General features: G+C 38.8%; 3 protein-coding genes across 4 annotated transcripts; all 3 read left to right on the top strand.

Moving 5' to 3' along the window:
* Nucleotides 1–2,555: 2,555 nt before the first annotated feature.
* iapp (islet amyloid polypeptide) lies at nucleotides 2,556–5,205 on the top strand. The gene is made up of 4 exons (XM_030148431.1): nucleotides 2,556–2,802; nucleotides 3,634–3,729; nucleotides 4,195–4,335; nucleotides 4,662–5,205. The coding sequence occupies exons 2-4, from the start codon at nucleotides 3,650–3,652 to the stop codon at nucleotides 4,834–4,836; spliced, it is 396 nt and encodes a 131-aa protein (XP_030004291.1). The 5' UTR covers nucleotides 2,556–2,802; nucleotides 3,634–3,649; the 3' UTR covers nucleotides 4,837–5,205.
* Nucleotides 5,206–8,527: 3,322 nt separating this feature from the next.
* On the top strand, nucleotides 8,528–19,713 carry pyroxd1 (pyridine nucleotide-disulphide oxidoreductase domain 1). 2 transcript variants are annotated; one of them, XM_030150359.1, is made up of 13 exons: nucleotides 8,528–8,861; nucleotides 8,990–9,070; nucleotides 9,176–9,295; nucleotides 9,642–9,770; nucleotides 10,316–10,389; nucleotides 10,561–10,757; nucleotides 10,843–10,940; nucleotides 12,360–12,462; nucleotides 12,561–12,673; nucleotides 15,294–15,416; nucleotides 17,109–17,246; nucleotides 17,441–17,530; nucleotides 19,332–19,713. In XM_030150359.1, exons 1-13 carry the CDS (start codon nucleotides 8,784–8,786, stop codon nucleotides 19,488–19,490), a joined length of 1,503 nt encoding a protein of 500 aa, XP_030006219.1. In that variant the 5' UTR covers nucleotides 8,528–8,783; the 3' UTR covers nucleotides 19,491–19,713. The 2 variants fall into 2 exon arrangements, with proteins under 2 accessions (XP_030006219.1, XP_030006217.1); XM_030150357.1 differs by having other exon boundaries at nucleotides 12,558–12,673.
* A 2,519-nt stretch (nucleotides 19,714–22,232) lies between these two features.
* On the top strand, nucleotides 22,233–34,194 carry etnk1 (ethanolamine kinase 1). Its single transcript, XM_030150360.1, has 8 exons — nucleotides 22,233–22,529; nucleotides 23,832–24,091; nucleotides 24,220–24,360; nucleotides 25,818–25,960; nucleotides 29,805–29,888; nucleotides 30,022–30,182; nucleotides 30,958–31,031; nucleotides 31,246–34,194. Exons 1-8 carry the CDS (start codon nucleotides 22,383–22,385, stop codon nucleotides 31,316–31,318), a joined length of 1,083 nt encoding a protein of 360 aa, XP_030006220.1. The 5' UTR covers nucleotides 22,233–22,382; the 3' UTR covers nucleotides 31,319–34,194.
* Nucleotides 34,195–60,948: the final 26,754 nt, after the last annotated feature.

The raw sequence follows: 60,948 nt of genomic DNA, 5'->3' as shown, positions 1-60,948 counted from the left end.
TACCTCATCACACTTAAAATAAGACATAATCACCTAAAGAGTAACTTTCCAGTGAGATATAAGAACTTATTTTTAGACAATAGAGCTTGAAAATCTTATTTCAAGAAATCTTACCAAGATAATTTTCCTTTGTTCCATTGCAGATTTTTTTTTTTTTTTTTTTTGCTTAATTCAAGCAAAAAAGTCTGCCAATGGAACAAGTGAAAATGATCTTGGTAAAATTTCTTGAAATAAGATTTTCAAGATCTATTGTCTAAAAATAAGTTCTTATATCTCACTGAAAAGTTACTCTTTTGGTGATTACGTCTTATTTTAAGTGTGATGAGATATTTGGACTAGAAATGAGAAAAATACACTTGGAAAGATTTAGATTTTTACTGTGTAGGCTTTCCATGTTTTCTTTTCTGTCTGTTTTAGTCACATGATACACACAGGAGCTAGTACTTTATAACTGCTGGTTATTAAATATGTCCACGCTTCGTACTGATGTCCACAGCAAGTTTATTCTTCACAGAAGACAGGTGGTACACCGTGAAACACCGTGAAAACTAAATACAAACATGTTTTTGATGACTTTTGATGGTCTAATAATTTTTTCCGCAACTGTAGGACTCTTACATGCCATCCACATTAATACATCCTTCTTTTTTTTTTTTTTATCTCCCCTACTGTTTTCCATTTCATCCAGCAAGTTCTTTCAAATTAACACATGGAAATCTTACAAAATAGAGCTGTTAAATTTGTGTGTTCATCCACTCAATTAAATTATGTTTTTCATCATCCATACTAGCTTGTTAAGGAGGTTACATTGATAATTACTTGAACACACATTGTTTGTGTCGCAACAATAATATTTCATTGTGAAATAGGAGTCCAAAAATAACCCAGTACTATGTCATTCAAGTAGAGAAAACTTAAAAAACATCACTTTGTCTGCACTTACTGCAGGTTGTCTTGAGAGTACAGGAAACACAAGGAAGTGTTTATTGGACCTTGGAGACTGTTACATGTCCATTAAGATGACACTGCCTCCCTCTTTGCTCACTACTGCGGTGAAAATAAGCAGCACTTACCATCAGACTGCAGCCTGTGGCAGCATTTCCCCGGTGAGACTGTGGTGGGATCATGTCCATGGACCCACACATACACAACTCATCACAAACATGGATCTTTGCTTTATTTACAGCCATTTTTTATACGAGTAAAGGTCACGGTGGTCATTTAAAATTTTGTGACTGGTTGTTGGTTTGCATTGGATGACCCATCACTGGTCAAACTTCAGCTCCAGTTAGATTTTTGATGCTCTGATGACATATAATGCATTTTATATGTATTTTCTGTCAATGAGTTTGTACTGAAAACAATGGGAAAAAACATAATGTCAGAGAATACCAGAAACCATCTTCAGTGTATCAAACAAGGTTATAATTGTTTTGGATTTTTCGTTATAGTTTAGTTTTATTTAGTTTTGACTTTTTTTTTTCTCTAATTCAGTTAGATTTAATTCGTTTTTAGAGCAGGTTTGCTAGTTTTTATTAGCTTTCATTTTTTTGTAAATGCTTAGTTTTAGTATTAATTTTAGTTTTGTTGTGTCTTTCATCTTCTTCGCAGTCATATTCAAAAAAATCCTGTACAGGACTCTGCTGCTTTCTCCCAACTTTAGTCTCCATGTTTCCAGGTAGAGTGGGGATGAAAAGACGACTGTGACAAGAAGTGACGGACCATGAAGTGCCGTATGGTGCCACCAACTAAAATTGGTCGAGCAAAATGAATCAATTTCATATCAATCTGACATTGACAAAGACGAAAACGAAGGGAATTTTATCCATAATTTTTAAACGTTTTAGTTAGTTTTGTAAGCACACATTACAGTTTCGGTTAGTTTTTGTTTGTTCTTTTAATTATAGTTTTTATTTATTTCAGTTAACAAGAATGTTTTTTCAATTCTAGTTTTCGTTATTTCGTTAGTTTTCATTAACGATAATAACCTTGGTGCCAAACCTGCAAAGTGTAAACTAAGAGATGTGAGTCATGATCCACTTTTAAACTAGTCACATTCCCAGGTCACGTGTCTGTTAAGAGTTCCCCTCCCGCTTCATTAATTAGTACTTGTTTGCGACTTGTCCCATCAATATAATGAGGCATTATTCATTATTAATGATAACTCATCCTCACATTCATTATTCATCATGGATGAACTCCTGTGGGAGGCAGCAAGGCCAGAGTTTGGGGACCTAAAACTTCACTGGGTGTCTCAGGGTTAATACAAAGACAGCTTTCCACTTTGACAGTGTTCCTGTCCCCTGTGTGGGTTTATGTCTGGTCAGTCCCATCACGGACGCCGATGGCAATGATGACGAAGGTGGTGACGTACACAGACCTGTGTTCGTGACTGTGTGCATCTGTGTGTATGTGTACAAAAATTTTAGCTTCACTGTCGATCCGTTTCATTCTTCATGTCACATGTTGAATGACAATATAGAATCTTAAATCTTGAATGTTTCCTGGAAAGTTTGCATTTCTCTGCATGTGCATGGTTTTAAGAGTTGAGGCTAAAGTGCAGCTGAGTGTGTGTGTGACATACATAAGATCCTCCTGGTCTTCCCTACACCCCCATACACTCCTCCTCCCCCCACCCCATTCTGTGTAAATGAAAATGCAAGGCTATATTTGGAGGGAGCTGATGTCACAAGTGGTTTGAGCAGAGAGCCTATAACTGTTGGAGTCGGTTTGTGTGACAGTCTGACAAACTGTGGACTGCTCCAGTGACGGACTGGGATCTACTGTTGAAAACAGCACAAAGTAAGTAACTCAGTCTCTCTCAGGGACATGGTTTCACTTTTGTCTTTTTATATTGTGTCTTTAATACTACATGAGATGAACCGTATTTTATTTTATAACCCAACCATAATAGTTGGTTTTTTTTCAGTGTTTTGGATGTCACAGTCTCCTACATTACTGAGCAGAATGACACTTTACTGTCTTCCAAATCAGAAGGGAACCTTTTTTTTACCAGAATGATGCTTATTTTATTTATTTTTGCCAGACCAACAACAATATGCATTTAATGCCACAGCCTAAAGTTATGTGGATACCAAATATGCAATGGAGCATCACATATAAAAAATGATGCAAAACTGCATTTGGCGTGTTATGCTTGTTTAGTTTAGTTTTTTAACTCAATGCAATGACATGGTTTTGATAATATCATAATGTTTAATCTTTACATTAAATTATACATTTATTATGTATCATATTTGGTGTCAAAATGCTATTATCATTTTTAATCTGTTGGGAGAAATGTTCAATCAGAAAATGGGTAATATTGTTATAAAAATTTTTTTTTTTTTATATTCTGTTTTTTTTTTTTTTTTCTTAAACTATTTCCACACACTGAAACCCTTAACTGTTCACAAAAAATTGTAGACTTAAAAAATATGGATTCATTTTTTAAGTAGATTTTACAATAATAAACAGGTGTACATATAAGTTCTATTCTTCTGTCTTGGTCATGTCTTTCTAGATATTTACAGGTTATTTTAAAATAAATTCTATTATTTTATTTACACTGCAGACACATAGTCCTGGTGCCCTCCATAAATCAGCTTTGATGACCCTGTTTTGTTAACTCAGGTAATCCCCCTGCAATATGCATCACCTGAAGGTGTCTGCGCTGCTCATCATGCTGCTTGTTTTGCTGCACTGCATTTCTGCTGCACCAAGCCACAGGTAAGTGTATTCACCAGGAGATAGCGCACTGAGCTTGTGCAATAATCTGTGATATACAAGGGTTGTTAAAAATATGTTCCCAGACTTGATGCCAGTTGAAACAGAGACAAGTGGTTTAAGTTAGGAGGGTTTTCCAACATCTGAGGTACTGCCTAAATCAGTTCAACCAGAAGAGCAGTTTGAATGGCTATTACATTAGCGGGGATGTCGCCTCAGGTCAGGACACAAACTGCCGAATATCATGGAAATGGTGCAATAAGAGGGCTGTTGTGTATAAGGGGCAGCAGAGCTCAGACACATACATGTGGAGATGGAAACCTATTGTGCAATGCCGTGGAAAAGTGTGCAGCTTGTCAGAATCTAAGTGGCTTTTTCACCTTCCTCTTGGGACTAGTGGATGTTTTGAAGAGGTTATCATCAGCTATCAGTGTAAAGCGGTTTGGCCCTTTTCCCTGTGTGGTTCAGGTACTTCAATCCCAGCTCATCCAGCGAGCAGGAAAGTGCTGTACTAGAGAGTGAAGGCTGGTTAGTCCCAGGGCTCATCTCCAACCCCTTCCTCAGCCTTATGGGAACACGGCCGCAAAGGGAGCTCACAGCATTAAACAGGTGACAGTATTTACATTCAACATCAGCTGTAGTTTGATGTGTTCATGAAAATTACATTTTTTAAGATCAGATCAGATAAGATAAGGTAAGATAAGGTAAGATAAGGTAAGATCAGATCAGACTTTATTTATCCCACCATGGGGAACATTTCGCAGTCAACAGCAGCAACAAACAACAAGCAATTGCAGTGAGAAAGACAGATAGAAAAACCAGAGTGAAAAAGAAAAATATAAAGAGAGAATTTTTAAAAATTTGGTATTTATAGAAACATTTATATAAATAAAGAATCTGAATTAAAAATGTTACATTGTTGAATTTCCCCCCAGCCACAACATACAGAAGAGGAAATGCAACACAGCCACCTGTGTGACCCAAAGGCTGGCAGATTTCCTGGTCCGCTCCAGTAACACTATTGGTACAGTCTACGCACCAACTAATGTGGGATCTGCCGCCTACGGCAAGAGGGACCAACTGCAGCCTCCCAACTACCTGCCTCTCTAGTATCCACTGTGAAAACTCCACCAGCACTCCCGGTGCTCTGAAGATATAACCAGACATCTTGTGTAACATCAACTGTACAAACAGTGTTTATAATTATGAAACTGACAGTTATGGCGATGATTATGAACCAAGTATTCTTCTTTATTTGATGAACTTTATAAACAGTGCCTTTTGTTTAAACCATTGAAGTCATTGTATGTTTTTTCTTGTGTCATGACTTTGTTAAAGCTGTTCCATAATGGCATGATGTGAATATAAAAAAAATCATTAAAGTAATTAGTAACACAATGAATAAAAGAAAACAAATGTAAAGACAGATGAAAAATATGCCATCATCTATTTTGTTTACAATAAAATTCCTAAAATATATTTTCAAAAATTGTGATGTGTTTCAAGGTACATTATTGCATTCAAAAACAGATTACACTGGTCTACAAGTAAAATGCTTCCAGAATAAAAGTAGTGAAAATTTACCATGTGTGAGTCACTGATAAAGACAAATCCGGTCATAAATGCTGTTTGCCTGAAGTTTACAAGATTCAGTCTTGGGTTAAAATGTGAAATTCGACAATTAACCAGAGAATGGGTTTGACTCCAAAGGAATATGAGTCTCAGAGCTACAAGATCTACTTCAAAACACTGTCTGCACATGACAATACGTTCACTTTACAGGTTCTATCTAGTGGAACATTTATAAATCTATTATATAAATGTACATAAACATATATATATATATATATATATATATATATATATATATATATATGTGTGTGTGTGTGTATATATATATATATATATATATATATATATATATATATATATACATTTTGACAGGTATTTCTTGTGCTGACATATATATACTTCATATCAAGTTTCTCACTGATTAAAAAAATCATGTAAAAATCATGAGGTTAACCCATAAAAACCCTGTAGTACTTTTGTGGCAGTTCCCAAATTACATTTTCTCTATATTTAGCCTTTCGTAATTGAGTTATCACGATTTATTTTAATATTATCCTCTTTAGTTTGAGTTTTTTTCAGTGTAAATCGTGTATTTTCCTATATTTAATTCACTGACGATGTAGATGTTCATAAAAGCTCAGAACAAATTCAAAGATTATATCAGAAACAGGGAAAACTGAAGAAAAAGTGGTGTTTTCAGTAAAACATATCAATAACTGAACGTAAACCCGGTGTCTCCATCCATTCTCATTGATCCAGCTCCATGGGTTTTACTGGTGAATCAATGTTGTAGAAGATGACGGTGTTTCCACGGTAACTAAGGAGCCTCCGAGCATCCAAATGGGTCATATCTGATGACCATGAAAAGATGACAAACTGGATTTTACACCAATTATTTACATGTATTGATAGGATTAATGGATCAGCAGGTATTAAACATTTTCCATCAGTAGTTGGTTTTGGTCACCGGTGGCTGTTTTGGGTCTTTATGGGTCAAGAAACTGTGATCCTGTACATGAGGTGTAAATGTAAAGCTGTCTGCCCAAAGGTTGCAAGGATACTCCTCTTTACTAAACTTAACCATCTTTTATCTGGATCATGAGTCAATGATAATGTTTGCTAAACTAATATTATAGTGTTAGTATTGTATTAAAAATATTAATGTGTGTTTTGTGACATTTAGTTGGCTTCAGAGGTAACTAAAATTTTGGTATAACTGAATAATATCAGAAAAAGCTGAGTTTTTCACAACAAATTATGGTTCTAACTGTTTTATAAAGTCATGTGTTGTATTCCTGCAAAGGTTGTTCAGGGTAACATAATGACAATCAAGAGTGGAAGTATGACGCACAGCATTAACCTGGGTTTGATTATCACTGACCTGATCATCTCAGACTTGACATCAATACTCTCATGTATGGTGAATAACGGCATAAAAGGTTTTTCAAAAATAGAACAAGTGCCCGCTTTTGCTGATGAATCCAAAAAATAATGCAGCCATTATCTGCAAAACAGGCTGACGGAGGACGGGGATCATGTCAAGATCTGTCGATTACTTCATGTAAAATCATAAATAGCATCGTACTTCAGCTGTTGTCTGGTGGTGAGTTGTTTATCTCTGCAATAATGATGGGTGATGATTGTTTTCATGGAATCTCAGATCTGATTTATGGACTAGTGACCACATTAACCTTTGACATTAAAGATACAGTGGTAATGCAAATTGAAACAAGAGGGTCAACCCATCACCAAAAAATATACAGTACCGCAAAAATAGGCCGTGCTGATGTAAATGCCTTTAACAAGTAAAAAGTAGATGCATTGCAGTTGCTGAAGGGATTGCACGCAATTGCTGATGGCTGAAGCTTTGTTGGAATGCAACTGATCTGTTGATGAAGCACGGATGAATTTAGCTGAAATTGCTTAAGTTACAAAATAGCTGAAGAACCTGAAAAAGCATAAAGTTGTTGTGATTTTTTTGAAGCTTTCAAGTGGAAAAATTTCTGAAGACATTGTGTGTGAGTTGAGTATTTGTTGAAATGGTTTATAGGAGTAGGGCCTTCCAGCTGCCGTAATTGGACCCTCAACCCTCTGACTGTGATGTGACAGCACTAACCATACCTCATCTATGTGTAGTGTGTGAGTGTGATCAGCCAATGGAACTGTGTCATTTGTGTGAAATCAAGGTGTGTGGGCACAGGGAAAAGGGATATTTCTGAGAATTGCTTGTTGCATTGGGCTTAAAAAATATCAAAAAGTATGACTCACACAGCTTTAAACTTGGCACTCCCTGAAAGTTCAGAAATGTCCCTACATTTCTGGGTTGTATAAATGAAATTGGTGAAAGGTATAAGAGCTTCAGTGATCCCATAACCCATAAAGACCCAGTGTTACTTTTATGGCAGTTCCCAAATGAATTTTTCTCTAGATTTAACCTTTCTTAAGTGATTTATCACCATTTATTATAAAAATAGCGACATATATAAAATGATCTCTGTCACTATTATTTCAACTCATGAAAAACAAACAAAATAGTTGACTGAACTTTTAGGAAGTAAAACAAAAACACATGTGTACATTTCTACCACATTCTGGCCTTTAATAGAGGTGCATATGCAGGCTTTGTGGACACATAAGTGCTTTAACCCATAAAGACTCAAATCATCTACTGATCTAAAATGTTTAATACCTGTTGATCCACTAATCGTATCAATCCATGTAAATAATTAGTGTAAAATGCAGTTTGTCATCTTTTCATGGTCATCAGATATGACCCATTTGGACGTTCAGAGGCTCTGTAGTTACCGTGGAAACACTGTCATCTTCTACAACATTGATTCACCAGTAAAACCCATGGAGTTGGATCAATGACAGTGGATGGACATACTTGGTTTATATTGTTTATGATATTATTTGACTGAAAAAAACAGTTTTTATTCATTTTTTTTCTGTTTCTGATGTAATAACCCTGAACAATAATCTAAACTTTAACATACATTTACAAGATTAATTAATTAAATATGGGGAAATAGGCGATTTTCACTTAAAAATGCAAAATACAGGCTATAATATTACAATAAATTGTAACAAATCAAAAGGTAAAAGGTAAAAACATTGAGGAAAAAATAATGGGGACTGCCATAAAAGTAGCACTGGGTCTTTATGGGTTAAAACACGTCTAAGTTTTAAGCGCGTTTTAAAACTACCCCTACCGCTTGCCGTAGTTTAATGTAAACACGGAAGTTGCGTTAATGTAGCACTGGTGAAGTACTCACATGCTGCAGAGACATTCAACAACAACACTAGAATCCCACACAAGTGTTTTTACACTCCTAGAAAGTTACTTGGATAGTAAATATTCATCAACCAGTTCACGTTGATAGATAAAGGAATATTTTTGCCGACAAAGCTTGTTCCAGTGTCGGAAAATGCACGGCAGCTAACTCATTTAAGTTAGCCATTATTAGCTAGCTAACTGTAAAGAAATGTCTGATAAAAAGGAGAAAACGTTCAAGTTTGTGATCGTGGGAGGTGGTATTGCGGGTGTGACATGTGTCGAGCAGGTAAAAATGTATTTTAATCTCCGCAGTTCTCCATAGGTGAAATCAGCTTAACCTAGATGCAGAGACAGTGTTGTAATGCATGTCATGTTGTGTGATTGATTCTCATCCACCTCAATCCGTGCTGACAGCTGTCATCCCAGATTCCCTCATCTGAAGTGGCTCTGATTACTGCAGGTCCGCACATCAAGGCAGTGACAAACTACAAACAGGTCAGAAATAAGGATGGTTTACTATGTATCCTATCATTTTTACCTTGTAATAAAAAAATGATTGTACAAATGAACAGACCCTCTTGTTTTATTGCCCTTGGGAAGGTGTCTAGGACGCTGGAAGAGTTTGACGTGGAGGAGAAACCGTCCAGTGTGTTGGAGGAGAAATATCCCAACCTTACATTCATTCAGTCTGGAGTCAAAGCACTGAATACACAATCACATGTAGGTAGCTGTCATACAGAAATGGACCAGTTGTCATGTAAAGTTAATTTACATGCTTAGGTCGCATAATGCTTCACTAGCTGCAACTAATAATATTGTTGTAACTGCAATAAAAACGTGCAAACAGAGGGTGTACAAAAGCTTCTGAGTGATCTGTCTCCTACTGCCACCTTGTGGAACAGGAGTATAATCTGACCAAAAATAGTAGCAAGAGCTGTTCATACTAAACTATAAAGTTGTACTGGATATCAGTCACATTCAAAAATGTTTGAAAATCTGATATTTGTTCTAAAGTTATTAGCATATATGAAAATCAATATTTTAGTAATTCTGTTTTCTATTCTAGTTTGTGGAGACAACAGATGGCCGAGTTTTTGGATATGAAAAGCTGTGTATTTGCAGCGGGGGCAGACCTAAGCTCCTAACCCAGGACAACCCTTATGTGCTGGGAATTCGGGACACTGACAGTGCCCAGGTAGGGCCTCACTGATCTGGGTAATTGCAGTCTTGTCAGAATCATGAATGTAGGAAACGTGAAAGAAAATAAACCATTAGGCTTCCAGTGCTATTTTATGTTGTGTCATATTAGGTTTACTGGTAATGCCAGTAACATATTAGTCAAAATAATGAATGACATACAGTCTGGTCATTATTATTTGGTAGGTTAGTGATAATAATGATCTGTAATATCCACTATGACATGGTGTTAATCTGCTGTCACTACCATTTTCTGGGTCTACACTGTACAAATGTCATGGCACAGCAATTCAATATATTCTTTCTAATACAAAGGGGTGGAAATTGTAGGTTCACATCCCCATTTACTGCATCCAGATAAATGATGGGAAATGAGGTGTGCAGATGGGTGTAGCTCTTAATGAGAATTATCTGTAGTTGCACTGAGACCTAAACTGTGTCATGCTCTGGCAGATTTTCCTTAAATGCGGAAACAACTAATACTCGGGTCAGTGATTATTAAAAGAAAACAAACTGACAATTTCCCTGTGTGTATATGTTTAGGAGTTTCAGAAGCGGCTATGCAAAGCAAAGAGAATCGTTGTTGTTGGAAATGGAGGGATTGCCCTGGAATTAGTGTGAGTCTCCTGTGATGAAACTGTTGTAAGATTTTAGCTAAAGAAAATGTTCAGGCAAAAGTAGTATTTAGTAACTGTGTATTACTATTACTGTATTACCTCCAGCATGTTCATGGACGTGGTTTACTCTGACACCTGTTAATTCACTGTTAATGATTCTGCAATGTGTAGGTATGAAGTGGAGGGTTGTGAGGTGATCTGGGCTGTAAAAGATAAGGCTATAGGAAACACTTTCTTTGATGCTGGAGCAGCACAGTTCCTCATCCCATCGCTGGAGGCTGACAAACCGGAGAAAACCGCTCCCTGTAAGAGACCTCGCTACACTACAGAAGAACCAGCACCTGGAGCATCTCAGACCTTCACTGCAGGTCTTTAATATACCTGACAGTATTCTGGGCATGCATTAACATACTGTACAGTTGCTGAACTCTGTCTTTATGTGAGCGTTCTCAGACAGAAACCAGCGAGGACACGGATCTGCCCCCACAGAGCCTGGAAGTGCACTCGGTCCAGACTGGCATGAAGGAATAGTTCTACGAGGAGCCGAGCAGGTCAGACAGTGTGTGCACTTACTTACATATGCCCCTTGTACACTGCACTTCTGTTCCGGGAATATTTCACCTTTATTCCAAAATGACATCTGTGTAAATGAAATTGTGGGATCATTTGGTCCCACCTCTGTCACGGCTCTGTAACGCCTCTGGAGGTCGTAACAGAGCTGTGACAAAGGTGGAATCATGATTCCGGAACGCTATGTAAAAGGAACAACTGTTGTTCTGCAACCAAGGTGTGACGTTTTGATGATGTATTGTGTGTGACCCCTGCACCAGGGGGATTTAAAAATGAGCGCGGGCCATGTACAGTAAGTAAAAATGTAAAGTACAATTTCTTTACATAGTGCTTATCACAGAGAAATCTCACAAAGTGCTTTACAGATTAAAAGGATACAAGACACCAGCAAAGAAGCGCAAAAATATAAACTATGAAATTCTAAAATACCCAAGAAAATCAGGGAATACCCATAAAAGCAGTAGAAGAAAGGTGTGTCTTAAGATGCCTCTTAAAAATGTCCACTGTGGCTGCTGCTTGTAGCTCAGGTGGAAAGGCATTCTACTGTTAAAAAGGCTCTGTCCCCTTTGGTTTTGAGCCTGGTACAGGGGATGAGCAGCAGACCCTGATCAGCTGACTTCAGTGGCGATGTGGGAGGATGCTGATGCAACAGTTCAGTAAGGTACAGCAGTGCCTGATCATGAAGCATCCTGTAGTTGATGACCAGCACCTTGAACTGCACCCTTAAACTGGTAGCCAGTGCAAAGATGCTAAGACCAGGGTGATGTGACAAAATTTACTGGAGTTTGTCATCAGCCTGGCTGCAGCGTTCTGCACTGCAACAGGAGTAGGTTCAGTAAACAAACGTATCAACGCGACCAGAAAGATGTGGAACTGGGGAGACTGTAGAGGACGCTCAGAAGCTTGGTTTGAGTTTGAATTAAACTTAAAATCTGCACTGCTAAAATAAACATCACTGCGCTCTGTTCGTCCTCCATTGTTGTCTTGAGAGCCAACACCACTATGCTTGGGGTATTTCCAAATTGCAAATTATACGTCACACTATACGCAGCGCTGCGTCACCGTCCCTTTGATTCTGGAATGCAGGTCCACAGTGTAAAATCCAGCCTGTCTCACCTCTGTTACTCCTTTGGCTTGGTTGTGGAAATGGGTCAATGGTGGAAAAAAAGGGGGGATCACCATCTCACCTTTTTCCAGGATCTCTGTTTTGAAGTGGCTATCATGTAATTTGTCAGCATTTCCCATGTGTTGTTGACCTTATTGCTAGTGTGGCATAAAATCTCAAACCAGCATGGGATGTCTATTTGTGCGGAGAAGAAATTTGTATCAGCATGACCCTGTGTTATATTATACACCCTTCATCTTCCCTCCGTCTCCTCTCTCTGCTGGTGTGTACTCAGGTGTCCCGCAGAGTTTCAGTGGAATATCAGTGTGAGGTGGAAAAGATCTTCACCTCCGAGGAGCTGCTCAGTTCCCCACAACAGACACTTAGGCCTAAAACTGGTGAGAACTAGATTTTACCTTCTAATATCCTATTCCTACATTTTGCCTCCATTTTTTCATTTTTTGAGTCCTGGTGTTTTTTTTTCCCTCCTCAGAAGGATCCTGGCCTGTTTATGTCCAGCTGACTAATGGAAAGACATTTGGCTGTGACTTTGTTGTCAGTGCCACTGGTGTTGTGCCAAACACTGAGCCATTTCTCCATGGGAATAACGTAAGTAAACAGACCGGTCTCAAGTATTGAACATGTTTGTAAGTCTGCTCATGCTTTGGGGAGTACTCGTGCAGTGGTAACATAAGCTACACTAAGCAACTTTAAAAACACACATTTAAAAATTTGCTAGAATTGTCATGAGATCTACTCAGACGCTTCAAACAGCTTCTTAGACACACAATATACTGTTGTTCTGCCTGACTGACGAGGCTTTTTCTCAACCACAGACCAATTGATGAAAGTTGTGCTCAAGTGTACAAACTGGGTAGGGGAGTGAAATACTAGGATGGGGTAAATTGTTAACCAAAAATGTGTAGGCTTCGTACACATGTGACCATCCCTATAAAAACCCTGAAGTAAAAATGGGGAAAATGTCTGTAACAAAAATTCCACGCTTGAGTGCAGCCTTGTAAGAATGGATGGTTCTGTCAAATTTGTACAGCCTGATTGAATAAACCATTTCTTTGATTCAAAATCTTGGGTGAGCTTTGAACTTTAAATAAATTTGTTCAAGAATTCTTTTTTGTGAATATATAGCTGTGAAAAAAACAGCTTAGAGTTATAGTTTAATAAAGACATTAACCCTATTGAACACTGGTTATTAAATGTACAACACATGGCTATTTTAGAGTACTCAACAGCCAGACTTAACCGAACAAAGCCCCAAACTGTAGCTAAATGTTCAAATTTTGTGGTAGATATTACTGAAATGTTGAAAAAACATGTGCTTTTTTTCATTTGTATATGTATGTGTATGCTTTGTAACCCTCACTTTTTCCTCTCATCTGTCAAATGGGGTATGCACCTATTTCCTTGGTTTTGACTTTAGTTCTTAATGAGATGATGGCCTGTGTTCTTTGTGTTTTTGTTGTGTTCGTGTTGTTAAAACTTTTCAATAAAAAGTAAATCACAAAAAAAAAAAAAAAAAAAAAAAAATCTTGGGTGTATATTTCCCAGAATGTGTGCAATAAGAACAATAACTATAAAACATTCATGAATTTCATTGTGCATTTTTAAAGTTACTTAGTGTAGTTGCTTTTCATCAGATTCAGATCTGTTCTGTTGTCATGGTACAGTTACCCTGTCTAGTTGCTGAATTGTTGTGTGTTTTATGATGCTTTTCACCATCAGAAGTAGGACTGCAATTAAGGATTATGTCCATTATGAACTAATCTGCACATTATTTTGTGACAGTAATGCTTTTGTGTGTACAAGTTTAGAAAATAGCAAAAATATGTATTTCGTATTCTGTGTTGAGCCAGCAATTAAAAAAAAGAGCCAAAGATACTGAAATCATCCTCAAATATCAAAGAAAAGCATCAAATCCTCACACGGAACCTGTGACCAGGGAATCTTTTACTTTTAAAAAACAAGACAATGATATTAAGGGATAAGTTAATATAAGTGATATTTTTTTTGTAACTTAAATCTTTATTAAGTTTTATGTAGATTTGTAACAGTAACCAAAAAAAAGAAAAAGACAAACTAAAGAAACCCCCCCAAAAAAACAAAAAAAACAAAAACAGATAAACGAGAGCACAAGTACAAAAGAAAACAATGAGCCCGGGTAGCAACAGTCAGTCTATGGATTTTTTTGTAAATATAGTCCATTTATTCCACTTTTTATCCAGTTGTGGTTCTTCCAGTCTCTGTCTGTGTGTTATTTTTTCCATTAGAAATATCTCTTTGATTGTGGATATCCACTGGCCCTTTGATGGAATGGTTGCCTTCCCCCAGTTCCTTGTTATAGTTTTTTTTTTGCAGCTATTAAGAGTATTTTGACCAAATAGTCATCCTTTTTAAGAATGGCAGTGCCCTGCAAGTTACAAAGATATAGAACATCAGGAATCAGTGGAATTGTATAACCCAACACATGGTATAGTACATCTCTGATCATCTTTCAAAACTCAGTAATATATGGACATTTCCAAAATATATGAGAATGGTCTACATCAACTTCACCACTTTCATGCTAACACCTTTGGTGCATCTGCAGCTGTTTGCTTTTTAATTTTGGAGCAATAAATATAATAGATATAAGTGATATTTAGTGATAATTTTAATACTTCTTTCATAATTCATCAATAGTTGTTGCAGCAGAAGGTGGAAGATGAATGTAGCTCTGAAAAGGTTTACGTTGTCACTTTACCAATGCTGCATGCTCATCTAGTCCAGGGTTATGTGTAAATTTGATAATGACTGTTCTAAGATAACCGACTGCTGCTCACATTACAATCATTAACATCGAGTACAACATAAAACTGCTTTGAGCCTGTTTGTGACTTAAAATAATAGAGTAAACTACAGTAATAGAGGTGAAGTAAATCAGTCAGAGTTGTCATGAGTTTGGTTTAAGGCCTCGAGATGTCACTAAAGGACACACTGGTTTTCACAGGTTTTCTATTTGTCTTTAATTTGTGAAAAAAGTCATATGAATTAGAATTGTCTCATAATCATCTGCCACAAATGAGGTAATGTTTATTTTACCATTTTGTCTGTTTTTTTTAGTCTAAAATAAAAATAAAATAATGTCACATGACCTTTGTCTGAACTACAAGAATGGAGGTCTGTGCTCAAATGTCCTTCTAGTTACCTGTTACTTTTCTGTCTGTGACTTTAGTTTGCACTGGCTGATGATGGTGGTCTGCAAGTAAATGACCAAATGATGACATCAGTTCCAGACGTCTACGCTGCGGGGGATGTGTGCACTGCATGCTGGGATCATAGTCCACTGTGGCAGCAGGTGGGTTAACAGGCCAAGTTGTCTTTTAACTTTGGATTTTTTTTATTTTTTTTATATATAATATTCACAGCAGGATACAGCCAGGTAACACTGGCCTACAAGTTAAATGCTTCCAGAATAAAAGTAGTGAAATTTTATCACATGTAAGTCACTTATAGAGAAAAATCCAGTCATAAATGCTGGTTGGCTGAAGTTTACAAGATCCAGTCTTGGGTCAAAATGTGAAATTCAAGAATTAATGATTGACTGGGTTTTACTCCAAAGGAATATTAGTCTCAGAGCTACCAGATCTACTTCAAAACACTGTCTGCACATTACAATACATTCATTTTACAGGTTCTATCTAGTGGAACATTTACAAATCTGTTATATAAATGTACATAAACTAACATATATGTGTAATAACACTTTATCATATACCTGGAAAACATCAGCACACCAGCATTTTTGTCATTTGTTTTCCAGTTAATTTGATTAAAATATGTAACATTTAGCACATTTAATCTCTGAGCCAGATAATTTATTTTTAAAAAATGTAGACCAGTGTAACTTGTCTTAAGGGAAAACTGAATTCACAATGAAAAGTTTAAACTACTTAGATTAGGTTTAGCTAAACAGCTTAAAATTCAGTAAAGAGATCTCCCGGTGGCTTGATATTTTCTTATTACCAGGGGGAGGGGAGGCAAGGGGTATTGTTTTTAGTTAGGTGTGTTTGTTTGTTTGTCTGTTTGTTTGTAAACACTCTAACAGGAAAACTATTGGTTAAATTCATTCCAAATTGTGTTTATAGATTGTCAGTGACCCAGAATAGATCTGATTATTTGAAAGTAGGTCAAAGTTAAATTTTTTTATGAATTTTTTAAATGTTTTTTTTTTCTCCCATTTACTTATAATGGGTGACATTTCAAATGTCTGTAAAAACATAAATTTTGTTTCAATTTAATTCAGACTTGGCACATATATAGAGGCAGTTGATATGGTGACATCAGCACACTAATAGACATGATGACATCAGCTGGATCAATGCCAAAATAAGATACAATACCACCACTTGTTATAGGAGGAAATTAGGAAAGGGAAAAAAGATAAAAGCATACGGATCTTAAAAGATAATCCTGACTTATAGACTCTATTATGAGTCAAGTTCCAAATACTTTAAAAATACTGAAAATGCTTAATGCATCATCACCCAGCGTAACTTAACTTGTCGATTTAATCTGCAGTTGATTTATTCAGTGTCACACACTGATCAAATAAACAGAGTCATGTTTGTTTAACTTGAGCTACTTCTCAAACGATTTAATCAAAAGCAACTGGACTTCGATCTTGGCTTGAAGACGTTTCCCCTCTCATCCGAGGGGCTTCATCAGTTCTAAAGACTGTTGGAGCCGGGTATTTATCCTCTCCCTGTGTAAATGCCTTTAGAGGTCACATGAGTCTTGTTGTGTGTCTTGAGTGTCAACGCCACCTTCGGGCCTTTGTACGGTTAATGAGTCATTATGTGGAATGCCTGTGGCGGAGTTTGCGTGGCAGAGTTGTTAGGATTGTATTGTACGTAGGGAGTTAGTTCTGTCTGTGTGCCACAGATCATTGGTCACAAACATCTGCACTAAAACTAAAACACAGCAGTGCGACTTTGTGTGTCCTTCATCAAATGGATCTTTTTGTTGTACACGTGTGTCTTGAGTGCAGATGCGTTTGTGGACCCAGGCCCGTCAGATGGGCTGGTACGCCGGTCGCTGCATGGCGGCACATGTCCTGTCAGAACAAATAGAACTGGACTTCTGCTTCGAGCTCTTCTCACACATCACCCGATTCTTCAACTACAAGGTATGGGACATTTTACTGCAGTCAGTGGAAAGATTTCATCGATAATCAACCTGTTAATCATCTACTCTGGAAAATGATTGTCCCTATTACTTCAAGGTTATGCCAAAGTGTTCTCAAATGTGGTCCCATGCTCTTCGTAGGGCTCTGTCCTCGTGTGCATTTAAACCACGCCCTCTCTCCTGTTCATTGCACAGGTGGTCCTCTTGGGAAAGTTTAATGGCCAGGGGTTGGGGCCTGACCATGAGCTGCTGGTACGCTGCACCAAAGGCCAAGAATATGTCAAGGTGACTGAACAGAATGTGTTAATACTGTTTAGTTGACCAGCATTCATTCATTCATTCATGCAGATAAACATTTATTGTTCTACACATTAATTTAGAAATACAGACCTTTATTTAAATGTAAACTATCTAATATTTTCTTAGAATTCAGTTTATAGTCACTTGTGATCTTCTAGAGATATATTTACCAGCAAATATAGTGTTCTTTGCCTGTTTTCTTTCCTCTTGTTTTTCTGTGTTTGGGGTGACAGTGTGTTTGTAGTTCTTGTCAGTAACAGCTCAGAACAGGGTGTGAGCATGTGAAACAATGTAAAAATTAGGCTTCTTTAGTTACATGACCATCCCCTGGGTCTGGTCTTTTGACTAAATAAAAGTGTTTGAGTGTCTCATTCGGTAATCACAGGTATGTACAGATTACACAAACCCTCTAGGATGCAGACAGGAGGAAGTGTGTACTCTGATTTGGGTCTTTCCTTGAAACTGGGTTTATTTTGGTATCTGGCACTTTTCCAGCTATTTAGACCCAATAATAAAAGAGAAATTTAGACATATTTCCCTCCAGGATGTACCTAATGATGACCTCAGATAAATGCAAAAAATATATACTCTTACTCTGAGCCATCCCAAAATTAATGAATTTTTAATCAAATATTGGGGCCAAAAATGGGACCTAAATTGGGACAGGAAAAGCTACCTAGGTTTCAGTGCATTTGATCTGAAAACATGGCTGTAAATGGTCTTATATACCGCTATAAATAAAGACACTGTGTTAAATGTGACAATCCTAGTGGTTTTTCTAATCCAGACATGCAGGTTTTTCATGAATCTCAGTCTCGTTTCAGGTTTCGTGCGTAATCCATTGTGTCCACTCGCATTACATGCAGAACCTGCCCAGTTAAATGCAAATAAATCGCGAGTGATTTTGCAACAGCTGTCATTTTTGTGAAACACTCTGCCTTGTATATTTACTTCGATTCCCAAAATGTACCTGTGAGAGAATAAAAAGATATTCAAAAAAATAGTAGCGCATAATTTTCATGTCCTTTTTCCCTTGGTTACGTCGGGATAATCATTGCATGCAGAATCATCCGTGCACTGCTGGAATACTGACTAGTCCTAATTTCAGGGGAAAACTCTGATATCACTGAGTTGTCTGTGGATTTGCCTTGTGTAATAGTATGGGTATTGGGACAAAAACCTGACAGAAAAAGACGGGGGAGCTCATCATAGAAACTCGGTATCCATGTTACATGCGGATTTTTGTATGTGTGCGTCAAATAAAAATGTGTTTTATCTGAAAAATAGTTTCTCTTTTATCTTAGTTAATATTTATTTTTAAAATAGGCCCAAAGTGCTTCCAAACTTGCTTCATAACATTAGTCTACATCTGGTTTCAATTTTTAGCCCCTCTGTCCAGTTTCATAGGAGCACCCATTTAAACATTTCCTCATGGTTTTTATTTATTTACATTTTTTTAAAGCAATGAGGCCATTTTATTTTTTGCTATTCTCACTATTGCCACTCTCTCCTCTTTCATCAGCTCCAAGCCTCCACTCTTTACTTGTTTATTGAGTAAAAGGGAGGTTTAACTTTGCTAAACAAATAATAAAATCTCATTTTAAGGAAACATGTAAATCAGTCTGGACACAGTTAAGAAGTCATGAATCTTGTGACACATGAGTGAATTGCATGAAAAATTGTAATGTTTTATTTTTATATGTATGATCTAATATTTTTTGCATTTAACCAGAGGAAAAGAAGGACACAACACTAAAATAATCCTCTGTTTGGACTTTGGTTCCAGGTTGTTTTAAGCGACGGTAGGATGGTGGGAGCTGTGCTGATTGGAGAAACGGACCTGGAGGAGACCTTTGAGAACCTCATCCTCAATCGGATGGATCTGACACCATACGGCGAGGATTTGCTCAACCCCGACATTGACATAGAAGACTACTTTGACTGAGAGTCTGTGACTGAGACAATTAAGAACTAAAGACTCTAAGCCCATACACAATACTGATGAAGACATGTAAAATTAAGGAAGAACCTCTGAAAGCATACCTCATTTGGTGTGTGTAATATTTTCTTTATGGGAAACTGTTGTGTAAAACAGGGAGTGTGTCTTGGTTCCAGATGCACTTAAAGAAAATATATTTTTGCTTTTAAATAAATTATTTCCGAATGTATTCAACTCATTTCCATAATGAAATACATCATATAAATGAGAAACGTGCAGGTAAGAGACACTGCATACACTGATCAGATGTAATAAACTTCCTCGCTTATCACAACACCAAACAATACATTGAAAGCTAATTTTTCCTCAGTTTTTTTAAAGAATGAGATTCAACAATAAAAAAAGAAAACACCTTTGTTGCTATAGCAGAGACATTGGATCATATTTCAGGTTAAACACAAACTATGGCTCCTCCTGTGCCTCAGCAGGCGCTACAACAATAGACATTATCAGGCTCACATAAAGCTGTCTATTGTTCGGAGGATATGTTGCTCTTGGGGAAGTTGCTATTTGAAAACCCACTTTCAAAAGAAGAGGAAATATTAGAAGTCAAAAGGAAATTTATCTTCACCCAGAGGAATCTAAATCTGTAAAAGAAGACAACCACCCATGCCCTATTGTTGATTTGCCTGAAAGTTTACATTTTTAAAGTGTGAATATGCATTTCTTGTGTCAGGGTGAATGGATAACCAAGAGGAACCTGGCCACACTAATGCTGCTGCTCCCATTGGCTGATAAAGGTTGATATGGCAGCCTTTTGTTTTTACCCATGGACCATTATGCAAAGTTAGTATAAAGCAACATCACACATTGCAAGTCATGCGTGCTAATCTTTATAGTGGTAGGGTGGAAATGTTCCAGATCCCCTCTAATTTACTGACTTGGAAACCAGTCAGCAAATCTCAGAAGACAGGAAGAAAAAATCAATAAATATGAATTTATTTGGTTGAAAAGCTGTTAGGTGTGCCCCAGGAGAGTATCATTTTGACTGAAACTGGCATCTTTCCCAAGTGTAAATGTGTACCACTGTGGATGTAGAGCAGGGCATTATTTACAATGTAAGTTGACACTTTGCACAGTGGCACAGATAAAATCCAAATCTCAAATGAACATGGGCAAAATGAGAATGGAGGGCAGGATATTTGGTGACTGAGATCTGGGGAAGGGTTGACAGACATTGCCAAAAATGCTATCATGATATAATTTTTTTAAATATCAGCTGATGTTTTATTATTGTATAAATGTCCAGCCTTCAGCCTGATTTTTGGCCTGAGTTAAAGAAAAAAAATGAAGGTTTTAAACTTTTCCGCATTTTTTCTTTTCTGCCTTCTTAAAATATTTCATAAATCTAGAGGTAGAACATTCAAAATAGTTACTGAATCTTTTTTCAACATCAGAGTATGGGAAATTATCCAGATATTGATACAGTGTTGAAATACATTATAGTAATTATCATTGCTGTTATCGCAATATACACCTAACCCCAATCTTGTATTGAATCTAAATATTTAATTTTAATTATGGAAAACTGTGTACATTACTGTTTAAAATTCCAGACTGAAAATTTTACAAATACATACAGTATATTGTTTTATGAGATAAAAAAAAATGTGTCGTAATTCAGCTTATGGGTGTCATAGGCTCATCATACTCTGTTGAATGAAAATGAAGAATCTTGAATCGACCTCCTTCACCTATTTTACATGGACAATAAAAAAGATCATCTGGTCCCCGATAAACTCACAAAAACATGATTTCTCCAAAATGTTACAATGCTTTTTTTTTTTTTGAGTATTCGTATCACCTCAAATCTAAAGTAAACAAAACTAAACCTTTTATCTTAATGCTACGGTAAACGGAGACTTATCTGATATGTTACAATAAAACAAGGCCAGTGAGTCATGCAATAATGTAATGAGAGAGAGAGAGAGAGAGAGAGAGAGAGAGAGAGAGAATGTGGGACAGAAACACACTGTGTTCCCAGAAAGCGTTTTTACGTTCCTATTTTACATCCCATCTGTGTGTCTTCGAGGTTAAAAGGAGGATTAACTTAACTTTAAGTGGATTTGCGCTCTCGATGTCAGTACAAGCCATCACGGCGCTGACATTTAAAGCGCTCAGATTTGACACAAATCTCATTTCATTCAACTACATCACGGATGTGACGTCAGCCTCATGATGGCTACGTCCTAATTACGTCTGCAACAAGTGTACGTTTGTTTGTTATTACGGAGCGCACCGATTGAACATTAATGGCCGTCACTGATTCTGGGTGGTTCTGCAGCGAGCACCTTCTTGAAAATACAGGCTTTATCTTAGATTCTTTTTGAGACCCATCACACAAATTACAGTTCTTGTGACTAACCAACATTATCGAAATTACAGATACATTCTGACCTCACAAATTCAAAATTTTGTTCATAATCAATTTTTTTTATGTTATTAGGTAAATTTCACACCCATACGCATATATTAAAAACATATGTGAACTATTTTAACTATCCCTGACAAACTAAAAAAGCAACAAAATCCACTGAGCTGTTGAAATTGACGTTTATATATGTTTTTAGTGCGCGCGTTGCATAAGCTCCGTACGGCGGCGCATGCTCACTCTGTACCGAGCGCTCCCAGTGAGTCGTTCGACTACCCATGATGCACCGGGGCAGCATTTTCTCTCAGGTGGGTGGGACTCTTTGAGAGGCGTTGCCGCACACCAACCACTCAAGGATTATATACCCGCAGCTGGTCACGCATTTCCACACATTGCGCATTTTTGCTCTACCCACAGCATCGTTATTCTCAACGAGTTCCCGCATAACAGCGAAATAAACTGAAACTATGGCCAATTACATCCACGTCCCCGACGAGGCTCCCGCTGTGCCCAAAATAGATGTGACAGTTGACGAGTGCGACTACAGACCCGGCGCACTGAAGCTGATCAAGGAGCTGAGACCAAGCTGGAAGCCATCTGAGGTCAAAATGAAGGTGCGGTTTATTTATTACACTTTTATCGAATATATGACATGAGTAGGTTTTTACAAATCTCCCCTGGGCGTTAAAGGCGAATAACGGTGCTAGCTAGCACTGCGGTAGAGCAACAGCTAATGAGAATAAGACTCGAGCCCTACTAGCTTGAGTTTAAGAGCTAATGTTTCACAAACCAACCGTTAAAACAGCAATTTTAAGTACAATAGCGACTCTATAAGAGCTTTCTAGGCGTAGTGTAGTGTTGTGGACGCTCCGGCATTTCTTAGGGTTAATATTCTGCGATTAGCATCTGCGTCAGCTCAGCTCCTGACAGACTGGGAGTCTTCACTGCCCTGGGCGAAGCCTAAAGCCAGACAAGCAGGTTCTTCTAACCTGACTTTAACTGTGTTATGTTTAAATAAAATGTCCTGTGGACTTTGGGAGTTATGTAACGATACGCTGAGAGGAAGCAGGGGCTGGTAGTGCGGATATAGGAGAGGTCTATCTGTCAGCTTATTCCAAATTTATCGTCATGCTAAATGTCCGATGACCGCATTTCTGGAATTTATGAGATTAGCAGGCAGGGTGAGAAGCTGCTCTGTATTTAGTGTAGACCTGAGTTTGACAGGGATTTCTAGTCTATTTTTATACACTTTAGGAAGGGGAAAAAAACACGATGAACTATTTGCATTAACACTTTTGCATACTTGCTTTGATTCACCTGTTTGGATGTCCTGCCAAAAGCCCATTCAGTTGTGTTACCCCTGTGCACAAACACTAAAAGTGATCTTCCTTGAACTAAATGGGGGTGTGGTCTGCTTGGTAAACACACTGGGGATGGGTGTTGGTCACATGTTCCACCGCTTGCTTATATTCATCAATGAGTGCAAAAGGGGAAGTCAGCAAATGCCAACCATTGCTTCCTCATACAAAATAAAATTCCTGGCAGTCCAGTCGTTCTCAGTCAATCCCTGATAGAGTAAACAATTAGGGCTGGTATGTTGGCACCCACCCCTCACTGAAAATGTCCCCAGTTTCACAACAGAGACAGTTTAGCTTAAATAAACTCAGACAGGCTCAGAATTTTATGGCTACCTTCACCCCCATTCCTTTGTCATTTGCCAAATCCTGACACCCCCCTCAATTTATGTAATCCTCAAAACAACGTAGGATTTCAGGCGAGGAATTTGAAGAGTTTGCAGTGGAAAATAGTCAGTGTCGATCTATTGTAGGCTTAAAGCCAGAATGTTGAAGCACTGGACAGGTTTTGCTTTTTTCTTAATCACCTGCTAACCACTCTTGTCTCTTTTGTCTTTACAGTTCTTCACAGATGGTATAACCAACAAGCTACTTGGATGCTATGTAGGTGCAGTCATGCAGGATGTAGTTCTGGTCCGTATTTATGGCAACAAAACAGAACTGTTGGTTGACAGGGAAAATGAAGTGAAAAGTTTCAGAGTACTACATGCACACCGATGCGCCCCTCGCCTCTACTGCACCTTCAACAATGGCCTGTGTTATGAATTTCTGCAAGGAACTGCCCTGGAGCCCGAACACATCCGCAGTCAGCCTGTTTTCAGGTGAACTATAGTTTGTTATGCGAACATTATGTCACCTTTATTTTTTTAATATGTGGTGATCAGTTAAACAGTTAAATTCCTTATTCCTCACTTTTAAAACCTGACATTGTCTCTCTGTTGATTTGCAGGCTAATTGCCCGGCAGCTGGCCAAGTACCACGCCATCCATGCCCACAATGGCTGGGTGCCCCAGTCTGACCTGTGGCTAAAGATGGGGAAGTACTTCGCTCTCATCCCCAAGTACTTTAAAGACCCTGAAAGAAACATAAGGTGAGATGATCAGATTAAAAAAAAAAACCCAAAACACCCTCAAAGCTTAGAAAAGCAAAGCTTCTGCTGAGGACCAGCTGTAAGCACTAGGAAAAATTATGTTGTGATGCTGTCCACATTGAGTTTACATCAATATGGCTGAGGTGCTGCACCTAAGCCTTATAATAGGAGGGAAAACCCTGTCCCCTACAGCAGTGGTTCCTAACCTTTTTACCTTGGACACAATGACTTCCTTGGATACACTGACAACAGGAAAAAAAAAAACAACTCAGATGAATTAGCAATCTGACCTGCCCACCTTGTTGCTCTGGCTGTGGAGGTCACAAAGTTTCAGAGATCAAGAGGGCGTGGCTACTAAATAGCTTGATATTTTTAAATGCGGTCAAAATATGTTGTGAGTGGGTTCATGCAAGCTTTGTATTATCTTTATTGGGTGTATAAGTAGTTTTTCTTTAGCATGTACAAATATATTTTTCACAACTTGTAACCTTAATGCAGACAAAGCCTCATGCCCCTCTGAGATCTAAAAATTATTAGGCCACCCTTGTTTTCATCAATTTCCTGCCAAATGCCTGATGCAACTAAAGGTACATTTGTTTGGTCAAATATAATGATAACAACAAAAAAGCTCATAACAGTTTAACTTCAGAGCAGATATCTATCCATTTTCCATGTTTTCTTGATAATAACCAAAGCCACTTCAGTTCTTACATCAATAGCTATGGCATTGTACTGCCAAAAACAGTGCTTTTAGGCATTCCATGTTTTCTTTTCTGTCTGTTTTAGTCACATGATACACACAGGAGTTAGTACTTGATTGCATAACCATTGTTTTTGATGACTTTTGATGGTCTAATAATTTTCTCTGTGACTGTATATACGGTGGTGGCACAGTTGTCTGACCGCTGCTTCATTGTCACTGATTTCAAATCCAAAAACAAACTGAAACTTAAATATACCAGTCATATCAGTTTGGATCTTCATAGTAATAATATTAGACAAATAGTATGTGTGCTATATCAGAAGGAACTCTGGTTATGATTATTATCATTTACAAACATGCTTTGTGTTATTGGCATCATTAGCTTTGAGTGTTTGAACATTGTGTTGACAGTAACAATCACCTTCATATTACGCACACTTAAAATTAATCCAAAACAAACATTGACTTTATGGGCTGGTTTTCCATGAACACCTTGTACCCTGTTTGCTGTAAACCCTTTTTTCATATAAATTAGTCTTTAACCAGATCCTATCATTCTATTTATTCTGTATTTATGAGTGCAATTATAGGTGATTAACATTTATGCTTCTTATTTTCTGTTTGCGTTTCCTTCGTCACTCTTATTTTCAAATTGTGCTTTCAGGTTCTCTGCCTTCTGTATTTCTGTCAAGAGTGCTCATACTCCTACCTCTTCTCAACACACTCATCCTCTCTGACTCTGTGCTTCCTCCAGGTTGACCACAGAGGTTCCAAGCCCACAGTGCCTCCGAGAAGAGCTGGTGTGGCTCCAGCAGAGCTTGTCAATGCTGGGCTCCCCCGTTGTTCTCTGCCACAATGATCTGCTCTGCAAGAACATCATTTATAACCAGGACGGAGGTGAGTATTAATGGCAAAAGTGAAGTTCTAGACATTACTGTGTGACTGCTGTGTTGTAGATTGAAATGCACTGGTGCCTTCTGTCAGGTAGGACTCGATCTGCCCCTAGTCACATGCTTCACTCATTGTCAGTTGTTTGCATTGGACCACAGCTTTAGAATTAGAACAGTTGGAACAGATAACACTATTGCAAAGCAAGATGCATTTAACAACAGTTTTAGTTGTAAGCTGCCTCTCATTGATTGACCAAATCAAATGAATTTCTTTCTACCCCAGGTTTCTGTTTTCCATGTCTAAATTATAAATCCTGGGTGGGGACATTCAGTAAAGATAACGCTTGTCTTGTAAATTTACTGAATATGAAACATTTATCAAATTTGCTTCTATTCTTTATTCTTACATTTTGTCTGATCTGTTGTTCTAATTCTGAGCTCGATGCATAAAGAAATCTGTGTAATCAGCCTGAACCAGCAATTTCATTACATCATCCAGCATATCAAGTTTCAGTTTTACTGAGAACACATGTTTTTTGGGGCGTTAACAATTTTGCTGTTTTTTAGGGTGTGACTTTGAGAAAACCCTCCTCAGGCAAATGTATTAGACCATCATTTGGACTAAGCGACTTTATTGTTTTAGGTAACAGTCATTGTCACTGTACAGAAGAATGGTGGGGAGAGTTTTTTGTATGTGGGAGGTGGGGTTGGGTTTTGAAAGAGCTGTCAGCCTCCTCGTCCGTTCGTGACGAGGGGTGGGGCCCTTCTCACAGCTCCTTGTGTCTAGCCTTTCTCCCCTAGGAATGACAGCCGAGGCTGTGGCTGCCCTGCGCCACCCTGCCCTGGGGAGGCAATGGAGAGAGACAAACCTCACATGCAGTCGGCTCTGAGGGCCCTCGGGTAGTCTGCCCACTACTCAGGCTAAACGGGATGAGTTCATGGCATCAGTAGGGGCCACTTACCTATACCTATCACTCTCCTGTGCTGCTCAGGCACCAGTTGTCCCCTTCCTATTTTATTACTAGACTGATTGTGATGCTGGTCATAACAAAAATGGTTTTAGCTTGAACCTGCTGTAAGACGCATATTAGTTGAATGTAAACCCACTTCTTTGAACTCTTCCTTACTCAGAAGTTTTCCAGTTCCAAGCCTATGTTTAGGCCACTGGTCAGAAAATATACCATGTCTTTAAGCTGAAAGATACATTTACATTTAAGCGTACACAAAAGGATTTTCTACATAGTAACAAGTATTTTTGGGTAGTTTTGGCAGGAGTTGATATGAAACGCAAAATTGGAATGGTAGTCCTGCATTTCAAATAAGTGCTTATATGTTTATCAATAAAATGTATTTGTCATTAGAGCTTATGTAAGTTAATGTGTCGTCTAGATGTTGTGTGCAGAATAGTCATGTCTGTACTTGACATTCATGCAAATTAAGAGTCATGTTTCACATTTCAGGAGGTAAAAATACTACTGTATTGAATACGTATTGATTAAGTACAAAAAAATAATCATCTAGTGGTGTGACCACATATTTCTTAGCAATGTATTTAGTACTTGACTACACCTACCAAGGAGTTCAGCGTATTCAGCTTCAACCCATAATTACAACATTTTGAGCACGCCCCCCTTAAGCTGTCTAAACCACAGCTGGAGTAGAAAGTCCCCTTCTTACTCTGACATTCAGATTTTGTTGAGGTTAAGAAACTGCGGCATCCGAAAGTCCTGTTCAGCCATAGTAGGTGCTGGCATAACCACTTGTCTGTCAAATGTGAAAGCAGAGAAGCCACCTCCTTCTGTGGTGACAAAACAATGAAACAGAAATGGTGGAAACACATTTAATTTTTACTGCATTTTTTTTTTTCTGAGACACGTTAAAGTGTGAAATACAGTTTTGTTGGTGCTATGTCTGTCTTTACTGTGTCTCTGAGTTCCCATCAGAGGCTGTTTTTTTTCCTGCCCCTTTCATTTAACTCTGAGGTCTTGAAAAAAATATTTGCACACACTTTGTTCAGGCCCCAAGGGCCACAAAATCTGCAGCTCAGCAGCCAACAGGAAGTCTCTTAAAGATTCTGTCATTTGTAGAAGCAGCAGAGGTGTCACGCTATTGGGTTCACAATGGACCAATGAGAATTGAAGACTAGAGGGGTGTGTTGTGAAAAGGGGAAGTGCGGTCGCATATGTGAGGTTAAAAAGAAAGGAATGACAATCTGGCTGCAGTGCCTGATGTTTCGACACTGTGCGTGAGAACAAAAATGGATAAAACGCATTATGTCAGTGAGAGAGTGAGCATGTGTGAAAGATGTGTTTGCCCCAACCTTTTCATCTGCTGCACAGGGGGGCTATAGCCACTGCCTGGAGGTGTTCAGTTGTGTCCCGCTAGGACCTACACGCCGGCTGGTAACCCACCTCAAAGTGTCTTTCTTTGTAGTCCAGCACCACCTCAAAAACTAATGTTCCATACATTAGGTCAAATAATGTAACTAAAGCCAAACAGACAAAACAACAACTGAGGAGACAATTGAATCTTAAGCCTCAATATCTATTAAATAATCAGGGCTTGAAAAAGTAAGGGTTTGTATTTTGTGATCATTATCTTCATGAACATGTACACTGGTCACATTCTTTGTGGACTACAACTGCCCACATGACAGCAACACAATGTTTGTCCTCTCTCCATTTTCTTTAATAGTAGATTCCAAGTTCCAATCCGCCTTAATCTTTCAGCAGTACAGAGCATGTGGGAAGCAACAGAACCAGTTTTGTTCAAGCAGTAAATGTAAATGGTTTGGAAACTCAAAAGTAAATACTGTATTTCAATATACAGCCTATATCTCTGTTGATACGCACATTTCTGCAACTGTTAAACATTGCAAGACTATAAAAATCAAATTGTGTGCAAGTTCCGGTGCGTATCTAAGAGCTGTCACCCCACTTAGCCTGTAGTATCTCTGCCACCATCTAGTTCATTGTTTGCAGTAAGTCAATAAGCCATGGAGACATCACAAACAGCAGGAGAGTAGCAAACAGTGTGTTTCTGTGTAACTGCTTTGACTACCCACCTCTGTAAACCACCGTGTTTTACTCTTTCACCCTTTATGCCCTTTTCCCTTCCTTTTTCCCCCATCTCTTCAAAACATGACTTGGTTGTTTTTTCCTTTTCTTCTCTGCATGTGTCTGAAACACACATTTCCTGGAAATTGAGCTGCACTGTGTTTCATCTGAATTTTTATGTGCTCCATCTGTTGCATCATGCTTTGCACATTCTTTTTTATTGGAGCTAATTATCCCGGCTGCCTATTTTGCAGTATCCTGGAAAAAGGCTGATCATTACCTTCAATCTACTTACAAAGTTTATCTGTGGATGTTGACTACTAACCCCCTATAAAGATGTGCAAAAACAGAAAATGCTGTCCCTTTCATTATCTGCAGTAGCAAAGACACCACAGTTGCTTTGACTTTCCCTCATTTACCTAACAGAGCTATATATATTGACTCTGATCTCTAAAGCTTAATACATTTCCCTATTTTTCACTTTACAGCTTTTTTGCATGCAAAGCAAGTGCCAGTCAGCATTTACTGTCAGAGAATCGTCTACCTCTGTTGGATTCATTTTGTTTAATTTCTCTTTTCTCTCTGCTGAACTCTTAACTTTCTCTCAAAATGCAAACTCTTACTCTTTGCCCCCAGAATCAGCTACCTAGCCAGTCTGTTCAGTCAAACAGCAAGACAGTTGCAGTATGAAATGAAAGGCCTTGACATTTTCACTTATCAAAAGGGAAAACACAACATAATCATTTTTGTCCTCTCCCCATGTCTCTGTCTAAATGATGTCCCTTCTCTTTCCAGGCAATGTAAAGTTCATTGACTACGAGTATGCTGGGTACAATTACCAAGCCTACGACATTGGGAACCACTTCAATGAGTTTGCTGGTGGGTATAACATTGTATACTGCTTATTATTACACTTAAGTAGATTTGTACAGATGGGTATTTTTGCGTTTTTTGCACATGAAATACAAATGTATATTTCTATATCTTTAACTTGTCTCGTCACATGTTGCAGGCCTGAATGAGGTGGATTATAGTCACTACCCAGGGCGAGCCTTTCAGCTGCAGTGGCTTCGCTCCTACCTGGAGGCGTATAAGGAGCACAAAGGCCAGGGCAGTGAAGTGACTGACAGAGAGGTGGAGGTTCTTTATGTCCAAGTCAACCGATTTGCCCTGGTAAGGTTCTTTGTCTCTCTATTAACATTTTTCATTTGGGTTACTAAGATGGTGTATAGAGTAACAGTAGTTAAGCACTTGCCTTGTGTATAATATTAAGACCAGATTAGAATGTAGTCATGGCATGTGGTTACCACATCCTTCATATGCTTCTCATTCCTGCTTATTGTCAAAAGATGAATAACAAATGGAAAATCAAAATTCAAAGTGAGCAGCAGAAGACTCCTGAGCAGGCCTAGAACTGCCTTCTATGCATACATTGAGGTAATAGTTGAAAGGATTATGTAATAATCATAAAATTCAGAAGACATTAAATGCCCAGGGGCTTGTTGTCTGTAGATTTTCCAGCCCTGCTGTCAGGTGTTTGATCACCAAAGAAGAATTATCCTGCTGTAACGGATAAACAGAGGATATGTTGATGTGGGTTATAACTACGCTGTTTACACTGAACACGCTCTGAAAGAGGTTTGTGATGTGTTTGCTGATGCGGCCAACATATGGGAGGTGTACTTGATGACAAGTGGTAACCACTGTGAGGCTTGGCATTCTCCCCTGAGTCTACTTGTTTACTGTCAAGAGGAAAAGAGGGCAGCAGGGAGGATGGGCAAGCGAAGTAATTGTGTTTTTGTGTCAGCTATTTGTTGTTGTTGCCATAGGGTTTCTGCTGGCTTTGGACATGCTTAAGTGACCTGTGTTGGGTGAATAGAAACGACATTCTTGAGTACACGTTAATCCTTTGTATCTCTTTGTTGTTCTTTCTCTCCTCTCTGCGTAGGCGTCTCATTTCTTCTGGGGTCTCTGGGCTCTGATTCAGGCCAAGTTCTCCACCATCGACTTTGACTTCTTGGGGTATGATATCCATACTTTTCCATTTAATTTTGCTCTGCCAAGCTGATTTCAGTTATCTAAGTCCATGTGTAAGAACATCATGTCAGGTAGTCAAATGCTGAGTGCACGGTGCTTAATCAGGCTGTTATTTTTGCATTTGTAATCACCTTGATAAGTTGTTACAGTATGGTACATATTGCTTATGCTGCTCTCTTCCATGTGTCTTTACTCCCAGATATGCAGTGCTGCGCTTTAACCAGTACTTCAAGATGAAACCGGAGGTGGCTGCTCTGAACTTACCCAAATAGAAGTCCCTACCCCCTTCCATTTTCTCTTCCTTTTGCCCTTCCTCCCTTCCACCTCTGCTCTGCACCTCACATGATGACTGCATAGCACCCTCTAGAGGTCTTTGTAGGGAAGAGCCAGACTGAGAGTCTGACCTGTTCTGTGCATACAGGTCCTTTTTACATGATATTATTGCCATAGACTGAATGGACCACAATCTTCTCTATTATTTGCTGTCACACCTTGTTTTGACAAGGAGTAGCTCAGTTCTATTGTAGTATATGGGCACATGTGATGTAGAATCCAAGTCCTGCCATAATGAGAAGACCACATGGCTAAGTCTAACTTGGATAATTCTGCTTCAGTCGATGATCATCTAGGATATTGACATAACATCAATGGATTGTTAAATCAAAGTCACTATAAACTGTAAAATAGAGGTGTGGTGTCAGCAGATTCACAGCTGACACAGAGCATCCACCTGCGTGACAGGCTGGTAGCTTGAACACTAATCTGATTGTCTAGAGTAGGGACATCTTTAGACAATCACACGCACAGTCGTTGAAAAACCCCCTTAGGGCCAGCCCAGCTATTGACCAAATTCATAATGACAAAAGAGCAATACAAAGGCTGCTCTGTTTACTGAGGAGCAAAGCTGAAACTTAAAAAAAGCACAGAATGGAGAGGCCAGTGTTGTCTTTGTGACATGAACCACACCAAGGGGGGGAAAAAACTTGCGGCCCGTCTTGTGACTTTAGTGTTTTCACCCTTATTTTTCTCAGCATATTTTCATGGATGGTGTGCAAATATAGCCATGTAGTCATTATTGCTGTGTAGTTTTATGAGGGTTTGTGTGTTTTGGCTTTCTAGACTGGAGGCAGTAACATGCAGTCGCAGGAGAGCATCTTGTGTTTACATCCATCCCTTCCCCACAAGTTCAACACATGTATGTCACTAAACAGGCATTTGACTTGTGGGAGATTTTCACTGTAATGTTTCTATTTATGTAAACTTTTGTTTAAATCTTGATAGGGGTCAAACTTTCATCTCACTGTAATTTGAACATTCCATGTTCATATATAAGAAAGAAATTTGGTTCTAGGTCACACTGAAAGTCAGGAGCATTGTTTTTTTTTTTGTATTGTTTTTGTTTTGTTTTTTTTTTCACTGAAATAACAGTAAGCCATGCTGTCATAGATCATTATATTATGTGCTTCATGTTAGGGAAAGTTTGGGAATCATCATTATCACAAAACACTGCTGTTCAATCCTAGTAAATTTAGGAATGAACGTTTTATATTTATGTAGCCCACTTTTTTTATTCACATATTTATGTTGTTCAAACAAAAATGAGCCATGGCCTTACTGACTGTCAGATTGAGCCGCTGTTGGCATTTATCATTTTAAGTGCCTGATGTCAAAAAGAACGTTTGTAGAAAAGTGTGGAGTTTTGGGTAAAAGGAAGTGAATTTGATAAGTTTGCGTCAGTCAACTTGCTGAAGTTAATCTGTTTTAGTCAAGGACTGTCAAGAATGTCATGTATCAGTGGGACAAGAGGTGCAAGAGCACAATCTGCTGAATGAAAAAGAAACAGAATGACAGCAGTTGTCAGCCACTGTTATTGATATTCACCTTTGACTTTTCACCACCTGATTTTGAAATGTGACGCATGGAAAAACTAAAACTACTTTTGGTTACAAAAGCCTACACCAAAGTGCTGACATCACTTTTTTGCTTGTACATAATGCACACTCATTTCCATGTAGCACTAAAAGAATAAGAAAATCATTATGTAGACTTTTAACAATAAGGTTTTTATACGTATTTAAGTGTAAAAGTTAAGGCCAAGGTCTTTGAGGCAGTAACAGCAGTGGTGGATTTTTGGGTCAGTATAAATTAATATAAATGAATGATCGGAATTAAGTATATTTTACACCAAATTCTAAGTGCCAGTTCTGACAGCTGGACTTTAAAGCATTTGCTATTAATATATTTGCCCCGATTCTCTCTGCTGTTACATGTATGCAAAGCTCCATGAAGAGGCCATTGCTGACATGACCAGAGGCTCTTGCTTTCACTCCAGAACAGTAGAAATGAAGATGTAGACACTGCAGCACGTGCCTGTCAAAGCTCTTATTTTGTACTGAAATTGTGACATGTGAAGATTAGGCCTATTACTACTTTCATGTTATTTTGTGTCTTTGATGCTTGTGGATTAAAACGGAAGAACTGAGATGTAGATGGAGTCAGACTTTAAATGAGAAAGATGAGGAATGTTATCACTTTTTAGTCTTCCGTAAGTACAGTATGTTTGGTAGCAAATGGTTGTGGTGTTTGTTACAGGTTTGAAACATGACGGGATATGTTAAAGTGTATGTGGACGATTTATTTTCTGTTTGACAAAGTCTCTGGTGTTCAAGTTCGTAGACTGTCGGACTGTGTTTACACATGGCGCGCATACTGTACATAATTGCAGTTTTTCATATTCTACTGCCTAATAATCAGAATATTCTAAATATTTAATTTACTGCTCAAATACATCCAGACTTTCCCCTATTCATATGTGACAAATACATTTACTGTACAGTTAAGATCATCTCAGTATGGCGTAGGTCCACATCTATAATAACTCACACAGGTTTTGTATGCAACAGTGTAAAGAAATATGTGCTTACATTGTTGTGGCCGCTGTAGCATATGTTTATATGTACAGTAAACAAATGTAATAATATCTTTGCTTGTTGTCAAATGTGAATGAATGTACATAGAGGGAGTACCTTTTATTTTTTGTTTTGTTTTCTAAAAGATGCATTAGTTGCCTGGGCTAAGAGGTGAAATTTATAATTTACATTTTCAATACTGTAAACAAGATTTGGAAAATAAATTCTATTTAACCTTATCTGAGTCTTTTTTTTTTTTTTTCTCTCGTCTTTGTTTCAAATTATTAATTTTTTTTGCCAGGTGTAAATTAACATAGTGTATTTACAGTATATCCACGTTTATTATCTTTGCCAAGGAGGTTATGTTTTTGCCGGTGTTGGTTTGTCTGTCTGTCCGTGTGCAAGATAACTCAAAACGTTATGGACAGATTTGGATGAAAATGTCAGGAAATGTTGATACTGGCACAAGGAACAAATGATAAAATTTTGATGGTGATTGGGGGGGGGGGGGCGCTCTGATCTGCCTTGGCGGAGGTCTGCGCTCTCCGAATGCTTTTCTAGTTTAGTATGAGTTATACAATAGTCTTTAGTCTCCTAAATCCATCTGTATCAGATTAAAACTGCTCCACTAGGTTGTGAAGGCTAGTCAGTGTAAACCTACCTGTGTGGCTGTCGCTAAGGACTCCTTACCAAGGCCTGATCCCCATAGTTACTGTTGCCAGGTCTGACAAGCTGTGCAACCTGACATGTCACACTATGGCATTTTCAGTGATACAATATCAGACCGATATAACAAAGGAGAAAACCTTTATATGAACAAATATGAAATAGCAGAGGGAGGTGCAGAGACAGGAAGGACCAGGACTGAAATGTCTTTACAATACAGTGCTCACTTGATCAGCAAAACCTCTGATATAAGATGCTTACTAATATAATATTAGCTTGCCTATCATGCAGTATTTGAAAAACAAATACAGTTTAAATTGGTGAAAATGTCCAGTTTTCATTGTTTTTCACAGCACCATTATTTAATTATTTCAATCTGAGGGATCTTTGAGTATAATGGAAGTATCTTGGGGTGGAGCCAAGTGTCCTTTTCTTTTGGAACTCAAAATATTGTCACCCTAGTTTTGTTTGAGTGGAATCCTATCAAAGAGGTGGCTCAATCCCCTGAATATACTACTTCTAACATGTTGACCCATGGGGAACCACGGGTTCTACATCTGGTAGATAATAAACTTATCTCTGATCCAGTTCATTCTTTTACTTTTTTGGTAAATTCCACTGACATTTTCAGTTGAATAACCTTTCACCTGGCATGTCTGTTTCTGCACATGAAATTTGACACCATGGTAACGTGACCCTATTGTTTATGTATTGCTAGGTAACCCACTTCAGTGATGATTCTATGACTGTGCATAGCACCGTGATTGGCCATTGGGACGCCATTGTATTGCGAAATTACTAATACCTCCCAAAAACAAGTTTACCTGGTGTGAATGGGTGTGTGTATGAGTGGTTGTGTTGTTTTGATTCATGTTCTTTATGTATATTGCTATCTACTTTGTTTACCTTTCATTATAAAACTTGAATACCAATAAAAATATTGTGGAAAAAAAAAACAACTCCCAAAATATTGGTCCTATCAACTTGCTGTTTTCGCTAGTCTCTTCCTTGACCAAAAATACGTAAGTATGTCAAACTGCAGCAGTCAGCTCTTTATGAATTTTGTGAGATGCCTGAGACACACAGAGTCCACTTCCATTTTATAATATAGAATCTTGTGAAAACTGGTGGTTCCATTACAATCAGACAACCTCTGTGCTACCTAATAAGAGCTAACATCACCAACATTGTCATTCTGAGACAAAACAAAGTGACACTTTAAGGTGTTGTAAGGCCCATTTACTGCAGTTTTACAGCCTGTCATGTAGCTGAACCATGAACTAAACACACCGTTTTCTTCTATATTATCAAAATCTAAGGTAAAAATTACAACTCACCAAACATGTCACTAACCTCTCCCATCACCACTAACAAACCCACTGTGCTTTACATCAACAATAACTGTCGTAAACATTAGTAGAGCACCAGGGGACTGTTACGATTCGCTCATATTGATAGATGTAATTGAAGCTTCAGTTAATTGGCCACTGGTTAGCCTTTACATTGTCATTAATCGGCCAGATTGGAAACTTTCACATTAAGGCATATGTAGGCTACTGATGCTACTGTCTTACAATACAACAGCCAGAAGAGTTTTTCCTTTAGTTTTTAGTTTTCAAGGCTAGAATATTAAAGTAGATGCATACTGTAGTCCTTTCTGTCTAGGTCACTCAGATATTTAATAACAATAATTATAGAGATTTGACAGTATTCACTTTTTGTCTGATCTATATCTGAATGATAATTTAGTAAAAATGCCAATCCCTTCAGAAGTTCTCAGACATCCTCTAAATGACACATATTATTTTCATTCTGCTCTAAGGTCAGTGTGTCCTTATGAGCTGACTTGTACTCATTATTAACTAACATCCCGTTCAATTAATACTTTAATTAACCCATAAAGACCCAGTGATGCTTTTGTGGCAGTTCCCAAATTAATTTTTCTCCATATTTAACTTTTCATAAGTGATTTATCATCATTTATTAAAATATTATCATTTGCATTTTGTGGGGTTTTTTTTCAGTGTAAATCATGTCTTTTCCTATATTTCATTTACTGATCGTGTAGAAGTTCATAAAAGCTCTGATTAAAGTTGAGGAATATTATCACAGAAACAGAGAAAACAGAAGAAAAAGTGACTTTTGCAGCAAAGATATCAATAACGGAACATAAAAACAAGTGTCTCCATTCACTGTGATTTATTAAACTCCATGGGTTTTACTGGTGAATCAATGTTGTAGAAGATGACGGTGTTTCCATGTTCTCTATGAAGCTTCTGAACGTCCAAATGGGTCATATCTGATGACCATGAGAAGATGACAAACTGCATTTTACACCAATTATTTACATGTATTGGTAGAATTAATGGATCAACAGGTATTAAACATTTTAGATCAGTAGATGATTTTGGTTGGTGGTGGCTGTTTGGGTTATAATGGGTTAATAATAAAAACAGTAATGTAACATCAGTAGTTCATAAATAGCATACACTTACCACTGGCAGGAAACAAAGTGACTAAATATATAAATATTCTTATCTGTGAGGTCTATTCACTGACTTTGGCCTTCACTTCTGAAAGCTTGACAGACTCACTGTCCCTAGTTACGGTTGCTAACGTAGGATTGGACAGCAGCTGATGTAAGGAGGGGCTTGACGGCAAGCATCACACACACTCACATCCCTAAAACCATAGCAATGTATGACAGTTTCTCTTTCTTCGAAGGCTTGGATGCCATCTGGGTTGTTGCAGAAGCTTCATAGACAAAAGTTTTTCCAATCAAAAACATTTCTGTAACCGAACAAGCGGATCAGGGCGATGTCAACTGGTCCATTGTGGTGAAGAGGGAGGTAAGCCAAATGGACGAAGCTCTCGATCTACCGGTCGATCTACGTTCCGACCCTCACCTATGGTTATGAGCTCTGGGTAATGACCAAAAGAATGAGGTACAAGTGGCCAAAATAAGGTTCCTTTGCAGGGTGGTGAGCCTTAGAGTCTTAGAGATAGGGTGAGGAGCTCAGACATCTGGGAGGGACTCAGAGAAGAGCCCCTGCTCCTCCACGTCCAGAGGAGCCAGTTAAGGTGGTTCGGGCATCTATTGAGGTTGCCTCTCGGCTCTTGGCTGGTCTGGGAACATCTCAGGAATCCCCCAGAAGAGCAGGTGGAAGTGACTGGGCACAGGGCTCTCTGGGTTCCTCTGCTGAGGCTGCTGCCCCCACGACCCGGACCCGGATAAGTGGATGAAGACAGAACGGTAATACAAAAAATTTGATTGCACATGATTTTCTACCATTATTTTTGTCAAAAGTGTATAATAAATGGTAAAGCTAGTGCAGATTATAAACAAAGAACATCCAAAAAACTGAGGTACAAAGCTGGCAAAAGACATACATTGGTGGCAAACAACAGATGTTGGAAAAGTGCTCTACGCTTTGACTTGGGTGGAGGCTGCAGTGGCAAAATTATATCAAGTCACTTACGTAACTGTCAAACCCAGGCTGCGTTTCCACTACGTGGAACCAGCTCAACTCGGCTCGGCTCAGCTCGACTCAGTATTCCTGGAGACCGTTTCCATTACAGGATACTACTGACTTTACAGTACCTGGACATCATAGCGATGCGGTGCGTTACTTCCATGTCGTCTGTTCAGAGAGTTGCTGAAAACTCGCTCGTTGCGTGTTGTCTCGTCTGACTTTTTACGATGGCCACCAAAGACTGAATCTCCTCTCCCGACCATGGTGTAGTTTGGGGCTGTTATCATGTGGATTAATGTACCGCTGTATTTACTGTCAACTTCCGCACCTGTTTTTTGTAAAATGGCGGGTCACAGATAAAACTGTCTGACCAGTCAGTGGTCTGCAGTGTTATACGTCACGGTTTAGTGTTGCTTGGAACCTCGGCGGAGGTAATACCAAAAAACTTGTACCAGTGCCAGATTCCAGGTCCTTTTCGTAATGGAGACGCAAAAAGGTCGAGTCGAGTCGAGTTGATACCACGCAGTGGAAACGCAGCATTAGACTACTCATATCTAACATTTGTGCAATTCCTATCTAACTGCATAAACTCATTTCATTATATAACTTGTGTGCCTCTTACTTTAAACCTCTTCTCCCTCTAAGTCAGGGGTGTCAAACTCCGGTCCTCGAGGGCCAGTATCCTGCATGTTTTAGATAGTTCCCTCTCCCAGCACACCTGAAAGCCGTTACATCATCATCAGGCTTCTGCAGAGCATGATGATGAGCTGATCATTAATTGAACCAGGTGTGCTGGAAGAGGGAAATATCTAAAACAAGGGTCACCAACCTGGTGCCCGCGGGCGCCAGTTCGCCCACAAGGACCACGCGAGTCGCCCGCAGGCCTGTTCTAAAAATAGAACTAGTCCAGATGTCTCCAACGCGTTGCTCGCGATCTACCAGTAGCTGCCAAGGGTCAATAATACAAGAACACAAAGTTCATTGGTCATTTGGTTGAACAGGTCTAAATTTCCATCCAATCAAAATTACAAGCGTCCCACCCCCCTCCCGAGATGAAACAGTCAGCTAGCTGTCAGTCACACTTTAACGTTGGCTTGCTGTCTGTCATTGGAGAGGGGCGGGGCCAGGTAAGGGTTAGCTGGATGCCACGCAAGAAGTGGGTTTAACCCCACAACCATGTGGACCGAGTCTAGTCTGGGAGTTATTTTCACCAACAATGAGACACGGACTAATGTTTGACTAATGTGAAAGACAAGTGTGTGTGTGTGTGTGTGTGTGTGTGTGTGTGTGTGTGTGTGTGTGTGTGTGTGTGTGTGTGTGTGTGTGTGTGTGTATCATCTGTGGCGCGAGCCTGGCAGTCGGTAAAAGATGAAACGTGGAGTGGAATTTCACCAAAGTTCACAGCAACTTTTCTGGAGATTCTCCGGTGGGAATCAACCTCCGTAAAGAGAAGGTAAAAGAGCTGAAAACTAAAGTCCAAAAACAACAGTCTATGTTCACTAAACTGACCAAGACCAGCGCTTCATCAGAGGCATCAGTAAAGTGGTGTCCTGACAAGCTCGAACATATGTGCGCATGCGCTCAGACAGCTGGTGTCGGACCAGAACAGGTGCCTCTGCCTTGTACTCCAGTGTGATGACTGTAGAAGTGACAGGGGAACGGTGGATTTATGTACACAAATTTGTTCTGTTCTTAATTGATGTGTTTTCACAGCATATGTTAATTTAGAAAAGGTCAAATTCTTTCACAATTTTGGAGGATTAAAAATGCACATACAGGTGTGTATTATTTGTTTTTAATAATTCTATAAAATATGCAGGATTGTTCCATTGCATAATATTTGACATAGTATGAAAACATTTAGGAATACAGCATGCAAATGCTTGTATTTTTTTTTTTTTTCTACTTTTGATTTTCTTAATAAAAGTAAAATAATAGTTTCATATTAACACTTTTTAAGTATTGTAAATGTTAAAACAAAGAAATAGAAATAAATAAAATAATAAATGAAGAACACAATGTTACAAAAGTATTATACAAAATGCGTGTATGTATGAAAATTAGAGATGTAAATAAATGTTGCTAAATTAAGAGTAGCCCTCCGGCAACTTCATTATGTAAAAGTAGCTCACAGAAGAGAAAGGGCTGGTGACCCCTGATCTAAAACATGCAGGATACCGGTCCTTGAGGACCGGAGTTTTACACCTGTGCTCTTAGTGATCACACTGACACAAGGCACAGAACATCCTACACTATCCATATCCGATTTCCCAGTACACCCTTGGACCATCGTACAGTAGAACATGGAGTGACCCACATGACCAGAGGTTTTTCCCGTCTTATATCTTGTGGTTCTCCCCCTTTTCATAGTAGAGGGACCCTGAGTGTCTCCTGTCTATTTCATGATGGCTCCATGATGTTTTGACCATTTGTCAGCTGACTTTAACTTTGGCCTCATTTCTGTTAGAATCATGTCTGTCATGCTATATCTTGTGTGTATAAAAACTCCCTGCCTGTGCTCCTCCTCACCACTTTTCCTCCTACACTTCAGCCTTGTGCTTTCATAAGAGAGGGGTTCTCTTTGCAAAGGGTGAATAAACTCACAGGTAAGACCAGCCTTGACTTTTGTGTTTTCAATTGACAGATTTTTCCACCACAAGGCCAGAATGGTCTGAGTGCTACACCTAAGCCTTACAATCATCCTTGTTATGAAAGACACCATGAGTCCACTAGCTGTTTGAGAGGCGACTTTACCCCTCTTCCTGTTTTTAACTTTCTCTAACTCATATCTCTAGATGTCTAAAAGCCTCTAAAGTCACATCTGACCTGAAATGTTAGTGCACTGTAATAGACAAAAAATGTGTTTTGTCATTTGTTTTGTCACACAATTTCACTGAATGGCTTCAGAGCATGGTCTTTTTGTCTGGAAGAAAAGGTAGAACTTGCAAGATTCATTATTTTCCAGAGATTCATTACCACAAGATGGCAGCACAGCCCATAGAAAGACATGAGTGTGTGTACAAGCGTGTGAACCTGGCAGAAGGCTCAGCACAGCGAAGAAATATAATCCTATTCCACATTTATTATTTCTGATATTAATGCTTATTAACATAGATTTCTATATTTAAAACAAAGACAGCCCATTAATGTGGCATGCATTGAACCCTCATCTTCAAGGCAAATAAGAACATATTGAATTTATTGGAAAAAAAATATGTGCAGTACTTTGCCCTTGGCCAGTTTCTGTTTGGGGTACAGAATTTAGTTACCACTTGATTGTAAAATATAGATTTAGATTTGGATTATTTTCCTTATATCATTGTAAATACATCAGTTTAATTTAAAATTTCTGTAAGCTGGGATCTTTGTATGTCTGTATGCATCAAAAATGTAGTAATTAATTTAGGAGTCCATACAGTATGCAGGGTTTTGCAGCGTACATGTTTACAGTTAAACATCCCAAGGGTTAAATTAGAAACCCATTCATGCCTCACACTCCAAAACCAAACAAGTAATTTCTTGCTATTCTCTTGAAGCGAATCAGGCCTCCCTTTCGTCTCCCTAATGTGAACACTGTCTTATACAGTCGAACAATTACAACAGTGCATTATCCAACTCGCTGACTATAATTCAATTAACTTCCTCCCCCTGGCTTCATCCAGCCGGATAATACACACATTAATTAACAACAGAATCCAATATTGGCTGTTCTGCGCCTCCACTTATTTTCATTTCCTATAAAAAGGTCATAGCAGCCACTTCCAACTGAATACAATTGCTATAAGTGTGTAGTAATGGATTATACATGTATATCACCAGACAGAGTGGTGAAGTAATCCTGTTGGTAGTCAGAGGCCTTGGTCTGGCTGACACAGCTTTAATGCAGAGGTGCTATTTCGCCATACTGAGGCGGTAAAATATAGGCAGAGTGTAATTTTAGCTTAAAAAATTCAGTAAGATGAGAAAAATGTGATTGGTTTCCTGTCCTTGTACCAGCAATAGACACGTAAATACAGTAAGAACAGAATTGTTGACTGACTGATTCATGCTATTTGATAGAATGTTAGTTTCACCTAAATGCATTAAATGAAAAACATCATGAGGAGTTTATTCATGTTTAAAACAGCATATCATATTCTTGACACACAAACAGCTAGACGTTTCACAGGTGTGTGTTCAGTTAATCCAACATGTGACACAACCAGAGAAACACACTGAGTGCAGATGGCGAGGAAATTCAGATTTAAAAAAAAAAAAAAAAAAAAAAAAGACATGTCAGCTCAAAACAAACTCATTTTATCACCTTAGCCGATTCGACCCTTTGGAGAATGCAACATGGCGGCAGTCACGGCCTATATGCGCTACATCTGCTGCATCTCAAGAAACGACCCACAGGCGGACAGCGCATATGACAAAACATTCGAACCGTACAAGGACATAACCCTTGCAACAGTGTGTTAACGTTGGTTAAAAAGCCTAGCCTCTGAAAGCCTCTCGCTGTCATTGACATCTGCTATGTTGTACTAGGTCACAAGCAGTTTTCAAAGGAACCATTGAATCTAAAGAACACGAGCAGTCATCACTCTCTTACTTTTCCACATTCTCTGACATCTATAAATCATTTATCAGCTTCACTGTTCATAGATGTTCACTTTTTCAACATCCGAAGAGTAAATGCTTGGAAACTGTAAAAGGTTTGACTGATACATGGGTCTAATGAATACATGTAGGTGTGTGTCATAACTGACTTGAAGCCAGATAAAACATCCCTGAACTGGATTCAGCCGTTTTTGACACAGCTATTGGTGAGTACTGTTACCATTTGACAATAAAATAAATGACAATAAAATCTATCTATCTATCTATCTATCTATCTATCTATCTATCTATCTATCTATCTATCTATCTATCTATCTATCTATCTATCTATCTATCTATCTATCTATCTATCTATCTATCTATCTATCTATCTATCTATCTATCTATCTATCATTTAGTTACAAAAGACGTAAAGAGACACAAACACCTTGCATGAGGTTCCACTAGTGGAGTTTAGAGATTCCCTCTCTGGAGAATCACACATTAGAGCGTCAAATGTCAAGCCTTAGCTCCAGCTTCAAACCAGAATTACTTAATGTTAGTGAAAGGGACACTCAGTTCACAACAGACTTAACCCATCAAGACCCAAACAGCAACTGGTGACCAAAACCATCTGTTGATATGAAATATTTAATAACTTCTGATCCACTAATCCTATCACTACATGTAAATAATTAGTGTAAAATACAGTTTATCATCTTTTCATGGTCATCAGATATGACCCGTTTGGACCTTCAGAAGCTTCGTAGTTACCATGGAAACACTGTCATCTTCTACAATATATTTTTTTAAATTAATAATTTCTGTCAGACATAAAAATGATACACATACAGTACATACACAGATAGGGCTGGGATGTGGGTGGGGGGTTATAGAGTTTACATGAATACAGTTTGTTACACAAAAAAGTACAGGACCGTCAAATTAATGTGTATTTTTTAAGCAAACAAGATTTACAGTGGGCCATGGCCCTGGTGTTTTTAATTCACTGGGCGAGTCCAAAGTGAGGCCTGTTCCATAGAAAGGAGGTCCAGAAATTCCCTGTACCTCATGGAGTTTGACAAAGGACAATGGATGGACACACCTGTTTTTATGTTCAGTTACTGATATCTTTGCTGAATGAAAAGATCACTTTTTCTTCAGTTTTCTCTATATCTAGCATAATATCCCTCAGCTTTAATTTGGGCTTTTATGAACATCTATGTCAGTAAATTAAATATAGGAAATTACTTTTTATTTATTATTTTTACTGGAAAAAAAACAAAGAGGATAATATTACAATAAATGGTGATACATCATATAAGAAAGGTTAAAAATAGAGGAAAATTCATTTGGGAATTGGCACAAAAGTAGCACTGGGTCTTTATGGGTAAAATTAAAACCTCATATACCCCGATGAATAATATCCACCATCACCGATTGGTTTCAAGACTATGGTTCTGAAGCCAAAAGTTTGTCTTTTGACCGTCACCATGTTGGCGTTTTTTGGAGCTGGAAGTGACCGTGTACAATAAGGGTAGGCGCTGTGGGAGTTATTTTCCAAGGGTCATGCAGATTTTTGAATTACCCTTAACTTCATCAAGCATTCATGGTGTTTTTAATGTAACCTGTTAGCTGTGACAATAGTGGAGCTGTCTAGAAAAAACATGTTTCATTGAAGACACAGGAGCTCAGAAAATTCCACTTTTTTGTGCAAACTGTCATAAAAAACATGCCAATGAAAGCCCAACAGAGCAGACATCGAGGCCTTCTATTTGACCTGAGATCTGATTAATAGATGAAAAGTTTAAAGATGTACCACTTTATCACTTATTACAAAATCTAAATAAACAATCTAGACCAAAATGAAAACATAAAAGAAAAAAGTGACAGTCACTATTACAGTATAAGATGCTTCTGCCAGTCCAAGTCTTTGCTCCTTGACTGAATAGACATCCTAGAACAGAAAAATAACAACAGAACAACAAAAATCTTGCTGTAATTTCATCAAAAGCAAAGCCCTAACATAGATGCGTCCACTGAAGGGCAAAAATAGGATCTTGAGCTCAGAAATTACTTGACAGTGACAGTTTGAGTTCCAGCAGTTTTGGAGGCTATGTATTACCAAAAGTGAGCAAAGAAATACTTGTGTATCCTGGCCAATAGCACCCTTTTATAAAAGCTTGTTTAGTACAGAAGCTTATGTCTTTACATGAACAAAGATAGTGTTAAAAACAGAATGTTAAAAAAAAGTGTTGTTGTTTTTTGTAACGGACCAACATGTTTTGTTTTGTTTTTTTAACTCTGACTTTATGATTCTGATATTGGGTCAAAACACAGCAATGGTGCCCTGGGTGTCAGAAAATTTTTTGCTTCATTGAAATTTAAAATTCATACATCATTGCAGAAAACTACTCAAATTGCCATTCAAACATTTATTTCAGTATAAAGTAGCTTCTTGTTTTAGATAATCCTTTATGGTCCAACTAAAGCAAAAATGTAAAAGTAAAAATGTGGGTCATTTAGTCAAATTGTCTCTAAAATGTCCCATCAGAGAGATTTTGAATACCGTGTTTTGACCCTATTATATCTGAGTCTGATTTTCTGTAAAAAAAAAAAAAAAAAAAAAAAAACTCTGACAACATATATTAACATTTTTTGTAACTTTTTGCTTGAATTTTCTTGATAAATTTCTCCCAAACTGCCCCAGATTACAGGACCTTGACTATTTAACTATGGGGAACTCCTATACCTCCATTGTTAAAAAGCTGGTTAGCTGTTCCTCCATTTCATAATTCTCCTTAAGTATTACATCATATCCTGAAAGAAGCGATATACTAAAGGAGTTTCTGGCTGCAGGTGCTTATGTAACAGGTCCAGGTATTATGGATGGCTGTGCAACAGGTTCTTCAGGTGTGTATTTGCTTTCCCCCTCTAGCATAGTAACAAGCACCTGTTTCAAGTCAAATCAACTTTATTTATAAAGCACTTTAAAAATAACACAGGTGGCCAAAGTGTCGTGCACACAAAAAGAATGAATAAAAACAATAAAAGTAATTATGCATTAGGACAATAAAAGCCAACCCCTCACACTGAGTTAAAAGCCAAAAAGAAAAATATGTTTTAAGAGAGGATTTAAATAAAAAATTGCGTCGGCTTGCCTGATGTGCAAGGGTCATTCATTCCACAGTCTGGGGGGAGCAACTGAAAAAGCCCTGTCACCTCTCAGCTTCCTCTGTGTCTTTGGGGCGACTAATAGTCACTGACCTGAGATCTGAGGAGTGTACAGCTGGAACAGGTCGGACAGATACTGTAGGCCAAGGCCATTGAGGCATTTAGAAACAAATAATAGAGTTTTAAAATCATTTGGGAATGAACTGGGAGCCAGAGAAGTGATGCTATATGGTCCTGTATGTCTGACAAAACACACTTTTACACAGAGATCCCGGAAAAAAGGTGAGATGGTGATCCCACCTTTTTTCCACCATTGACTGATTTCCACAGCCAAGTTAAAGGAGTAACAGAGGTGAGACACGCTGTACTTTTACACAGTGGACCTGCGTTCAGGAATCAAAGGGGCGGTGATGCAGCGTATAGTGTGACGTATAATGCCCCACAAATACCCTGAGCATAGCGATGTTGCTAACCTCTCCAGAGTTTTTCGCCCATCCATAAATGTTAGCATGGATAAATTCCTCCACCTGAAGTGACAACAGCTGGCGTATCTCGGCGTCTCCCCAGTTCAACATCTTTCTGGTCGCATTTGATATGTTTGTTTGCTGTACACAGCCCACAGTCATTTTTAAATCCCCCTGGTGCGGGGATCACAAACAATACGTCATCCAAATATCACACCTTGGTTGCAGAACGGAGGTGTTCCTTTTACATTGCGCTCTGGAATCATGATTCCACCTTTATCATGGCTCTGTTAGGGGTTACAGAGCCGTGACAGAGGTGGGACCAAATGATCCACCATTTGGTTTACACAGACATTTTGGAATAAAGGTGAAATATTCCCGTAACAGAAGTGCTGTGTAAAAGGGGCTAAAGAGTGTAGACTGATAAGATGAAACTAATCAGATTAATGTCTGCTTAAAACTATCTACTCTTGTACCTTTACAAAGAAAAGAAGTTACAGATAATCATCCCCCACTGGTGCATGTTGACTGTGGCTGGCAGCTCCTACTCTGTAGTGTGCGAGTACATCTCTGCTCCATCAGGGACTGCAGTACACAGTAGAGTAGGTACTTTTCCATCTGCTTTGACATCTTACTGCAGTAGTTTGTTTGACTTACCTGCCCTTCTGTGTCTGGATGTCGGGGAGTTGTGAACATGTGAGTGCTGAGTGTTAAAAATTGTGGATCATCTTCCTTCCAGCTGCCACCATGTCAGGGCTGTTGTGTTAAGAGAGTAGACCCTCCTTCACCTCCCACTGTAGAGTGTGCGCTGTGCAGGGCAAACTCACCAAGTGCTTCAGTCATATTTGTAGTTTGTCTCACGCCACATAAACCCTGGTTTTGTGAATAACCTACTGTTGCAACACTGTGTTAGATGGAGCTGGATAAGCAGCTGTGTAGGTCTTCATGTTGGTGAAAGTCTTCATCCACCTATTTGATTAGTCAGACTAAATATTGATACATACATGAGATTAAACAGTGGTGGTGAGGCAACATCAGAGAAGTATCAACCGGTACAGCGTATCTGAAACAGGTTGGCTGAACACTGGTCATCAAGATGAAAACTACAACTCCAATCACCGGCCAGTTGTTTTGTGCATCTCCAGTAAAGTAAATAGTAAATATCTAATAAATAGTATCTAGTAAATATATTGTAGATAGATACAAGTCCTGAAAACCACTATCGCCTCACGATACAACGGCGTTGGGTTTGATTTCAGTGACAGCATGGGCTTTTCTGTGTCTACATGTGTGGGTTCTGTCTGGGTACTTTCTCCAACCATCCAAAACATGCACTGATAGGTTCATTGGTCGTAGATGTCGATATAAGTGTGAATGTTTGTTTGTCTCTATATGTCAGCCTTGTGATGAAATTGTGACATGTTCAGGGTGTACCCCACCTTCACCCACAGGTAACCAGGATAAGCTCCATCATCCTCGTGACCCTCACAAGGACTAAGCAGCTCAGAAAATAGATGGATGGATCAGGTGTGAAAGCACGGCTGTGTCAGTTTCAAGCATTCTTGCCTATTATTCCAAATGGTTACTGCAGTGACCAGAGTTATAACCGGCTGATATTTATGATAAATGTTGGATTATACAACCAAAATGCCAAAGATCTGAGTCCCACATCGGTCACCTCATTAACAAGACAAAAAAAAAAAATCACAATTCAGAGAAAGACAAAAGGGAAGGAGAGATCAGAAGACACACACTGACATAAAAATGTATCCTACTACAATCACAGAAGGGTAGAGAGCAAAACAGAACAATGACGGGGTGGAATGGGGTCAGGGCGGTCTCGTTCATCCCCATTCAACGTGCCAACCTAATTACCAGAGGAGAGGGAAACAGTAATTAGCAGTGAGTCTCACCTCGTTAATCACAAAGGGCTCCTTCTCTCTATTTATATCTGATTAATGGCGTGCTTAAGCACGGCAAGATATTTATGTTTCTGTTAATTGTGTGCAGCTTGTATCTGCTCTGCTCGCTTCGCCTTGCTAACACCCCCAACTGACACACACAATGATACGCACAGACACACCTCCACTACACCTACCTCATCTCATTACGGACTACTACTTACTGTTTTGCTCAGTCAAAGCTGTTAAAAGACTGTAATTTGTCTCATACCTGATTTGTTTCTTAGTCATAATTAGCCTATTAGCCTTGATCCCTAGTCTGCCATTTCACCGCTGCAGGAGGTGAAAATCTTTTATTCTCTCCTTTTCTCTTGTTGTGACTCTTAGAGAACGTAAGTGAATTCAGGAAGTACACATTCCCACCCAAACTAAATCTGCCCTTATGTCACACAATGTACGTATAAATAAATGCAGTAATAAGCTGTACTTGCCAAAGATAAAATATTGACCTGAAGATGCGCACGTTTCCACTTTAAGGAGATCGATTGCTTTGGGTGATTCTGTATTTTCTGCACAATGACAGGAATTTTCTTCATAGAATTTTGTGGTGAGCTTTTAGTGATGGCCCTTGTTCCATCAAGTGTTCAATAGGAGGTAAATAAAAGGCAATTTGACTGACGACAGCATCAACTATACCCTTTAATAATGTAATAATCATCTCCAAAGAGTGCTGCTTGGTGCTTTTCTACTCTGCAAAATACTCACATTTCCTGTACCTGCAGCTTGCCTTTCAGCATCATACCCTAACTCTGTTTATTTGCAACATGCATTCCTCCAACTGTCTTGCATGGAAACAGAAAAAGCATTTGAACTGTGGGTGGGGCTGTGTTAAGCACTAAACTCTCATTCTAGCAAAACTGCACCTTTATAGAAAGCTTCCCCTCTGAAACCCTGAATAGAGTGATGAAGGACAAATGAAGGCTTTGGGAGATTTGAGTGATTCCCTGAGTGGTCTAGCCCATGTCTCTGCTCACCTGTCTGGGTTGTGACAGGTGTAAAAGCTCACAGACACACATGGAAACACAGTAAGAAACATCTGGTAATAGAGGAGACTCTGACTGGGGGGTGCTGTGCGTTCTTTCCCTCCTTTTTCTCTCTCCCCTGCTATCTATCCAACATTCCAGCACAGCTTTGCCAAGCTCAGTCGCTCGTTGTGATGGGAAGGGAGGCATAATGGGAGAGGATCAAAGAGCTAAACGAGGGGCTAAAGATACTGAAGCAGATTAGCAGCGCTTCCCACAATGCCGACAGCTGCTCATAACCACGCTGGGCCTAAAGATATTGTTTCAGATTAGTGGCAGCGCTACAATGCCCAGGCAGCTGCCGTCTGCTGCCCATAATACAATAGGAGAGGGAGGATCAGCGCGCACACTGAAAAACATGTGTTATCATCACAAAGGGATTGTCAGCTTCAAACGCCTTACATCCCTCTGCCATCCCTCAGGATCAAACAGGCTGCTGGCTGGCAGTTATCACAGAGCTCTCTTCTAGTCTAGTCACATCCCTATTTTCCACTTTTCACTCTTCTTCCCTTGTTTTTCTTTTTTTTTTTTTCCCTCTCCTCTCTCTTTTCGCCCCCTCTCTCTCTCTCGGCAGGGCCTAATCTCAATCACTCTTATCCTCTAAGCCATCGTCGTTCATAATATGCTGCTGACATCGCTGACGGACAAATAATCAAGACAATCCCTTTTGTCTGGAGTTCGTCTTTCCCTCAGTCTTTCCTCCTCTCTCTCTCCCTTTTAGAATTATCAACAACACAGGATCTTATTGTAGAGCGCTTGATATATCTCAAAGCAATACATTGTTTGCCTGAATTCTCTGACAACCTCAGAGCCATACTCAGCATCATAAAGAGGGAAGTGTCTGAAACAGATAGGGGGTGCTTTGTTCTGTATTGTAATGGATGAACTCTCTAACTCAATCCACAGCATCCTAAACGGGCTCCAACTGAATGCGTTTGCAGATATGAATGTGTCATATTATGAGGCAACAATTACAAGAATTACATGAGAATTGTGCTCTGTAGAAATTACATTCACTCACACATGCACACACACACACACACACACACACACACACACAGGAGATCTTTCCATCGCTCCCCTTCACACACACATACAATAATCTCTGATTTGCTTTTGCCTCTCCAGGAGTGATTGAAAAGTACACACACACACACACACACACACACAAGAGGAAGGTGAAAACACAAAAGACAGAGGTGAGCTTTTGGTGTTTTTTTTTTATCCAATTTTACTCACTTTCACCAAATTCCTCAACAGACCTCAGCTGTGACCGCAGTTGTTGAGCTGGAAGACAAACTGATTACATGTCTGATCTGTCAGTTTATCAGTTAATGTCGCATGCATGTCTTCATTTTATGCTCTTTTATGTTATTAACAGCATTTTTACAACACTTTTAACTCACGCCGTCACACCCTCACACACATTACAAGCTCGTGACTAGAGAAAGACAAGCATTTCTAACATTTATCACTGATGCTGTGGTGAATAAACATCAAGTCCCATAAACACTCATTTGCAAATACATACAGTACAGTAAACGTACCCAGACAATCGGTTATTGCAGCTATTTGTATTATTTTCCTGAGTGTAATCTTTGGGAGCCTTACTTATTGCATGCATGGGTCTGGAATGTGAGAGTCTAAACTATATTGATGACAAGACTTTATGGAAAAACGTAGAATGCATTTCTGTTTACAAGACACTGGTTTCAGAGGTGAAGGTGCGCTCAGAGAGGTACTCAAAAGAGGCAAACACAAAGAATTTGGTTTTCTTTTTACAGTTTGAGATTTATTTCAGATTTTTTCTTTCTCGCCTCTTTCTTGCATTCCTCTGTGTCTACATTCTTAGCAAGAACATTTTGATGAACTCAGTACAGGGGGACTGAAATATCTGAAATGTTTCCAACATAAATAAAATATTCAGTTTATAAATCATTTTTATGAGAAAACCTTTCTATATCTATTAATGAATCTGGCATCCATGGACTTTTTATCCTTTGTTTGATATTCCAAAAATGAAGAAATACTAACCTGATGCATAGGTCATGAATATCATAACCTCATAATAAACCTGAGAAGAAATCCAAGGCTTTTATAGTTAGATCTGCAACAATGAGGTGCAGAATGAGATCAAAGTATAAAGACATTTTAAAGTATTAAATGACAGAATCCTTGACTATCAGAGGCATGATCCTGATTTTAATTGCATTATTCTTACAATACTAAATGAATACATTTAACACATGTACCTGGACATCAGTAAACCTGTCACCTTTGGCTGAAAAACTTATGCTTACACTAACATTTCACCTTTTTTTTCTTGCCAAACCATATAATGTTAAAATGTTTGTAATCCATAACATGTATGATGCCACTGACGAAGGTGACTGTGGAGTTGATGATCTATTTGAAAGAGAGGAGCCGAGCAAACAGAGTGAATGCTTCTTTGAGTTGATGTGTGAGGGTCTGTGGAGTTGTTTCAGTGCCTGGATCTCTCTGAATCTCCAGTAGATGCCAGCAGTGAACCATTTAAAACGCTAACACGTCTCTCCCCCTCTAATTCAAGGGTGCTCTGCATCTAAACTGCTTTGGAGTTGGAGATGGTACAGATGGCTGGCCTAAACGCAACACTTATCCAGACATTTCACTGTTCGCAGAATGATATCAAAGTCAACTCAAAATGGAGGCTGTGCCATCAACTTGAAACAAATTCTAACACTTCCAACAAAATTGTATTGTGAGTAAAGTCGCCACGGATTTGGTCAGCATTCAGCACAGATGTCCCCCCTGTGTGTGTTTGTGTTAAATAAAACTAGTGCTCACATCCTCTTAAAATTCAGCTGTGGATTTTCGGGGATAAATGCTCACAATTATAATGTTTTAATCCAGATTGGAGTCGGACACATTTATTTATTTCAGAGTGTAAGAGTTTAAATCATATATTAGGAAAAAAAAAAAAAACAAGAAATAATCATAGTGCTGGAACTGAAAAAAAAGCCCTACATTTCTGTATGTGAAATATGTAAGAATAGCTGAAATAGAACAATCTGCTTGAGTTCGTCTTTCAGTAGGTAAAGAAATGCCAAAGTGTTGCACAATACGGTTCCGGCAAAAAAAACAAAAAAAAACAAAAAAAAACATTTCTTTTCTCATCTACTTTTTTTCTGCCTTTTGTCCTTAGCTTGACACAAATTGCAATCACACAAGCTCAGATCAAAGTCGTCAAATTTCCCACATGGGCTCGCAGACCTGCTGTCATTTTAATGTTACAGTGCAAACGTCAGATTGCATTAATACGTGTGAATTAAAGACTACACATTATTCTAGAACATTTTCTCCTTTGCATTTTAAGTGAGTGCAGAAAATAAATCTTTGCAAATGTGTTATGATATTTGTTTTACTAGTTCCCCATGACGCATTTTAATATTACCCTCTCCATTAGATTCCATTAGGTTCTTATTACACACACAATTTTTGGGATTAAATAGCTGTGGAAAAAAACCTGCAGTACCTGGTGTTCATTCACATCCCATTTTTGACAAAACATGTTTACAACTGGTTTCAGAAGTAGTACACTGGATATGTGTTTTTGTGTGTGAGGTCATCTGTGTGTGTGACCACTGTTTGAGCTCCAACAATAGGTTATCTGTGCCTATTTCTGGAGGGCGGGGCCCCAGAGACCTGGCCTCCCCGCATGATTGGCTGGCACTGCACTGTGAGAAGTTTACTTTGGAGGGTGCTGTATGCTGGATTTTTTCACTTCCAATTAAATGTGGAATGCAGCTCACTTGAAGGCCATTTGAAGTATGTTGTGTTTGCATGTGTGTTGTGTTTGTTTGTCTCACTACCCTCTTTCATTTCCACACACAGGGGTCTTTCAACGGAGATGAGACAAGCTCCCAAGCAGGTAAGATGGGACCGCCAACCCGAACGGTTACTTGTCACCAGTGTCCTCCGTTTCCATCTGTGTTTGGTATCTTGACCTTAAAAAGAGACAAGCAGGGCACAAACACAACGACAAATTATTTCTTGCAATATCAAAAACTTCGTCTGGAAAGAGCTAACACTTTGTGCTATGTGTGTGTGTTCCCTGTGACTCATGAGAAGCTTTGGCCTCCATGTTTACTGATATTGTCAGATGTGTCTTTTGTCTGATTGTGCTTAGTGCCAGCCTTTCGTCTTCAACACATGCACAAGAAAAAAGTTGCGGCTTGGTTTCAAAAGGGCCCGTCTGGACATAACGCCATTGTAGACGAAGAGTGAAAAAAAAAAGGAAGATGTCATCAATTGCTCAAGCATACAGTTTTTCAGCAGAAAAGCGCATAGTGCAATTGCAGAAAAACACAAATAACACAAAAATATTAGCACCCGGACTCAAATATGAAAAGGGAGGTAGAAATAAAGAGAATTTGAACTTAATGAACATGCATTAGTGGCATAGGAGTGCTTTCATCAGGTTCCTTTTCAAACGTGTTTTCACATCCTCTCAGATGCAACATCACAGCACCAGTGAATCTGACCGAGAGGAGAGAAAGTCTTTATTTAGACTCAAATGGGTCTCATCTGAAATAATGAATATGTCCTTGAGAAAAACAAAGAGCCCCACAAAACGGACTACTCTTCTACAGAGACAACGGAGATGGCAGATAATTGTTTTCAAGTCTGGCACTGCTCTGTAAATGAGTTTGTTCTGTTCGGCGGGCGGCTAACTGTGTCTTCCCTCGCTTTCATTTCTCTTGTTTTCACTCACACACACACACTTTTTGATTTTCTTCTCTTTGCCTTTGTTTTCTTGTTATCTGGCCTCCATATTTACCCTCTCCTTGGCTCTCTCAACACCCTCTCTCACTTCTTTTTAATTTCAGTATTTCTTTTTCTTCCTCTCTTTTCTCTCAATTCCACATTCTTTGGCGTTGTGTGGTTTTTACATCGTTGCTTTACTCATTTCCTTTTTTACCTTTCTTGTTTTGTTTGCTCACTGAGCATTAACAACAGAGGAATTCTCTCTTTCGCTATCGTTCACAACAGTTTACCTTGACTTCGTAAGTTTTGTCCTGCACAAATTTCTTCTAACTTTTATGAGCACTCCACACACACCGATTCCCACAAAACACTGTTTAGTTTAGCTTTGAGCCATTGTGAACATTTAAATTCCTTTCAAACTGAATTCTTAGTAGAAGTTGTTTGTTTCATGGGAAACGAGAGTGATGAACAGTTTTTTTCTTAGGGGCAACAATAGGTCCTTATAAAATTGTTAAAGGCTGCCTGGAGGGATAGTTTCTCAGTTAAAGGAATGTTTATCCCTAGACAGAGATATTTTTATATCATACCATCATGGCTCTGTTGATGTCCGTAAATGTCTAATGGCCAAACTGAATTTTGAGAAATATGTTGCATTTCAAGGAAAAAGTGCAGCCTGACAAAAGTTAAGAATTGTGTAATCCAAGGACTGTACATGAAAAATTTCAGCAAACTGATCCATCACATACATCTAAGACGTATTCAGTGGTTTATGTAGTTTCCGTTTTAGAGTTAAACAAACAGTCAAGCTGTCTGCATCACAGTAAAAGGTAAGTTACCTTCCTCAGAACAAGTGCGACAAATGTGAAGAGATTGGTGCAGCTGGGAAAAAAGCATGTGTGATTTCTGTGCAGAAAATGAATGCATGTAAAACACATGTTGCAGGAGAACCCTGGGATGCTTCGTCTCACGGGGATTTGTCCTTGAAATAGAAACCTGCTTCTAGCAATTGCCCCTGAAGCTTCTCACTTTCCACTGATCTCAAATAGAGCTGCATCAAGTAAGTCATTTATCATCTGTCAAGAGATGGTTAAAAAAAATCATCTGTAACCCAAAGTGACGTCTTCAGAGGCCTTTTTTCACCACCCAGCAGCCCATAACCATATCATCTCACATTTGAGAAGTAAAAGCTTCAGAAGCTCTTACTTTATTGCTGTACCTTGACCTTTTGACCAAATAAAACATGACTGCGTAAAAGACTGACCTTTGTCAAAAATGTCATCGATCTCTTCAACTTAAAGGTGGGAGCACAACAGAAGTTAAAGACTCCATCTTCCTGCTCTTCTTACTGTCCTTCCATTTTTGTTCTCTAGGGTTTTGGATTCCCAGGGTTCCACTCTGGAGAGCCCGCTGTCCCTTGAGAACCCTACTAAGCCCTCTCTGACTGGGTAATAATGGCTTTCCTACATCGCCTATTTAGACTGCAAGTTTCCATTAAATCTCTCTGTGTCATTACAGTTCATATTCTTAATTATGCAGCAAATGTCCCCTAGGGAATATCATGGAGGCCACACTACTCCACAATCTGTCCATATGGCACTTAATTAAAAGTTTTCTTAAGAATAAATTGCATTCAATTCAATTAAAACTGTAATGTCATACCAAAATAATGGGCATAGCCTCCTACAACGTGCAGCTCAGAACACACACAAAAAATCTTTTCTGTTTTTTTTTTTTTTTTTTTTTTTTTTGCAATGTTTGCAATGGGAAAAGTGCATATCTCCCTTCCAAAAAAGCCCCCTAGTAGAAAATATGCAAAAAGCAAATATCACCAAAGCCTCCTACATGCCACCAAGCCCCAGGCAACAACCGCGCTTGAACACTCGAGCTATTTCTAGATTCCACTCTTGGAATTCACACCATGACAAATGAACCATTGGAGTTTGGAATTCCTATTTATCTGCTGCGCACAGAGGCACTTGATTTGGGTGTGAAGAATAAAGGAATTATACGGACAAAAAAACAGACGACTTAAAGGATAAATGATAAAAAATAAATAAATAGATTGTGTGTGTTTTTCTCTGGAGCCAGTTGTTTGTTCATCTGATTGAGGGCGTTTAGGTAGGCGTGTCCTTATCATCTGGATGCTCTGATCTCACCAAAGCAAGACAATTTCAAATAAGCAGCATCTGATATTAAACATCCTTCTGCCACAGATGCACTTCCACCATGCCCTGCAGGATTATTTCCAAGAAAAGACATTTCCTTTTGAACAATAAATGAGATATTTTAAAATGTTTGTTTTTTTCACCTTGCTCGATGCCACAAAGAGTTCAGATGAGTGATGAATGCTTCGAATAGCACCGCAGTAAATGGATAAACTCTTCTGCTTCTTCTGCAACTTCATAACCTCCGCCTGCAGCTCTTGAGTGTCATTGCATACAAGATGGGCATTGATTAGTAGATTAGGAAACAGGGAAAAGAAAAGTCCATTTGGTAAAGTAGGCTGCTGTTCCCTGCACCCCATCTGTTGGGTGTGAGATGCTGACTTCATCTGTTGACGACACGGCGGTGGCTAGGGAACCAGGGATGAGTTGATTTCCCTCTTTCGCTGGTTGAGCAGTGAAGGGCCCTAAAGCGTAAACAAAGTGTTTTTCTTGTTCTAAACACAGAGTCTTGGCTCTGCTCTGGCTTGGACTTGGCTGCGACGTGCATGTATGTGTGTGCGAACGAGCGAGTGAAACTGCCGCTCACTGAACCTCAGTCTAAAGGCCTGTTTAGCACCCTCATGCAGGAGTGCCCTAACAGGTAGCCTATATGTGATCGGTACACACACCTAGAACTCTTATACCTACCCATCAGCATCCTCGCTTTCTGAAAAATGTTCCACATAAACACACACACACATCTGCGTAATAACAGATTTCATGTCAGTGCAACGAAAGCTACCATTGAATGGAAACACACTTGAAAAGACTGCAAGGTTGAGGGTCAGACCATTTTTGTTCCAATTGCTACATGCTGGTATTTTTCATTTACTTCCTACACACAAATACGGTGACTCACAGGAATGAACACAGGGTTTCAAATCAATCATACAATCACATCAATCCACATCTTAGGTACATAAAACATGCCTTTCTATCATTGCGACCATTCAGTCTAACATTAGAAAAAAGAAAGGCTATTACATGGAGCTATGAGGTGGCTGATGATAGATTGTTGGAGTTATATGCCCCCGACCTGCCCTTTCCCCTCTGGAAATAGGGGATGGTTTTAAAGAGAAGCCTCTGTAAAGCAGTTATTTGAAACGACTCAAAATATTTCCGCCGCCTCAGGTATAATTGATTTAACTTGCCGGCCACAGAGCATCAAATAGGCAGCGGATGAATGGAAAACCAAAAAGCGAGGGAAAGACATAGTTTGCATGAAAAACAAAGATTGATGGAAAGCGAGGAAGACAAATCATAAATGAATCTGTCTTTTCCCTCCATATATGATAACTCACAATGTGGGCTTGAGTGAAAACATTTGCTGTCAACAGCCAGTTTCACTGTACTAAGCCAGTCTAACAGATGTGCCCTCACCCAAAGACTTATGCAGCTGCTACTACTGATGCTCCTGTGTGTGTTCACTCATGTGTCTGTGTGTGTGTGTCTGTGTGTGTGTGTAAGCCCACGTATATGTGTGTGTAAACGACTCTGTTTACACACAGTTCAGCAGGGTTTATGGGCAAGACAGTATGTGTGCCTTCATAACTTGAAAACACACCATAAATAAACTTAAAAAACCAAATCTGTTCTAGTTAGATTTGATGTTGATTGCATTACCATGTGAACACATACTTGGCCATTGTCCTGCTCCCCTGGGCTGACTTGGGCTCAGTTTTGGATCATACTGGGCTGGCCTCCGGATCCTCTCTGCCCAGGGAGAGGGATTCAAGGCAGCGGGGGCATCCTGCGGCCCAGTTTAGCCTCTCATTCTGGTTCAGGGCACCTGGGTGCTTGCCCTAACGTCTCCCTGCAGGCCTGGACAGAGCTGGGCTCCACTGGCGGCTGTTTGTTTCACCAGCATCCTAAAAGGTAAACAAGCTTTAAATGACGCCTCTAGCCCAGTTCTCTCCTTTTTTTTTTTTAGAATGAGATAAATAACAGGAAAATTTCATCTTAAAAGCTGTCTGTGTTACTTTGTCAAACAGTGTGTGTCACGATGGTAGATGTAACTTAAATCACAGAAATTACATCAGTTGTGAAACATGCATGATAATATTTTACATTTTTCATATCATCACTGTAATAAGATTTTAAGAATTACTCTCCAGAGCCGGGCCTGGTTTTTCAAAAGTGTATTCTGCTGAAAATCTATTTCTAAATAACAAAAACACACAAAATTCATCTATCTGCTTCTTTTATATCACAATGGTGTTACCGATTAAATGTGTAGGAGCTGAAAAATCCTGGGGACCTTAAATCTAACTAGTTTGCAGATTTGCAATGACAAGTGTGGCAGGTTTTAAAGAGTTTGTTTATTTTTACCAAAATGCAGTAGAAATATATATCAAAGTATTCCTTTTCCTTGGACTAATTTCAGCTCCAAATCGCCAGCCAGTAGAAGAATGTTAAAAACGTCACCTGATTAGTCATTCATTCATTGACTCTCCATTACACAAAGCATTTAGATTCAACAGCGACAGTAGAATCTCAGAGCTGAATAATTGCCAGAGGTTTTGGATTTTTAAAGGCCAATATAATAATGATAGTTTGGGGCAGAGACAGTGGATGGCTGATTAATCGACTAATATCAACCACTGAAAAATAATTCAACATTGTAGGTGGTGTATTATCTTTGACTTCATTACGAACTAGATAACTGTTAAACTGAACATGAATATCAATCAAAGTAATAAATACGTCAATAAATTCTGGGACTCCAAGCATCTTGGCGATTCTAGGTGTGATTTTTTTATTCTTTGAGCTATTTGGCCACTATCTGAGCCAGATTCCCTTGATATGAAAGTTTGTAAAACCTCCTATTGGCGCAGATTAATCAGTTAATTTTCACTAATTACTATCATAAAGCATTTGTGGATTTTTATATCTGCAAGAAAATTTGACTTAAAATACACTCACACTTGATGTATTGTGAAAAATGAAATGAACCATGTGTTGCTCTTGTTTTTGCTCCTGTGAGTCATGTTCACCGCCACAAAGCAGCCAATTCAGAGAATGTACTCACAACCAGACAATCTGTACGAACTGTACAACTTTGGAACTATAGGAAGACACTGTTGCACACAGAAGCAGGCACACACAACCGTACAACATGCGTCTTCATGCATGTGTGTGTGCATATGCATGTTTGACACACGCACTTGCACACACACACACACGCACATATACACACACACACACACACACCACTCTTTCTTCTTGTCTCCCTTTGGCAGGCTCATATCCCATCTGCTCTCCAGGGGGGCGGAATGAGAGATAGTTGTCATTGTGGAACATCTCTGCACAGACAAACACACACACTCCTTCTTTTACCAAACTCAGTGACACGCCCCCCCATACACACACACACACACATATGCACCCCATGAACCCCCCCTATACATTCACTTTCAAGCATCTTCAGTCCGGTTACATTCTTCTCCGCTAATTGACTGTCATAACTGCTGGAGAGATTAACTTCAGCCCAATCCCTATGAGATAAAGGATAAAGACACGAAGGCCAAACTGGGCTGGGATGAGGGTGTGGTGGTGGCGTTTGTGACAGTGGGTGTAGGGGGCTAATACCACCACATCTCCTATTTGTTATTGATATTTACAGGCCGTCTTGTCCCTCCCCGCTCTCCGCTGCCCCTCCTCTTCTCGTCACCCATAAGGATTAGCGTTAATGGCAGGCTTATGGAGTAAGCGAGCCCCTGTCAAACCCATGTCCCCTCTTCGCCATCTCCACAGATTAGCTGACGCTTTGTGATGGGCTCTCTCTGCAAGACACAAGCCTCCGAGTGTAAGGGAAAGGAGGGAACTTTGTCTAAACTTCTTATAAAGTGGGGAAAAATGCGTTTTGTGTGCAATGAGATGATGCTGCATGCTGGGTGGTATTAACTTGGTGTTACAGAATATTTGAAGTGTGTTTTTCTTTATGATAGAAAATGATTGACTACACAGGCTTAAAACAAATTATATTACTATTTTTCGGGAAAGATAACACTCACTGAACCCTGTGGATTTAATAGATACTGAATGACGAATAAAAATAGACAATATGTCATTGTCCACTCAAACTTTACTTTTATTTATTCTAGTATGATTATTATTATTTTTTATAATTTTTCACAGCAGAGAGGTATCGTTTTCAAATTGATATAATCACTATAATGTCTGCCTCTTTTGGCCCTATTTATTCTAATTACCCATTATGTGTGTTCTTCCAGTCTAAACTTGAGAAGGACCCTCAAGGAATCCTTGTGTGACCTAATAAAAATAAGTAAACAGCAAAATAAAAAAGAGCAGATCTTTTGCCATAACAGCTTTACTGTCAGTAAGAATTAAAAAGAGGCTGTCATTCTTGATATCTTTAAGCACAGTTTGTGTGTTTAATATGCAGATGTTTTTAGGTGCTGAAGCTGGCAGAAAAATTCTAATTATTTTTGTTCTGTTTCTTAATAATTTAGAAAAATAGTTCTGATTTGATAGGATGGTCATTTAATTATTCCTAAACAATTTGTTTTTTCTGCAAAATTGCATTAGTACATGGCGTTTTCATGAAATTCATTCACATATGTTACTTTTAAGCTTTTAAGGACTTTAATTCTGTTCAGTTTATATGCTTTCATATTTAATTTCTAATTGCTTTGACTAGTCTATAATAAACTATTAAAGCCCATAAAGTTAATAAAATAATTTT

The sequence above is a fragment of the Sphaeramia orbicularis genome, chromosome 12 (assembly GCF_902148855.1).
Source record: "Sphaeramia orbicularis chromosome 12, fSphaOr1.1, whole genome shotgun sequence".
NCBI classification, from domain to species: Eukaryota; Metazoa; Chordata; class Actinopteri; order Kurtiformes; family Apogonidae; genus Sphaeramia; species Sphaeramia orbicularis.
This window is presented reverse-complemented; position numbering and strand designations above follow the sequence as displayed.

Bases quoted from the DNA above. Each gene is read 5' to 3' on its own strand.
- pyroxd1 (XM_030150357.1), top strand. From the start codon at position 8,784: ATGTCTGATAAAAAGGAGAAAACGTTCAAGTTTGTGATCGTGGGAGGT. The intron at 9,071-9,175 runs GTCAGAAATAAG...GCCCTTGGGAAG, and splicing joins CAGTGACAAACTACAAACAG to GTGTCTAGGACGCTGGAAGA. The intron at 10,758-10,842 runs GTCTTTAATATA...GAGCGTTCTCAG, and splicing joins ATCTCAGACCTTCACTGCAG to ACAGAAACCAGCGAGGACAC.
- etnk1 (XM_030150360.1), top strand. From the start codon at position 22,383: ATGGCCAATTACATCCACGTCCCCGACGAGGCTCCCGCTGTGCCCAAA. The intron at 30,183-30,957 runs GTAAGGTTCTTT...CTCTCTGCGTAG, and splicing joins AAGTCAACCGATTTGCCCTG to GCGTCTCATTTCTTCTGGGG. The intron at 31,032-31,245 runs GTATGATATCCA...CTTTACTCCCAG, and splicing joins ATCGACTTTGACTTCTTGGG to ATATGCAGTGCTGCGCTTTA.
- iapp (XM_030148431.1), top strand. From the start codon at position 3,650: ATGCATCACCTGAAGGTGTCTGCGCTGCTCATCATGCTGCTTGTTTTG. The intron at 3,730-4,194 runs GTAAGTGTATTC...TGTGTGGTTCAG, and splicing joins TCTGCTGCACCAAGCCACAG to GTACTTCAATCCCAGCTCAT. The intron at 4,336-4,661 runs GTGACAGTATTT...ATTTCCCCCCAG, and splicing joins GAGCTCACAGCATTAAACAG to CCACAACATACAGAAGAGGA.